This window comes from Lontra canadensis, unplaced genomic scaffold, assembly GCF_010015895.1.
Source record: "Lontra canadensis isolate GAN:19392208 unplaced genomic scaffold, GSC_riverotter_1.0 scaffold59, whole genome shotgun sequence".
In the NCBI taxonomy this organism is placed as follows: Eukaryota; Metazoa; Chordata; class Mammalia; order Carnivora; family Mustelidae; genus Lontra; species Lontra canadensis.
Window position 1 is genome coordinate 3,382,189 of NW_022631053.1, and position 52,115 is coordinate 3,434,303.

At 49.6% G+C, this 52,115-nt stretch overlaps 1 protein-coding gene across 4 annotated transcripts; it reads left to right on the forward strand.

The window, feature by feature from the left end:
- Window positions 1-17,108: 17,108 nt before the first annotated feature.
- On the forward strand, window positions 17,109-51,422 carry GALNT6 (polypeptide N-acetylgalactosaminyltransferase 6). Of its 4 annotated transcripts, XM_032876756.1 has the most exons (15): window positions 17,116-17,197; window positions 18,157-18,244; window positions 22,706-22,780; window positions 23,993-24,116; window positions 25,842-25,904; window positions 28,803-29,396; window positions 31,147-31,319; window positions 39,982-40,131; window positions 41,154-41,388; window positions 44,846-44,963; window positions 46,536-46,736; window positions 47,289-47,420; window positions 47,992-48,093; window positions 48,585-48,737; window positions 49,697-51,422. In XM_032876756.1, the coding sequence occupies exons 6-15, from the start codon at window positions 28,906-28,908 to the stop codon at window positions 49,808-49,810; spliced, it is 1,869 nt and encodes a 622-aa protein (XP_032732647.1). In that variant the 5' UTR covers window positions 17,116-17,197; window positions 18,157-18,244; window positions 22,706-22,780; window positions 23,993-24,116; window positions 25,842-25,904; window positions 28,803-28,905; the 3' UTR covers window positions 49,811-51,422. The 4 variants fall into 4 exon arrangements, with proteins under 4 accessions (XP_032732649.1, XP_032732648.1, XP_032732647.1 ...); XM_032876758.1 differs by lacking the exon at window positions 18,157-18,244 and having other exon boundaries at window positions 17,109-17,197; window positions 49,697-49,810; XM_032876759.1 differs by lacking the exons at window positions 17,116-17,197; window positions 18,157-18,244 and adding an exon at window positions 21,167-21,355 and having other exon boundaries at window positions 49,697-49,810.
- Window positions 51,423-52,115: the final 693 nt, after the last annotated feature.

Below are 52,115 nucleotides of genomic sequence, written 5' to 3' on the forward strand. Positions count from 1 at the left end.
GATCTCTGTCTGTCAAATAAATAAATAAGTAAAATCTTTAAAAAAAAGATAAATGAATTCAAGCCCAGATCTAATCATAGGTGACTCTAACCAGAACAATTAAAGCCACATTATTCTTAGCAGGATAACACTACAAGTATTCCAATGACTACAACCACCTCTACTACTTAATGGGTAAGAAGGGATTAGCCAATGGATGTTGATAATAGAAAAAAATAAAATATACAAAAATCAGAAAAGAAGAGACTTATAAATGTAAACCTGGAAAACCTATAAGAATCAACTAAAAACTATTACAAAGAATAAGACAATTCAGAAAAGTGGCAGGGCACAAGATTATTATACAAAAACAATAGCTTTCCTATAACACAAAGTCTAACTGATTGGATCATAGAACAAGAGAAGATTTCTGTTACAGTAATAAGCAAAGAGATAAAAGGTTTTGGCAAACAAGTAACATGCAAGAACTATATAAAAAAAAAAAATCAGCTAAGGCTCAGTGGCACAAAAGCCTAGAGTAAATCGAAAGACACACCCCGTGTTTGGTAGGACAAACTCTATTTTATTAAAGATGTTAATTCTCCGTTTACTCATCTATAAATCTGAGGACAATAAAATTACCCTTTGTGTTCATTTATTTGAAGGGCAAGCAAAAATATTCAGGGTAACTCAGAAAAAAAAAAAACAAAAATGAAAACAAAACCCTGGTGGCTGGTTAGATCCCTTCCTCATTCCTTACCTGTTCCGGGAAGGAATATGCTCTAGAATGAGCTTTACGCTGGGAGCCTCTTTCACTGAAGAACAGCTGAGAAAGGGCCTAGCGATGGCTCCCTTGACAGGAACTCAAGTCTACCCCCTCCCTCCAGACCCACACCACTTGGCTGGCTTTGGCAGCCCCAGCTCCCTGTGCAGCCCACACCTTTCCACGGACACAATCCTGGGCAGCCTTGGGTCTCTAAGCAGAGATGGAAACTCCAAGTTCCTGAGCGGCCATTCCCCAAGGGGCACTTCAGAGCCCTGGGGGCTCCGGTCCTTACACTGTCTGAGAGCTCTGCCACATGTTTGAGAGATACTGTAAGGGATTTCATTGTGCCTTCCACGCCCTCCCCCAAATATGTTGAAGTCCTAACCCCCAGTAGCTCAGAAAGGGACTTTATTTGAACAGAGTCCTTGCAGGTGTAATTATTTAAGATGACGTCATATTATAGTAGAGTGGGTCCCTGAGCCAATATGACTGTTGTCCTGAGAAGACAGCCATACTGAAGACACAGACAGAAACAAGGAGGTGGCCATGTGAACACAGACAATTGGACTGTCCTGTCTACAGTCCTGGGAGCCAACAAGATTGCTGGCAAGCCACCAGAAGCCGGGAAGAGCCAAGGAAGTGTTCCCCTACACAGGTTTTCAAGGGAGCATGGCCCTGAAGATCTCTCCAGGGCTATGTGACAATGCATTTCTGTTTGAAGGCGCCTCGTTCATGGTGTTTTGTCATCGCAGCCCTTGAAAACTAACACAGACGTCTATGATCGGAATCTGTGCCCTGCACATCAATGGGACAGGAAACCGAGCGCCTGGGAGAAAAACAAGGGGGTTTCCTCAGAGGATTCTCACCAGTTCAGCTAGGAGTAGGCTTTCCCAAGCAAGGAGCCCAGGCTAGAGGGACATACCATCAGAGCCCGGCACCACCCCCAGCATCTTTGTCCTTTCAAATGCCTCCAGTTCTCCCAGCTTCTGCCTAAGGGCTGACTGGTCTGGGCTCCCAGTCCTGTGGGGCCACAAACCTGTGGAGCCAGCCCCGCAAGGGCTCTGTGCTTCCTCAACACTCTTGAGGACAGAGGTCCTGGCAAGGGGGTGGAGCCTCAGGAGACCACAGACCAGACTTCTGGATTGGATTTCGCTGCACACAGGGCCCCAAGCACAAAATCCTGAGGGCCAGCTGGACACATTATTTGTACTCCAAATTGTGAGGGCCACCTGGGTCACACTTATGCCCCTCCCTCTCCCTGCGTCTCTCCCACTCACCCACCTGGCAAACTTCTCATTCCTCACCAACCAGGTCATGTTGCCTTCTCCACCAGCAGGTGAAGTTAAGGGCTCCCTCCTTTGTGTCCCCCTTCCGCCCGGAACTCCGACATATGTTCCTTTGTGACTGTTGTAATTCTGTAATGTTGTATATACTCCAGGGTAAAAGGCAAGAGGAATAAAACCAAGAATCAAGTCCGACGATGTTCTGTCCTGCAGAAAGGCTTACACAAAGAAAGGGGCCGGCTAACAAACCTGGTGGGGAAGGACCACTTGGACAAATAGGGGAGAAAAGCACCAGGATCAAGACACTAAGGACAAGGAAGAAACGGTTTTTAAGGAGAAAGAGGTCAATGGGATCACTGCAGCAGATGGTGCCGAGGCCACAGGACGGCCCTGTGGTCTCTGTGGCTTGCCTCACTCTCTTTCTTGGACACTGTAAAGAAATCACAACAGAACAAAAAGAAATGGTTCAGTAGATAGGGACTTCTGTCTTCCAACCCTTCCATGGAGGGGGACCATGTCTTCCATCTTGGCCTCCCTAGCACATGGCACTGTGCTCCGCACTGACAACACTCTCTGCCTTCCACCGTGCTTTCAAATGCACTAAGCTTTCCAACTGCAGGTAGAAGTTTAGAACGTTCTTGCTGGTTCCAGGATGAAATCTCTCTCCTGAGGTCATTTTATTTGTAGCTAGTGATCTCCCTCATTAAATGAAGAGTTCCCTGGGAGAAACGCCTGCTCTTTGCCTTCCTCTGGCCCTAACCCCCTTTAACACTGAACTTGCCCTCCGTAAATGCAACCATAGCAGCTGCCCCCGCCACAGTTCCTACTTTCAAGGAAGCATGCTGATAACCCCATTACTTCTCTCTGGTGCTTTCTGGCCCGTGTCTCCTGGGAACCAGGCCACCCAATTTGTTGAATGCCACGTGATTGGCTGCATCCACAGTACATTTTATGGTTTTAACTTAATTTATTATAGACATTGTGACATGAGTCTGTTTTTCGGAAAAACAGGTCACCTCTTAGCGTTACTTATTTAGCCATCGGCCCTCTCCTCGTGGACAAGGGTGGAACCGTTTTATGTCTCTTTTCTGGTAATTGATAATATTTCCTCCTGGAATAAGAATCAAAAACCTTAATAATGTTCATAGCTTTTGACCCAGCAAGTTCCACTTCTAGAAGGTTACCCTAAGAAAATGGCCAGAGCTGTGCACGAAGTGGATTTTCAGCAGCACTACTGACATGTGACAGTGGAGGCCGTACAGGGGAATTCGGGTATAACCTTCCCAAAGCAAACATGAGGGACATGTTCGGCCACAGAACATCAGTGGGCCTGGGCCCAAGGTTGTCACGAAGTGAAGAAATGGTGATGTCCCCAGATGAGCTGGCGCTAACAGGGACTGGGGTGCAGCACGCCCTGAGAGGCTTGGAGATAGACCAGACAGTTGACCAGGCTCTTGCCTCTCTAGGCTTGGGGTCACCTCGTCTCCCAAGGGCAAGTCCACCAGTCTCCCTGGTTTCCCAGGTATCTCTAAGCCCTACCAGGGAGATGGCCTCGTTCAAGGGCATCTCATAGAATAAAGTCTAGAAGGACAGGTGATCCATCCCTCCCAATCCAATATGTCCTCACCTCCCCCACTATGAGTCACCACTTGGCTCCCCTTCTGTGCTCCCTAGAGATCCAAAGGCACCATTTTCTAAGTTTTTCTTGGGGGTTTCTCTCTTCCTTCTCCCTGCCAGTCCCGGTTTTCAGTGACCACAGACAGCCCTTTTACTTGCTCCCACTCACAATAAGTTAATTCAGTACACATACTATTGGTCAGATTCTTTGGGTTGCAAGTAACAAAAACACACTCAAAAAATTTCAACCAAAGGGGCGCCTGGGTGGCTCAGTGGGTCAAGCCTCTGCCTTCAGCTCAGGTCATGATCTCAGGTCCTGGGATCGAGCCCCGCGTCGGGCTCTCTGCTCAGCAGAGAGCCTGCTTCTCCTCTCTCTCTCTGCCTGCCTCTCTGCCTACTTGTGATCTGTCAAATAAATAAATAAAATCTTTAAAAAATAAAATAAAAAATAAAATAAAAAATAAAAAAATTCAACCAAAATAAGAAGAAGAAAAGGAAGGAAGAGAGGGGAAAGAAAAGAAAGTTGCAAAAGGGAGACATCCAGGAATTAATGACTTCAGGCACAGCATGATCCAGGAATCCAAGATCCATCACTGGAGTCCTCTTGCTCTTTACCTTTATTCTCTACTTTCTCAGTGTTGGCTTACACTCAGGCTGACTCTCCTTCCTCGTGCTATGGCCAAGCTAGCCATTAGCAGCTCTCAACTGACATCCCTTTCCCAGCTAACGATTCTATACTAGTCCTGAGGGTGGGAGATAGGAAGTGTGGGCAGGGGGGAGGGGTCCTTTTTTTCCCCCCATGCTAGTTCTAGGAAATACCTCAGAGAAGGCTCTGAGGAGTCCAGCTTAGGGATGGTGCCTAACCCTGAACTGCTTGTGGCTGAAGGATCACAGGTGCACTCTTGGTGCTGGGGAGCGCTTTGGGCCTCATCTGAACTTCATGAAGAACCAAAGGGAGGTAGTCTCCTGATGCTCTGCTAGATAAGGAAGGTTGTTCTTTACACTTGACCGTCCCCATCCCTGTGTGTCCTCGTGCATAGTTAAGCTCCCCAGTCTCTCCAACATCTGGTCTGGAGTCAACTTCCAGAGACTGACAATGTTAAACTCAGCAGACACCCCCAGGTTCCCAAAGCTGTCCTCAGGTTCCAGGCAGCTCCCCACATCAGCTTTGTGTCTGTTCTTAGAGAAACGGCAACAGTGCCTAAGCAGCGAGAGTCCTGACTTTCGTTCATAAGTCAGGCTTCATCCTGAGTCAAGTCCTTCTCCCTTATCTACCGGAAGGCCTGTGGCAGGCCCTGGGCAGAAAGGGGGACTCCCAGGCCCTGCAGATGTGGCTGGCATGCGTCATCGTTGTAGCCTGTGTCCTGACCGGGGTCTGCATCTGCCCAGAGGAAGGGGGCCCTTTGGACGATTTCGACAGCTTTCAAGAAATCCTCAGGCTTCTGACAGGCTAACAGCCTCTCACATGCGGCACAGGGACAGATAATGGGTGCTTGCTGCAAGGCTGACACAGGAAGAATTTCAAGGCTTGGACTTAGACCCGAGTGGCATGGACTGGGTATCAGCATGATTGCTTTATGAGATCTTTGCTATTCCTGGGTGTGATGTGGCTGGGGTAGCAAGGTAATGAACCCACAGTCCTGTGCTGCTCTGGTCTGGACACCTTGCTCCCGGTCGACTGCCAATGCCTCCAGACTCTGGAGTGGGGTGTTTCTCTGTGAACTGACGCCCAAGCCTGCAGGGAGTGGCAGTCACTGCCCCCCCCCCCATACCCTGACACCCAGCATGTGCCTTTGTCTCATTTCCATCCTGGTCCCAACCTTCAGCAGCTTTTTTTTTTTTTTTTTTTTTTTTTTTCAGGAGTAAACCAAAATGAAAGAACTTTGAACTGGATCCAAGTGGTCATTCTTGCCCATTCTCAAGCCCAGACCAGACTTTGTGGTTCAGTCAAGTTCATGGAGCTGCAAGGCTCCTGCCCAAGCTCTGAAAGTGAGTAAATAAAACTTTCAGGTGGAGTTACAGGCTCACACCAAGAAAGCTACACATGGGCTCCACTCACCCTTCTACTCAGGCTTGTAGAATGCTTTAGTAGAGTTCGGTGGCTCTCCTTGGTGGCAGACAGGCGTGGCCTTAGGGGCCTCTGTTGTTGCTGTTGAACCTGGAGTGTCTGTCCTCTCTAAGCAAGTTAGTAATCTGTATATGTAATCTCATCTAGATTTCCCAGCTGACACCCATCATCTCTGAGGTGAAGCAGGGTGCCTGCTTTATAGAATTGCCGACTACCGAGGGACCTCATGCAATCACCCTCGGAGTCTGTCCTTTGACTGGAGGGAGTTCTATGAGGTCCTCTGTGCCCCGTATACTGAGATGTCCCTCTTCACAACAGAGTCGTGGGGTGACCCAGGCGAAGTGACTTGGCTCCTCTAGACCATTCCCTGGACTTGAACTCCCTGCTTCCAAGGGCAAGAAGTGCATGAGCTCCAGCTGCGGGACCTATCCCTCTTCGAGGTCTCAAAGAAGCTGCTCATGTGGGCAGCAGGCCACAGTTCCCATTCAGACATGGCTTTCTGGGTCACTTCTAAGGTTCTTTGACTCCCCAGGTAGGATTGTTTCCCCTGTTGCATTCTAAGTACTGTAGAAAATTCTAGTTCTGGTAGACTCAAAGCAAAATCTTAAAGCCCTTAGAGAAAATCCGAGCCCCTGTACGCTGGTGCCCCCTGTTTTCCCCCCATCCAGTCAGCCCTCTGCGCTCTGCCCCATTAAGAGATGCCAGCGTGGGGTGGACCTCGTGAGAAGTAGAAGCTCTAGCTCAGCACTGTCCCCAGGTTCTGTTGTCCTTCTGCTCCATCCTGTCACTGTGTGGGCTTAATATTCTCAGGGAGGCTTCTGAGGGGCTTATTCTTGAGTCTGGTTTTTGTTTTGTTTTGTTTTGTTTTGAAGGAGTGAGAGCTCTCTCAGAGGTCCCCAGCAGACACTCTTCTTTGCCCATCCCTGGCAAGGAGAATGGGATCACCATGTTGAACTTCAATTAATCTCCCAGGGACCAATAAATGCCAAGGGGTAAGTGCCCCTGACCACTCCAGCCTTATGAGATGTTATGATTTATAAAAAATACATATTTGGTCTTCACCCATGGTTCCTGGCTCACAGCTCCCCAAACCCTTGCCATTTCTGGAAGTGTGGAGAGCCTAAAGGGGTCTCTTGTGTTATGTTAAAAAGGTGACTTTTGAGGAGATGCAACATGGGGGGTTAAGGGGGTAGGAGAAGAATAAATGAAACAAGATGGGATTGGGAGGGAGATAAACCATAAGTGACTCTTAATCTCACAAAACAAACTGAGGGTTGCTGGGGGGAGGGGGGTTGGGAGAGGGGCGGTGGGGTTATGGACATTGGGGAGGGTATGTGCTATGGTGAGTGCTGTGAAGTGTGTAAACCTGGCGATTCACACACCTGTACCCCTGGGGAAAAAAAATATATGTTTATAAAAAATAAAAAATAAATAAATAAATAAATAAAAAGGTGACTTTTGGACCACACCCAAAAATGGGGGCTGGTTGCCAGGGGAGCCAACCATGTGATCAGGAGGGTTAGAACCTTCAGTCCTACCTTATGACCTCCAGGGAGCAGGAGATGGACCGGAGATTAAATCATTTCGTCAAGGGTTGGTGATTTTCAATGAATCATGCCTATGTAATGAAGCCTACATAGGAACTCAAAAGGACAAGGTTCAGAGAGCTTCCACGTTGCCAAACACATGATTTGGGGAGAGGGACATGCCTGGAAAGGACTTGGAAGCTCCACATCTCTTCCCACATACCTTTCCCTATGCATCTCTCCCTTCTGGCTATTCCTAAATTAGATCCTTTTATCATAAACCAGTAATCTAGTAAGCAAAATGATTTTCTGTGAGCTGTTCAAGCAAATTAATCGAATCCAAAAAGGGGGTCTTGGGAACCTCTGACTTATAACCAGTCTATCACAAGCATAGGTAACCATATGGGCTTGCAACTGGCATTTGAATTGGAGGCGGGGGCTTCACACATGCACACATGTATGCAAGCATGTCAGAAGTGGGTCCAAAACTTAATTTACCTTGAACTTTAGAACATGAGTGTTCCTCAGAATATTGAATGCCAGGACAGGACAGCCCATGACAGAGCCCGTCGGGGTCCTAAAACTCCATCCCCAACTCCCTACAGAGGTGATGCTTCTATTCTTGAGACGTCCTTGTTTTGTACCTGGTAAGCCTGGAGTAGTTTTCATACACCTCCAAGAACAGCTGAACCCCAGGATATTTTAAGTCTTGATAATTCATGAGTGGAGCCAGTATCTTTTCGAAGTTCAAGTTCACCCTTTGTTGTGGCAAAAATACCTGTCACTTCTTACTGTAATATGGCAGAATGGGGAGACCTCAAGGCACCACTTTGGGTGTGCCTTCTCCTGGTAGCATAAGATATGAAGGAGTTCATTCCTGTTCCTCTAAGATTCTGGTAACATCATTAGGTCATGGATATGAACTAGATAATCCACATCCCACACTGCCTTTACCATGGAGTGGTTAAAGGGATCAGGGGTCCCTGAGATGTTCTGGAGCATTCCTTCAAGTTGTTAAGACACCATGGACAAGTAAGAATATGTTTTTTCTTTCCCTCACTAAGCATAGATTTTTCTTGGTACCATGCCTCATCAAATACCAACTCCCTGGTGGAAGTAGGTCCACCTCTGAGAAAACCTATGCAGGTCCCTACTGTGTCCAACTGTTACACCCACTACTTCTGGGGAGTTTCCAGAGCCCATATTGCTAATCAGTAGTTCTTCAAAGAGCTTCTGTAAATCTCTAATTTTTTAACAATAAAAGCTATTTTAACCTGCTTTCAGCAAATATGAGCCACAGTCCTTTCAGAGAGAAAACGTTACTCTGGTTTAGGGCTTCCTTTTCAGTCTCTCCTCCTGATCTCTGGGTGGTTAGAAATTGCCGGAATCAAAGCCCTCTGGATTCATCTGCTGGTCCAGGTAGAAAAAACCCAGGTGAGAGCAGAAGGGTGATGCTTGGCTCCGTGTGGCCTCTCTCCCCTCTACCTACCACATCTGGGAAGGAAGGACCACTTCATACCTACACACTGCCTTTGGAGGGTGCTACATTTTGTAAGGGCTGGATTTAAAAATCAGACATCTGGTAGCTGGAAGAACCAGGATTCAAACCTAGGTCTCGCTCCAAAACCGTTTTCACTTTGCCACAATTATATGTTGTTGATATGTCTGTCCACTTAGAAAACCCAAGAGAATCAATTAAAAACCTATCAGAGGGGCACCTGGGTGGCTCAGTGGGTTAAGCCTCTGCCTTCAGCTCAGGTCATGATCTCAGGGTCCTGGGATCAGACCCAAATCAGGCTCTCTGCTCCTTCCCTCTCCTTCTCTGCCTGCCTCTCTGCCTACTTGTGATCTCTGTCAAGTAAGTAAATAAAATCTTTAAAATAAAAAATCTATCAGAGCCACAAAGGCAGCTCAGTAAGTTGACTGCTTTTAAAATAACTTTAACCATTTCAGACAATATAATGAAATAATTTGCTACTTAAGGTACCCACTAAAATCAGGGTGACTCCTTCTCTGGGCTATGTTTCTAGAGAGAATCAAAATAAACCAGTAACAGGGATGCCTGGGTGGCTCAGTCGGCTCAGGTTATGATCCCAGTGTCCTGGGATTGAGCCCAGCATCCAGCTCCTTGCTCAGTGGGAAGCCTGCTTCTCCCTCTGCCTGCCGCTCCCCTGCTTGTGCTCTCTCACTCTCTGACAAATAAATAAATAAATAAATAAATAAATAAAATCTTTAAAAAAGAGAGAGAGAGAGAGAGAAAGAAACCAGTAACAGTGGCTGGCCCTCGGGAGGAAAAAAACTAAGTGACTGGAAATGGGAGTAGGAGGAAGACTTACACCTCACTAGTCAACATTTGATTGTTTTGCCATATGTACATGTTGTCTATTGAAAATCAAAATTCTGTGGGATTAATAAGCAGTGAGGCAAAAAGTTCAGGATATCGGGGCACCTGGTTGGCTTAGTCCAAGGAGTATGCAACTCTGAATCTCAGAGTCCTAGGTTCGAGCCCCACCTTAAATGTAGAGATTACCAAAAAAAATAAAATAAATATTTAAAAAAATTTTTTAGAAAGTTCCGGATATTAACAGGACATGAAACATCAAGACATTAGAACAAGTCTCAATCATTTTCAACCTAAAATAATATTAAACAACACTCAAATGCTATCGGGTAGCATTTCAACCCCCTTAATGAAATTCACTGTTTTTTTTAAATATCTAAGAAGATAGAAACCTCTTCTCCTGTGTTTTAGGGATAGATTAACAAAGGTTTTACTGTTACCTGTAGGATAGTTTGCTCTGGGGGATAGTTTATTACTCCTGTTACTAGTTTACTCTGGGTAAAATGACTGTCAGGTTATAATTACCTCTGTCTTACCCCTATTATCTCTGTATCACAAGGTTCAAGGTGTATATCTCTTTTTTTTTTTTTTTAAGAAAAGCTGTTAAACAATAAGATAATATTAATTTGGGGCAGAAAGAGTTCTTGCAGTAAAACCTTGTGAGCATGTAGGTACTTTATTCTTTCCAATTATTAAAGTTCTCTCTTGCAAAAGGTACACATAGATCCTGGACATCCCGAGTGCTTTTAAAGAGAAGAGTTTGTAGTCACAGTTTGCCAATCCTACGTGATTTTCCAAGGAAGGAAAAACTATTCATTGTAACATAGAAGGTGGCTTCTGTTATACAGAAGGAAACTGACCAAGCGTCCCCTGGAATAGATAATATGTACATCAGCAACTAAAATATAAAAGACCAAGAAATCATTTTAAGAACTGCGCAGACTGGGGTGGGAAAACACCAGAAAGAAAAAAATCTGACTGTCATAAAATAGGGCCTTGAATAAATGGAGGGACTTACAGAAAGTAATGGCAAAGGGGCGCCTGGGTGGCTCAGTAGGTTAAAGCCTCTGCCTTCACTCGGGTCATGATCCCAGGGACCTGGGATCGAGCCCCACATCGGGCTCTCTGCTCAGCAGGGAGCCTGCTTCCTCCTCTCTCTCTGCCTGCCTCTCTGCCTACTTGTGATCTCTGTCTGTCAAATAAATAAATAAATAAATAAATAACAGTAATGGCAAAGACCTCAGACCCCAGTATCACAGGCACCTGCTGAGCTTATGAACTGCTCATTTGTAAAAATGAGGGGGTTCCTAGTACCCTCTACAGCAAGGAACAGAAAGGGGACAGAGAGGGGACACTGTTACCTATGATGTAGTCTGTGGTGTGCTAGGCTTCACAGAGGCTAAAGATGCCAGCATTTTCTGCAATAAATGGAGCAGAAGCCTGGACAAGTTGGGCCTAAACCTGGAACAAGCTGTATTTTCTTCCTTTTTTTTTTTTTAATATTTTATTTATTTATTTGACAGAGAGATTACAAGTAGGCAGAAAGGCAGGCAGAGAGAGAGAGAGAGGGGGAAGCAGGCTCCCTGCTGAGCAGAGAGCCCGATGTGGGGCTTGATCCCAGGACCCCAAGATCATGACCTGAGCCGAAGGCAGAGGCTTAACCCACTGAGCCACCCAGGCACCCCAAGCTGTATTTTCTAGCAGATTCTTCATACTTGCCCAATGTCCACAGTCTCACCTGATGCATGGCTGACATATTAGTCAGGTTCTCTAGAGAAACAGAACAAGATATACAAAAAAAGAGAGAGAAATTTATTTTAAGGAATTGGCTCATGTAACTGTGGGGGCAGGCAAGTCAGAAACCCACAGGGCAGGCCAGCAGACTGGAAACTCAGGCAAGGTTTCTGGAGGCAGAGCTCATTCTTCCCAGGAAAACCTAGGCTTTGCATTTGCAGCCTTCAACTGATTGGATGAAACCCACTCATACCAGCGAGGAGAATCTGCTTTACTTAATAGATGTTAATGACATCCACAAATACCTTCACGGCAACATCTAGACTAGTGTTTGACTGAACAATTGGGCACCACAGCCCAGTCAGGTTGACACAGAAAGTAGTCATCACAGCCTCTTCCCAATACAAGTGGGTCTCCTGGACCCACCACTCAGCCATCATCTCATTCAAATTATGACATCATCAATTTAAGATACATCCTGGTTTACGGGCATCTGGGTAGCTCAGTTGGTTAAGCATCTGATTCTTGATTTCGGCTCAGGTCATGATCTTGGGGTCCTGGGATCAAGCCCTACATCGGGCTTGCGGTTGGCTGGGAGTCTGCTTGAGATTATCTCCCTCTCCCTCCGCCCCTCGCCACCCAGCTCTCTCTCTCTCTCTCTCTCTCTATCTATCTTAAAAAAAAAGTAGATCCTGATCTCAGAAATGTTAAAAAGTGAAAAAAATGTGCATCTCAGAATTGATGAAAAATACATATGTGCATGTGAATGATATATACATAGAAAAAAACAGAACATATTACATTTAGGTATCCTAATTATGAATAGCTTATTTTTCGCCTTCGTAATTTTTCTGTGTTTTCTAAATTGTGTATGTTGGACATGCGACATTTGAATAATTAGAGAAAACAATACATACTATATTACCCACCCCTCCAACTCTTCTAATCCTTCTCTCTCATATGCCCTGCTCCATTGTCATCAGGTTCTTTGCCCAGCCCCCAATCTCAGGCCTTGCTGAGCGAATGGGAGCCTGAGGGAAAAGGAAACTGGCTTTGGTGCAAGCAAACTTATCAGTGATGTTTTCAATATCTAATGCCTTGCTTATTCCACTTCCCCCTGAGAGACTGTCATTTTTTTTTAAGATTTTATTTATTTATTTGACAGAGAGAGATCACAAGTAGGCAGAGAGAGAGGGAGGAAGCAGGCTCCCTGCCGAGCAAAGAGCCGAACACGCGGCGGGGGGGGGGGCACCCAGGACCCTGAGATCATGACCTACCCAAAGGCAGAGGCTTTAACCCACTGAGACACCCAGGCACCCCAAGAGACTGTCATGTTTGACAATTTCTTTTGACCAGGGGATCATCTCAAATAAATTTTAATTAAATTCCACTGAAGTGAGATCATAGTAAATTCTCTTTTGGTATAAATTAAATATTTAAACTGAAAATTATGTGAGTTTTAATACACTACTTCACAATTTTTCAATGATTTTAATGTTCTAGAAAAAATAACACTGAAAAATATATTTTAAAATATGTATGGGGCACGTGCGCCTTTTCCTTCTGCCTTGTGAGCAAAGAGTCTCTTAGGATCTGGATAGTGAAAAGAAGCCTGGGCAGACACCATCTCCACAGCCATGGGCAGAATATTATAGCAAGATATACACAGGTCTTTGGCTTTATTTGATAAAGTTTTATACAGAAGAGAGAAGATAAGGTATCTTTTCTTTAAGAGCTTTTTATCAAGAATTTGGTTGGGAGTGGGAAGAAGGGGTTGTTAAAGGATAAACTGAAATTTTCTGCAATATTAAGCTGGTGCTTTGGGGCTCCTGGGTGGCTCAGTCACTGGGCGTCTGCCTTCGGCTCAGGTCATGATCCCGGGGTCCTGGAATAGAGCCCCGCACTGGGCTCCCTGCTGGGCAGGAACCCTGCTTCTCTCTCTCCTACTCCCCCTACATGTGTTCCCTCTCTTGCTGTGTCTCTCTCTGTCAAATAAATAAAATCTTTTTTAAAAAATCTGGTGCTTAATAAGAATAAATAATTATTTAAAAATTTCTAATGTTTAAAAAAAAAACAATTGTTGATATTTTGTCCAAGACACATTTTTTGCATTACTTTGGGTATATTAAAATATTACACTAAATATTACTTGATTACTGAGATTTTCAGTGTCCCCTTCAATTCTGCACCTAAGGCTAATACCTCACTCACTTTACCCTAGTCCTGGATCTTTTTACATTTTTTTCCTGTCTCACTAACAAAGTTCATTTTTTATAAAACTGTTTTGTAAAATGGTTTGCGTACATGTGTACATTTATCAGCCTCCCTTCCCATACTGTGGGTGTCCTGAACAGAGAGATGGGTTTATTTACCATTGTATCTCTGTGTCCTACCCCATACAGATGCTGGCATGTGGGTAAGCTTCCCTGTCGCTAATGGTAGAACAAGAAGAAGGAAAACAGCTAATGATAATGGCTAACATTCTAATATTGACTGAGCACTTATTGTGTGCCAGGCATTGGGTTAAACATTTTACTTATTTAATCTAACAGCTCAATAATAAAAATAATATTTATGCCCATTTTACAGGTAAGGAAATTGAGGCACACCGAGGTGAGTGAATTGTAATGCATGAGACAGATTATGGCAGAACTTAGGTCAGCTCCGCTTGGGTTCCTAAAACATTTTTTGCCTTAAGGGTTTCTCTTTGGGGCCTGAGAGAAATTCGATGAGAAGGAGGAAGGGGGAATGTGGGTAAAGAAAAGAAACAGATGTCATAGGAGAACCAAATTATCGCACTTTCACATCAGTTATCTGCTCATGCTTTACAACAACACTAGGCATCATTAACCTCACTTTCCAGATAAGAAAGGGGACTGAGAGAAGCTCAAGGAAAGCATTCAGTTCCTTCTGCTGGCCGGCCACCTGCGGGTGGTGGAGGTGGGGTGGCATGATAGCTAGGGTGGGCGGGCTATCGGGCAGGCCAGCTGTATCCCCACAACCACCTGCCTGGAAAACTCACGGCAGCTTCCTCTGTAAACTTTGTCTACTGAGTAGAGGCAGCATCTCCGCCTAATGGGCAAGTCTCCCTCCTTCTGCCCCATCTAGAGTTGGGCGTCCCCTCCTCTGGGACTACATGTGGCAGGAAGAGACTTGATAAGGACCAAAGCTGATGTCAATAGCCTTACAGAGCAGCCCTTGTCTCACGTACTTCAACCGATCTGTTCCCCGCCACGTTTCCTGCCTTATGGGGAAACCCCCTAAAGCACACTGTTGTAAAAGGCGAGACTCAGAACACTGAGACACAAAATCTAAAACAACCAAGAAATAAAAATAAGACTTTGAGAAAACATTGAAATGCATAGGACTTCTCGAGGAGAAAGAAATTCAGGCATGTTCTGCAGAAGAACTTAATGATGGGAAAGGTTTCGGTCATGCATATGCACAGATGATTTCTGGAGAGGACTAAACGTCTAGGGAGGGAGAAAATGTCCCTTCCTTTTTACAGTGCTTGAAAAAAATTTTAACCACATGCCTATATAACTTCTTCAATTCAAGAAAACTATTATTTTTAAGTGGCTTCCCAGCAGTGACAGGCTGATGTCACCATTGTGCTGTGGCTCACCTCCAGACCTTCCTGGAGTGGAGGGCAGGGAGCCCAAACTGTCCTTCCAGCTAGCAGACAGCTCGGTGTATGACACATCAGGTGCGGGTCACATATCCTGCATTCTATATGCACCTCCAAATTAGGCAGCTAATTATTCCAAGGACTCAAAGTCATGTTTAAAATTTGAGTCAGCTGAAGTGAAATGAGATGAGTAATTTGCTTCTGGAACGTGGAGCACACAACCCAGACAGATGCAGCTTCCTTGAGAACCAGAACACCACCCTCTCGGGAACCCCAGGCTAGGGTTGGTGGTCATGACTCTGCCATGACCTGGGGAAGAACGGAGGCTGTGAGTCCAGCCCCCCCTGTCACCCTCAGGTCAAGATGGGTCCTGACTAAGGCTCAAGGGCCCGGTGGGGATCACACAACCCCAAGGGTCCTAGAGGCAAGTTGGAGGAAGGGCAGAGCAAAGACGGAAGGCTCAGACAATACAGGAGTGTCTAGCCCCCAGGAAGCGAAAACAGGTGCAGCAGCCCACAATCTTCCATAGGAAATGCCCCCAGTCTGAGTAAGACAGCTGTTGAAAAGGCCAGCGACAAGAATGGAAGCAGCGGGAGCTGTGAGGGTCTGTAACGGGGCTAAAAGGGAGGATCCAGGTAAATTCTGGAGAAGGTCTCTCTCTTCAGGAGTTTACACCCCAGAGAGAGTCTAGTGTGAAAGCAAGGGAGCTGGGGGTGGCGTGGAGGTACTGGCATTATGGACACCTGTCTTTTCTCCTTTGAGGAGAGTCTGTCCTTCCAGGCCCCTTGATCTAGAGTAGCCAGGCAAGGTCTTCTCCAGGCTCCACCGGCCTGCCTCCTCTCTCCAGACTCCGTCACCAGAAAACCTCTGGCTTTCTGAATAAACAACTCAATCCTACCTCGGGGTCCCAGATTAGAAAATAAGATTACTTCCCTGAGGCCAACTGTGGAGCCCCCAGTTGGCTTCTCTGCCCTTCCCAGTTCATGTGAGGGCAGTCTCCTGGCTCAGATTTACCCACCCGCACACGCGCTCCCACGTCTTAGAGACTTAGAAATACACGAGCATTTAAAAACGCAAAAAGGAAAACCGAATCAGTGGTCTAAGCTTCTACCATAGAAAATTTCCAAATTGCCATCTACTTGTAGTCACCCCCCGTTACTTCTCTAGGACTGAGATAAGGACCTAAAAGATGACATCCCAGAACTGTAGAGCAGGAGAGAAGCGGAGGGCAGCCCGGGGCTATGGCGGGAGGCTTCCGAGGCCAGGCTTCGGCATTGAATTTACTGATTCTAATTCTAGCCCTGCCACTACCCGTTCAGTGGTTCTCAAAGTTGAGCAGGTACCAGGATCACTCGGAGCTCTTTTAACAACGCACATTGCTGGGCCCCATCCCCAGAGTTTCGTATTATTCAGATCTGGGTTGGGGCCCAACCATCTACGGTTCTACCAAAGTATCAATTAGATGGTAATGATGCCGCTGCTGGTCCGGGAACCACACCTAAAGCCACACTCTAGCTGTGCGCTCAGCCGTCCCCCATGCATATTCTGGCTAACAACCGTAGTGTTTGGTGGGCCCGGGGGTATACTCGAGACCTGGCAGACGAAGCCCTTCTTTGGGTCCGCGGCACGCAGGTGCCACCTGCTCTCGTCGTCGGAGGGGTGGGGAGGAGTCATTTGCCCAAGACCACCCCGCCAGTGAGAAGCAAACTTGGGACGCAGCCCCGGGGCTTCTCACCCGCCGGCCGCCTTCCTCCCCTCCAGCGCCGCTGCCCTGCGGCTCCGAGCGCTCTAAGCCCACGCGCCGCCCGCCGCGGTTCCCTGCGCACGCTGCTCCGCGCCGCCCGCGGCTGGGCTTAAAAGCTCTCGTCTTTGGGGTGACGACGTCGCTCCAATCTCCTTCGGCGCGGAGAGCCTGGCTGCCCAGACTGCACCCCGGGTGGGCTGAGATCTGGAGAAGCTGGAGAAGCCCGGCTCCTAGCCGCGGTGGGGTGGGGGATGCCTGGGGCCAGGGGCGCCCTCCGCGCGGCCACCAGCCTCCCGGCGGCCCTAGGCGTAGTCCGGCGTTCCGCCGCGGGCCGCAGCGCTCGGGGGCGCGCCGGGTGGCCGCCCGCACCTCGCCGGGGAGGGGCGCGAAGGGCGCGCCCCAGTGGCTGTGCAGGGCCCGCCCCGGCCCCGCCCTCGCCCTCCAGGACGTCCCGTCGGGAAACCCGCGAGCCGCGCGGCCGAGCGGCTGCGGCTCTGTCTTGGCGCGACAGGTAAGTGGCCGAAGCAGCCGGCGACCCTCGCAGGCCCCCTCGACCGACCTCCCCCCGCCCCGGGCCTGGAACGCAGAGCTCTCTCGCTTCTCGGGACTTCCCCCCACTGGAGCTCGCGTCTGCCAGGTCTTTGCTCCCCACCTCACTCCTCCGCCGACCTTCTCCTCTTCCACTTCCTCCTCACCACCCCCCGTAGTGAAATGAAGGGGTTGGGCCAGACTGCTCCTAATCTGTCGTGGTGGCCTCTAGCTCCTCCCTCGGTAGGACCCCCGCCCCCTCCATCTTTGAAGATGAATGAAGGACTCAGACCTCTGGGACTTGGAGGGGTGGGTAGGAGAGGGACAAGCCGTAGCCATCCCTCCAGGGTTCTACAGCCTTTTCCCTTTACCCATCCGTGCTCCCACATCCCTTCTGTTCCCCGTCTTCCCAGATTGGGCCACCCCTTGTGCTGCGTACAGGAAATCTTTCATAGAGATATCCTCCTGCCAGTGCCACGTTGCTCCTGAGTAGAGGTGGGGTCTCAGATGACCTCTCTCTGGTGTCGTGGGCCTTTTGGGAGTGGGAGCTGTGTGGCATTGTGGGAAGGCAGTCTCATGGGTGTTCATGACTGTGACTGTCACCAACTTCCCGATTTCCCCGTCACTTGTTCTGACAAGCCCCAGGCTAACTGAAAGGAGAAAACGTTCGTTACTTGCCCCCAGAGCAAGTCATCCCAGACTCTGACTTCTGCAGAGGGTAGGACAGGGCTCTTCTGTGTGTATGGCTGAATGGGGGCTCAGTTTATCCGCAGAACTTAAAACGGACCCTCTCTATTGGCTGACGCCCATTGCAACAGCCCCAGTAAGGGTTTTAACACTGTTCCTCCGGACCCCACAAATGCAGTTTACAGGCACTGGATGAGGTTAGCAACTCTAGACCACTAAAGAGATGTGTAGGCTTCTGCTCGTTTTACCAAAGAGGCTCTTTTCACCTCTCCAACACATGAGCCCCATCCCTACCCATCAGAGGAAGGGTAAAAAGGATGAGACAGACAAATTCACGGACAAGGTAAGGTGAGGGGTTTGAAATATACTTTGGTTCCTATTATCCTGCAGAAGTCAGTATCACGGCACGCAGAAAACTACTTCCGGGGGCATCGGGACGGAAAGGGCGGGACTGTCAAAGAAAAGAGGGAGTCTGGAGCCAGTAGAACCATGAAGGAAACCCTGGCTGCCCCAAATGGCCTTGTCCTTGGTGATCACTGCCCGCAGTCGGCAGGACAGCTCATACCCACCCAGAGCAGCATGGAATAACTCACGCCTGGAAAGGGGAGGTGCTGATGCATGTTGGATTCCCTCTGAGATCAGAAACATCTTAGCCCAAGTTCAGGTGTCCCGTTCAGGACCATAGGCTTAGTCCCCGTAGCCATTGCCTAGAACAGACGTCAGGAATAGGAGGGGTAGCTAACCCTAGGAACTTGGGAGGCAGTTGGGTATCATAAATCCAGGCAGCTGACTTAGCTCTGTCTCTAATTTAGCTGTCTAACCTTGGCCAAATCACATAAACATTCCCTGGGTGGGGAGCAGATGAGAAGGTATCCATGAAAATGCTTTGGCAAAGCTCCAAGCAACAGACAAGAGGCAGCGTGGTGTCATGGTTAAGACAGTGGGCTTTGGACAGACCTGGGACTGAGTGCAAATCCGACCTTTGCTGCTTCCGTGCTATGTGACCTTGATTAAGTTGCTTAACCTCCCTGTGCTTCGGTTTCCTTACCTGTAGAATGGAAAAGATAATGGTCACTTGACTTGCCAGGGTGAATAGTGATATCAAGCGTGGTGGTGGTATTACCCCAAGCCTCCTCCGGCTCACACAGACCTCCCCAGCTCTGGAAGTGAAGCTGAGGGTCAGAGGCCGTGTCTGTATACCAGAGGGAGCCAGCAAGGGGCCGTGCCAGAAACATGCGGGTGAACTTGGTCCTTCACAGGGCATTCTGTCCCACTCTGGGAAAGCCCAAAATGTCTGCTCTCATTCAATGAGAATGAGAGTGAGGGTTTGAATAAATGAGAGGTCAAGTGCAGGGCAGTGCCTGTCTCTGTGTCGAGCTCAATGCTGTAATTGTGCTGTGTAAAAAGGCTCACACAGTGAACAAGGTTGGGTTCAGTCTGGGGAGAAAGAGGATGGTTAGAAGACTCTTTTGTGGCACCTGAGATCCCCGTGGGGCCAGGTTATTCTCCTGTATTCCATGCAACCTGGTCCTGAGCCCTAGGTAGGTTTGAAGGAAGGAAGAAACCCAATCCTCATCCTCAGCTCTACCTCTAACAGAGAACAAAGGACAGATGGACCAAGGCTGTGGAATAGCAGGCCCAAATTCCTCAGGGCTGTAGGATGCTGTGGGGCTGAGAAGGCTCGGTGGGTTGGTCGGGAAAATCATTCTGGAGGCCAAAGATGGAGGATGAGGAAATTTAAAGACAGGGAAGGAGAAGGCGAACAGGATCTAGGTAATCTGAGTCTAGACCTGTTGGTTCTCCCTCTCTCACAAAATCTAGTGGGGAAGTCCCACACAGAGGGGAAGTGTGGGGGATGAAACTTAGTAACAAATATACAGGGGGATCCAGAGGACAGGACCATGCACCTTAGTCTAAGAAGGCTTCTTGGAGGAGGGGAGAAGTCTGAGGAAGAATTTGAAAGAGAAAACAACACTGCTTGTTTAGCAAGAATATAAGGGAAAGGTGGTAAGGAGGAAAAGGTAAGGCAGGGAGGGTGAGTGACAACCAGAAGTCCGTTGCTTAGGCCAGTGTTCTGCTACAGATCAAATACAGACCCGCTCAGATTGTGGAAGGGAGAGGGGCAGGAGGCAGAGGAGGCTGGCAGGCAGCTTCTGCTGGGCCTCCAGATGTGGGAGATAAGGATGCGGTCTGGGATGACGGTTTTGAGAGAGAGGAAGAGGAGGATCCAGGAGGCAGGGAATGAATCAGCAGGACCCGGGAGTGGGCGTGGAGTGAACCTGACCTTGAGAAGGCACTGAAAACTACCCCGAGGTGCCTGGGAGTGGGGCAGGGGCTTTTTCAAGGATTTCCGGGCTGGGGGCGGGGGCGCGGGAGCGGGGAATTGGGAATACCCACCAATTTAGGGGCGGGGTGGAGACCCTAAGCTCGGGGGCTTGGCAAGTTGAGTGTAGCTGTCCTACCGCGGGGAGCAAACTGTGGGATGAGGAGAGAAGTTCTGCCCTACCCCCTCACCACCCCCTCCTCAAATCTGGGGCCCTGCCTTCAGGAATACCGTTGGGGCCACCCCTCCCCCCTTCCGTTCTCCCCCTCCCCCACTTGGGCACGGAGGAGCCAGCAGTCTCTGAGCCTTCCTTTGGAGAACAGTTGCACATCCCTGCCACACCCGACCCAACGGGTCTGGCGGTCCTCCAGTGAAAAACCTGTGAGCTGCTGAACTTTGTTTGGTCCCGTATTATTTTGATTTTCAGTGGTCTTTGCGGACTTGGAATAAATGACCAAACCTTCATTGAGCACCGACTACATGCCAAGCACTGTTCTAGGTGTACCTTGTGAGCAAATTTGGGCTGCGTTTTTCAATGGAATATCTGTGTTTGGGTAACTTTGGCTTAAAATGTTATGCAAACGTAAAATGAACCTAGATACCAAGGTGCAGGGGGTGGGGGGAGTGGAGAACTGGAGAGACTAGCTACAGAAATAACTTTCAGTACATCTTTCTGGGGAAATAGGCCACAGTCCTGCTGCCTGAATCTTGAGGAAAAGTTGAAATGTCTTGAAGGTGTAATTAAGGGGAAAGTGAAAACCTCCCAGCATTCTGTAATCAAAAGGGTGAGAGGGTGGGAGGAGGGGTTTGCAGGAGAGAACTCACTAAGCTTAAGAACAGAGGAAGTGAAATGAGTGTTGTGTTTGATGGAGAAGTGCTGGTGACAGAAAGAATCCTCTGGCCCCAAAGGGCCTCTCCGTGCCTCCCCTCCTTCCCCATACTGGTTGCTTGAAATTGACCTGCCCCCTCCCCAGCATGATGTCTAGCTCCACACACCTGCGCCCTCGGTGAGATCGGTCTGACAGTCATCACTTTTTTGAAGAACCTGTAATTGAGCTGTAGTCTGAGTAACTTGAGCAAACATCCCCGTGGTGTCGGCTGCTTACTTCCTGGCTGCCACGTCTCCCGGAGGTGAGCGGCTTAGCAGATAAACAGAAACTTTGTTACAAAAAGGCCACCTGGCTGGCAAGGGCGTGTTCTGGGGTGGCTGACTCGGGTTGTCACAGAAGCTGAAACTTTGCCTGGGACTTACAATTTTGTCATTGTTAAAGCATTTGTCGTCCTATGTAGGCCCTGGGGAAGGGCAGGCGCCAGGGAGGGGCGGGGCACGTTTAAGAGTGGCATGGTGGGTTGTGGGGAGACTGGGGAAAACAGCCTGGCCCCAGGCTCACAGGAGCCTAACCCAGTCCCCACCCACCCAGGTGACCTCCAAGAGGGAGGTAAGAATATGAGAAGAGAGCAGTGGACTGGGAATTGGGAGACTGGCATCTGCTTCTGGGAGCCACAAGCTGTGTGATACTAGGGAAGTCACCTAACCCCTCTGGCCTGTCCTGTAAGAGGAGGGCGCTGGACTCATGGACAGACCCAGTCAAAGGGGCCCACCGAGGGTATGACAACAGAGTGTCACGGAACTCAAATGCTTGCTGCTCTAAGTGCATTCAAAATATCATCTAGTGAAGCCGGCGTTTACCCCTGTAGCTTGGAATAGGTCATTTGAACCGCTTGGGCTTCCTCTCCTTGAACAAGCATTTATGGAATATCTACTCCCTGAAAAACCCGGGCTAGACTTTGCAAGTGACAAAACGGGTAAAACACCCTGCCTCTCTGGCCAGGCGCTCACAAAGGGGTGAGAGACAACAGACTCCTTTAAACCCGAGGAGGGCAGTGAGGAGCCCAGTGTGGAAGCACTGGGACAGGAGGGACAGGAGGGTGGAGGGAGGAATTCTGGGAGATCTGAAGGGGCTTCTTGGAGGAGGCTATGATGTAAAAAGGAGGGATGGCACTGGGTCACTGACTTTCAAACTTCTGTGACTGGGCCGAAATAAGAAAGACCTTTTACAGCAAGACGTGGTGTCCGCTCACCTACAAGGGTATCCCAAAAGTCTTAGGGTGCTTTTACACTTGACTCACATCAGAGGTATGAATTCTACAATCAGACAGAAAAGCATCATTTGAAAATGTAGGAATTTAGATTTCTTTCACTTTTATTGAGTTTTAGGAATTTTATTTTACTTTATTTTTAAAGATTTTTATTCATTTATTTGACAGAGAGAGACACAGCGAGAGAGGGAACATAAGCAGGGGGAGTGGGAGAGGGAGATGCAGGCTTCCCACCAAGCAGGGAGCCATAGAGGGAGCTCGATCCCAGGACCCTGTGATCATGACCTAATCTGAAGGCAGATGCAATAATGACTGGGCCACCTAGGCGCCCCAGTTTTATGAATTTTAAACAACAAAATTTTCCTTTTCATTTTGTATCAGGACACGTTTATCATCTCTAATGGGCAGAGACAAGCATAAAATAAAAATTTGTTCGTCAAAATTCATAAAAATCAGGTAAAAGAAATTTTTATAAAACTTTCAAACGACGTTCTTGAGTCTATAGTGTTTACACTTCTGAAGTTATTAACGCTTAAAACTGCTAAGACTTTTGGTACACTCTACATAAGTATATGTAATAACTGATATGAAATTTTAAAAAAACAACACCCATATTGCATGCAATCCACTTTGGTATTTTCTTTTTTGTTCTATTCTATTCTGATCTTTTTTTTTTTTTTAAGATATTATTTATTTATTTAAGAAAGGGAGAGCGTGGGCATGGGCAAGAGCCAGGGGAGGGGCAGAGGGAGAGAGAGAAGCAGGCTCCCTGTTGAGCCGGGAGCCCCGATGCTGGGCTAAATCCCAGGACCCCATGACCTAAGCTGTAGGCAGACACTTAACCAACGGAACCACCCACGTACCCCTCTATTCTCATCTTTTAAAGAATATTTTCATGCTGATTTGCAATACTTTAAATTTAGTCCACAATCCTACAGTGAGTTGTAATCAGTGGTTTGATAGACCCTGGGGCTGGGTGAAACCTCAGTGACAGAAAGTAAGCTTGTGTTCTGGCTAGTGAGGCCAGAGGGGCAGGTCCCATTTGTTCAATCTAAGCAAGATTCCTGGAGGAAGAGGATTTCTGGCATCATCTCGGTACTGAAGCAAGATGGTTCATGTGTGGCAATCCCAAGCATGGCTGGAGGAAAAAGCATTGGGAATTCCCCTCAGCAGTAGCAGGAGGGAAATGAGTGGGTGAGGGCTATGGACATGTTTGCCAGTGGTCCTGGAGGCCAGGTGTGGGAGCTCAAATGTGAGGGAGCTGTACAAGACACTGCGGGGAGAATCCTTTGAAGCTGACCAAGTACTACATACAACAGGGACTACTCCTTGACCAGGCTGGTGGAGGGCTGACTCCCCACTCTTGCTAACCACACTTCTGGGAATCTCCCATGCAGACACCAGAAATCCTGAAACCCAAAGTCTTCTGGCTTCCATCCGATTATGTGTCCCTTCTCCTGGGCTCTTTCCTATTGCCCACATGCTGAGCAAACAGAGACCTCGTTCCTTACCGCCACGGCTAATCACAGGTGTCTCATTTCATTTCAGGATGTGGTTAGTACCTTGAGGAACTGCAGTCTCCAGAGAGCAAGGCTTAGACAGGCAGGCTGGATTGAGAGAGCAGAAGTCTGGGAATGATTCAATTTAACCCCAGGTCTCTTTGTCCAGGGGAAATAAAAGGAGCAGAGGTGAACCCCACTGCAAAGGACCACGAGACAATGCCCGGACAAGGGAATTGGAGTGATCCGGGTGATTCTAAGTGAAATCAATCAGGGAAGACTTCTTGGAGGAGGTGAGTCACAAACACTTGGCAGCAGCTGGTAACTAAGCTCTTACCAGGTCTTTGTTTCTGACTGTGCTCCCTCTTTCTTGCTGGAATGGGAGGGTAGACAGAATGTATCAAGGAAGGTACAGCCTGCAGGATGGTTCAACATTGTCATGGCAAACATCCCCCACTTTTCAGGCTCTGTTATTTGTGCTTAGCTGGGGCAGTTCCAGAATTGAGGAGGTGTCTAGCTCAACCTCTTGTGCTGGCCCAGCATAGCTCAACCTCTAGGGCAAAAATCTGTCTCTCCACTGTATCCTCATTCCCTCCTTGAAGGCTTCTTCCAACCCAAAGAGATCTACCTCTTTCAACTTAGCACTTCCCATCTGTGCTATTATTAAGTTTTAATTTTATTAATTCTTGAGGAAGTAATGTCATCAGGGTTCAAAGTGCAAAAGGGTGTTCAGTGAGAGCTCTTTTTCCTGCTCCTACCTTCTCCTTGGACAGGTGCCACCTGGACCCAGCACTAGCAGTTCTTATTCTCCAACTAGATTTTAAAATCTCTTGGGAAAAGGAATTCTCTCCTATTGCTCCCTGTCCCTCTGTGTCCCAGCTGTTCTCCCACCCCATCACCCAAGGGACTTTTTCTAGCCCCATATCCTCCCTCCTGATCCACACCGCTACTATCTTGGGTCAGGCACCCCCCCAAACCCCTCTCCATTAGCCATCCAGTTGCCAGTCCGATCCATCTCCTAGACACCCTCCACCAGCTGGCCTACTGTCTTCCTGTAATGCTGGTCTCTGGCTAAGCTTTTGTTGCTCCCATACCTCAGGTCAAGGCAAACTCCTTGTCATGATGACCCAGTTGCAGCCACCTCTCCAGGCCCATCCTCAGTGATTCCTGTCTTCATGCTCCCACCATACCAAACCACTGGCAGTTCTCTGCTTGGCCGTGCTATCTCCTGCCTCTAGACCTTAGTCTGTGCCATTCCCTCTGCCTGAAATGCACTCACCTTGCCTGGCCAGCTCCTTCCTGTGGGTGAGTGCTCAGGCCAAGCTCCTCCCACCGAGGGACTTCTTCACTGCCAACACTCTTCTGCACTTGCTGAGTTTCCTGTGTCCTCTCTTCCTGGGCATCAAGGCTGCCTGTCTCCCTAGGTGATTTCCATTTAAAAATCTGACTTCCCTGGGGCACCTGGGTGACTCAGTCATCAGGCGTCTGCCTTTGGCTCAGGTCATGATCCCAGGGTCCTGGGATTCAGCCCCACACCGGGATCCCTGCTCCGCAGGAAGCCTGCTTCTCCCTCTCCCACTCCCCCTGCTTGTGTTCCCTCTCTCACTGTCTCTCTCTGTCAAATGGATAAAGAAAATCTTAAATAAATAAATAAAATATGACTTCTCAGGTCAACTATACTTCAATTGAAAAAAAATCTGACTTTTCCAATTGAGTCTATGGACTTGCTCATCTCTGTCTCCCCCGTTGTGATGAGGAAAACAAGTTTTGAGAAAGACAACTTTGTTCTTCGGAGTTGCTGCCTTGGCATTTTATCGAGTATGATTACCCTACTCACATCTAGAGTCTGGACGTTTCAATAAGGACTTGAGTTTAGAACACCTGCCAAAAGTTCCCACTTCACTTTTAGTGGGGCACCTTTTTAAAATAATCACTTAGGAGTTAAGCCCAAGCAAAGTTACTGACCTCTGTCCCAATCACCTTTGAGTATAGGTGCTCTCTGTGTCTCCCGCTTGCAGGTGGCCCCAAACTGAGGACGGCCTTTCCCCCTGGCTCATTGCGCCCCCTCCCTTCTGGGATCGGTAAGTACAAATCAATCTTTTTTTTTTTTTTTTAAGATTTTATTATTTATTTATTTGACAGAGAGAGAGATCACAAGTAGACAGAGAGACAGTCAGAGAGAGAGGGGGAAGCAGGCTCCCTGCTGAGCAGAGAGTCCGATGCGGAGCCCGATCCCAGGACCCTGGGATCATGACCTGAGCTGAAAGCAGAGGCTTTAACCCACTGAGCCACCCAGGGGCCCCAAGTACAAATCAATCTTGTACCTCTGCTTCTTCCTTTGTGTGGGTGTGTTGAAACTGGGCCTTCAAGTCAGAATGACCCCATGGGTTTCACTTCCCCAAAGTGGGACCTCAGATGCTGGGGGAGCAACCTGCTAATCCCGTGGGGGTGGCTTGTGCCTCCTTGCTCGGCAGGTCAGAACCTGAATATTCTTAATTCTGTATATAAGCTCCCACTTAACACACCTGTATGGCAGAGTACCTGGCACGTAGCAGGTGTTCCCAGTGCTGACAGAACGAACACATTTCCTCTCCCAACTCCTGATACAAAGTAGTTGCTCAGAGAGATTTTGTTCTATTTGACTTTTGATGATGCTACTGAATCCACTGTTATAAAGAAAACCCTGTGTCTAGCCCTGCTCCCTCTTGAGATCACAATGGGACCATCTCCCCCAGATGCAAGTGACTCCAGACACCAGGCTTCTCTCCACAGGCAGGAAGGAGCTTGTATGTTTAAATGACAGCATTAAGTAGCTCAACCGGCATTACTTTTAAACAAGACATGCCACCAGTAATGAATGTGGCTTTGGCCAAGGACCAGGTACTCAAGGGTAATTGCTGGGAAGCTGAGCAGGGATTTATTAATTATAATAATAGGAGTAATTGATAGCATTTATCAAGGGCTTATTATGTGCCCAGCACGCTGCTGAGTATTTTGCAGACATCATCTCTGATTTCACCTCATTGTAACCCTGTGCATTAAGTATTCTTTACCCCCACTTTCTAGAGGAGGAAATGGAGCCTTAGAAAGATGACCTACTCTGTCTCAGGGACACACAGATGCTAACAATGGAAACTAACACTTTTTGAGAACTTACTATGTACACAGACTGCTAAAGTTTTTCCATGAATTATTTCATTGAGCTTTAATCCTTACAACAACCCTAAGAGTAGTTGCTATTGTTACTAGAACGGGCAAAACTGGGATTTGTACCCAGGTCTCTTGCCACCAACATCTAGTGTTTAACCAATAAGCTTTATGCTTCCAGGGGCGCCTGGGTGGCTCAGTTGGTTTAGTGTCTGCCTTCAGCTAAGGTCGTGATCCCAGGGTCCTGGGATCAAGTCCAGAAATGCACTCCCTGCTCAGCGGGGAGCCTACTTCTCCCTCTGCCATTGCCTCTCCCCCCTTGACTCCCATGTGTAAGTGCACACACACTCTCTCTCACATAAATAAATAAAAGCTTTAACAACAACAACAACAACAAAAAAGCACCTTATGCTCCCAGAGTTCTCCACAGAAAGTTTTGCACTCATCCTTTGAGCTACGTGACTATGGGCCTAAGGGTAGAAGCTGGTGAACACGTAATCCCATTTCTGCCTGGAAGATGATGTCATAGAACCTCAGGTGTTTTTTTTTTCTTTAATTAAATATGAGTAGATAGAGAAAAATATCTGCAAAATACATGTAAGGGTATAGAGAATAACATTTCCACCAGTAGCCGCCATTCCCACACATTTTCTTCCCTCCCCAGAAATTTTGGTTTTATTATTCCTTCAGGGTTTTTTTCCCCCCTTCATTTTTCTTTATAGCTTGACCACCCATTCATTTTTGTGTTCATAAACAGTATCATTAGTTTCCCAGGTTTCTGAATTTTCTGCAAGTGGGTGCGTCCTGTTTGTATCTTGCCGTGGCCTCCTGTCTGGTCCTGGCGACTGTCCCATGCAGCTGCTTGTCAAGGTAGCTTGTGCTTTGTCACTGCTGTGGAGTTCTCCGTGCCGTGGGTATTTCTTACTTGTTCATTCTTTCGGTGGACATGGATTGGTTCTAACTTGGACCGTTGCAGTCAGCACTGCTCAGAGCTTTCCCGTACGTGCCTCCTGGCTCATAGATGCAGGAGTTTCTCTGGGATATAAAACTGGGCGTAAAATTGCAGGGTCATTGGGTGTGTATTTTTTTTCTTCTTCATAATTTTTCTAAAAGATTTGTTTATTTGAGGGGCGCCTGGGTGGCTCAGTGGGTTAAAGCCTCTGCCTTCGGCTCAGGTCATGATCCCAAGGTCCTGGGATAAAGCCCCACATCGGGCTCTCTGCTCAGCAGGGAACCTGCTTCCTCCTCTCTCTCTCTGCCTGCATCTCTGCCTGCTTGTGATCTCTGTCTGTCAAATAAATAAACAAAATCTTTAAAAAAAAAAAAGATTTGTTTATTTGTTATTAGAGAGAGAGAGAGCAGGGAAAGGGGCAGAGGGAGAGAGAATCCCAAGCAGGCTCCCCACTGAGCATGGAGCCCAACCCGGGGCTCCATCCGGGGACCCTGAGATCATGATCTGACCCGAAACCAAGAGGCAGAGGCTTAACCGACTGCACCAACCAGGCACCCCTGGGTGGGCACATTTTAAAATTTTGCTTGATAATGTCACATTATTTCCCAAAGCCGTTATGTCGATTAAACCTCTTCACGCAGAGTTTCAGCATTTGGTAATTCCAGATCCGTGGGTGTCATAGTCTCAGAGTAGGAGAGCAATGCTGAGTCTGGTTCCTCATCTTATGGCTAGAGGAAACTGAGGCACAGAAGAGTGATGTGATCGGGCCGAGGTGTGGTCACCATTCAGGGACAGAGCCTGGACTCAAACCTCAAGCCCCCCGACTCCCTCCACACTGCTGCCTTGGCTCATTTCTCTCTCTCCTCTCTTCCCTTCTCAGGCTGAGGACCCAAGGAGTGGCTGCTACAACCTATCCAGCTATTTCCAGGGTCGGGCGCAGCACTCGGAGCTGACCCGGCCAGGGCCCCCTTTGGGTCCTAAGGATGCGGCTTTTCCGCAGACGCCACATGCCCCTGCGCCTGGCCATGGTGGGCAGTGCCTTCGTGCTCTTCGTCTTCATCCTGCACAGGGATGTGAGCAGCACGGAGCAGGCCACCGAGAAACCATGGCTGAAGTCCCTGGTGAGCCAGAAGGATCACGTGCTGGACCTCATGCTGGGGGCCGTGAACAACCTTCGAGATTCGATGCCCAAGCTCCAGATCAGGGCTCCCGAGCCCCAGGAGACGCCCATCTCCACAAACCAGTCCTGCCTGCCTGGGTTCTACACTCTGGCTGAGCTGAAGCCCTTCTGGGAACGGCCACCCCAGGATCCCAATAGCCCCGGGGCAGATGGGAAAGCATTTCAGAAGGACAAGTGGACCCGCCTGGAGACCCAGGAAAAGGAAGAAGGCTATAAGAAGCACTGTTTCAATGCCTTTGCCAGTGACCGGATTTCCCTGCAGAGGGCCCTGGGGCCAGACACCCGACCCCCTGAGTAAGTAGCCCCCAGAGTCCTGGGGGGAGGCCAGGGTTCTGCCTTAGGTGTGGCTGGTGCGGTCATGGCCACAGGCCAAGTGCCAGGTAGAGAGCTGCAGGTGATTGTATGACATGGGCAAGGACTTCCTCTAAGCCCTCCCTTCTTTTCCTGACCAGTGCCCTTATCCTCAGGCTTGGTATTGTGGTCAGGCCAGACGCCCAGGGAGACTGTGACAGTAAAATGACCAAGGTGATGGGATACAGAAGGAGGAGCTCAGGTCCCGGGACCTGGCACCAGGGTAAATGGGAGGGATGGTTCCAGATTGCAGACTCGATGGCCCGCCCTCTGCGGAAGCCTGCCCAAGAAGAGCCTGTGGGACTCTGCCATTGAGCTGTTGAGAAAGGGCTGTTTCCGGACAGGAGCCTGGATGGTCAGGACCATCCCTCCACCTCCTGGCTTCCCTCTCTGAAGGGCCACAGGACCAGGAATTCATTCCAGCCTTCATGTGGAGCCATTTTTACTTACCACCCCAGGCAGTGAACCAACACAGAGATCTCTGAGCTCCAAGCTCTCCCTGAGGCTGCCATGGCCTGCTCACGTTGTCCTCAAGACATAGATTCTGTCTGTCCCAGCTCAAGAGTTAGATCCTTTCTGGCCTTTTCTCGAATGGCAGCCCCCTTCTAGAGTTCATGAGTACTTAGGGCTGGGAACCTAGGGGCCCTCAGACTTGGACCAAGTATCAAAGTCCTAGATGGTGGGGCCACTCAGAGTTCTCAAGAGCTCCTCAGCAGGGAGGGGTGTCAGGCAGGCGGGCAGCCAGGAGAGGAAGTTGGGGAATCACTTCTGGAGAATTCGTAAGAAATCTGACAGCACAGGGGGGATAAGAAAGGCCGTCAGGGGGCGCCTGGGTGGCTCAGTCAGTTAAACACCTGCCTTCAGCTCAGGTCAGGATTCCAGGTCCTGGGATGGAGACCCGCATCCACATCCGACTCCCTGCTCAGCAGGAAGCCTGCTTCTCCCTCTCCCTCTGCTGCTCCCCCTGCTTCTTCTCTCTCTCTCTCTCTAATAAGTAAAATAAAATCTTAAAAAGAAGAGAGAGGAAAAAAATAGACTGTCAGCCCAAATGATTCCCTGAGGTCTAGGATTCCCAGCATCCCACCCCCAGCCGAAGCAGAGTGTCAAGAGTGTGGCTGTGTGGCCACGTCCCCAGGGTAGCTGGAGCCGATGAAGACACAGAAAAGGTCACAGGAAATCGTGTGTGATAGTAGTATCAGATTACAGGGAATTAATGAGGAAATGGGTTAGAGAAGCACTGTAAATTGTAAAGAAAAGAACCGTTTTCTCTCCTGGAGTACGGAAATTGTAGTCACTTTTCTCAGATGTCAAATTTGCCCTTTATTACTTCCCCTTGGGGACCTCCAGATTGGATTATACTTTTTGCAGCACACACATTACTGAGGAAGAGAGAGTCAGCCCTGGGAACTCCTGGAGCAGATGAGAGAAGTCAAGGGGAGGGCAAGGGAGCCCTCTGACTCAAGCTGGGGCACCGAGCCAGGGGTGGGGCAGATGGGGTTTGGAATGGGTTTGCTAGGACCTGTGCAGAGGCTCAGGGTTGGTGGAGAATCAGAGTGAGCCAGGAACAGGGAGCAGCTCCTCCCAGCCACACGGGAGAGCAGAGGACGGTGATGGCAACCTGTGGACAGGGCTCTCCCACCCCCTGGAACTCCTGAGGACCTGGAGAGCTGTATCAATGCTTCCATCCTCCTAGATGTGTCGACCAGAAGTTCCGCCGCTGCCCTCCACTGCCCACCACCAGCGTCATCATCGTGTTTCACAATGAGGCCTGGTCCACACTGCTGCGAACTGTGTACAGTGTGCTACACACTGCCCCTGCCATCCTGCTGAAGGAGATCATACTGGTGGATGACGCCAGCACTGATGGTGAGGCTGGAGGGGGCCCAGGTGGGGGAGCCATTATCTCCCCTGGTACTCCGGAAGGAGGGCGGGTCCTCTGGGGAGAGCACGCACCCCCACTACCTGTGGCCTGGTACCACTGCTCATCATAAAGGCCAGGAGCAGGGAGAAGGAAGGGGAGGGAGAGGAAGGTAGGGGCAGGGGACACATAGACCACATTCCCAGAGCCGAATCTTATTCCCATGTCAGCCGGTGAGCTCCCAGATCTTTGCAGTTCTGGTTTCTGAGACTCTTAGAGCTGCCCAGCACAAGCCCCCGTCAGAAATGGTGGGAGAAGTCAGGGCAGTGGGTGGCAATGCGCCTTCCTCTCCGTTTCCTACCTGCTAGAGCGCTCTTCTACTCTCAGAAGAATCTGCCTCTTTGCTGTAGTTGGTGAGAGGTAAATGAGGTTGCTACCCAAGCTTCCACCCTTTAAAGAAATTCCACAAATTTCTACTGAATACCCCACCTGGCATCGACCTAGGTGGAGGGGATACCATGACAAATGACAGATGGGACAGAGCTGCCCTGTAAAGGCCAACAACCTGCATAGGTCAGAGGGCCGCTTACGACACCCAGGAACTCAAATCCTAGCCCTGACTCTTCCGAGCTCTGTGACCTTGGGCAAGATCCTTACCCTCTCTGAACCTCAGCTTCTTCTTCTGAAAATGAAGACAACTGACTCCCTCACATGATGGGCGAGGGCTCAGAGATGGGGATAAAGGGGATAATTCACGTGCCATGGAGTACTTAGCATTGAGTAAGCACTCCATTAGCATTAGTTCCAATTTATTCTTTGTATGGGAGCGATGCGCTGGCAGGGTCCCTGGCCAGGTGTTATTTCTGCGTGGTGTGCCCAGGGTGGCCGACGGTGGTGGCCAGATGGAAACACGCGTGTCTGGGGAGAGAAGAGGCTCACCAGGGCATTCCGAGAGGAGAGAATGGCACAAGCAGAGTTCTAGAGACATAGGTGTGTTTGTGAACTATTGAGAGGTTGGATTCGGCTGAAGCTGAGGTTTCTTGTAGGAAATGACACTAAAAAGATGTTGAATTGAAATTCACACCATGCTTAGAGTATTTATTGAGGACAAAAGTGAGTCTTTGAAGGTGTTTAAGCTGCAGAATGATCTTGTCTCAGAAAGGCCAGAACGGGGACAGGGGCCGTGGGACCAGTGCGTTCCCCTTAGGCTTGGCACGGCCTTCTCCTTGTAGCACACGCCATCTGTGTCTCCCCTGGTATGGCCTCCGGCGCCTGTGCTCTCTTCTCAAGGGCAGGAACTGATCCCACACTTCCCAGTGTAAGCCCTGAGGCCCCTCCAGTTTCCTGCTACCTTCTGACCTTCCCCAGTCTCTCTCCTGCCCTAGAGTAAGACTGATGCCAGAACAATGGAATGGGGCAAGGCAAGGCGGTGGAAGGAGGAGCTGAGTGTGAGAACTGTGTCTTCAGGGTGGTCACATTTCCCTGGGGAGAACAGATACCCAGCAGGACCGCTTACAGAGCGAGGGCAAATCAGCATCAGGGATGCAATCATAGGGTCTGTGGATAAGGAGCTAGAGATTGGTCTTCCAGAAGGGAGGGAGGAACAGAGAGTTTGGCAGACATGGGTGGGGCGTGGGCGGGCCCTGCAGGGAATCTCGGTAGCAATGGGATGGTTGGAATGAGAGCAAGGGTATCAGCTGTCCTTCCTCTCAGACTGGGTTCTCTGGAGACCCTTCTCCCCGCAGATCTTGGCTGCCCACCTGGGCGGTGGGAGTTCTAAACTGTTTCAGCTTGCCACCCTTCAGAATTTTGAGTATCCAAAAGGGAGAGGTCTTCTGACTAGGTAAGACAAGTGACATAAGGCCAGGCCTGCATGGGTGGCCTCTCAAGGGCACGGCAGCCTGTGCCTAGTGGGATGGACTTGGCAGTGGCCTCCACGGCTCTTCCAAAGGGCCTGCCCCTAGCCAGCCCCCAGACATGTGCTTCCATTCTCTCTGGCTCTCTGAGAGCCAATTCTAGTTACCCCCAGTCACCTGCCTAAAAAACCTAAAGCAGTCCTTCCTATTCTTCTGCAGCCTGGCCTCTTTGAGAATCTGTTACAACTCTGCTCCCTCCCTAGAAGAGTGTACAATTGTTACACCAAGGTGCACACACCTACGTTTTTTGCATGTAATTCCAGGGGATTTGTGGACCCTATGATAACCCCACCTCGAGGCCTTTCAGACCCTAGAGATGTTTCAGCAGTGGTCAGTTCCTCGGGGGAAAGGGGAAAAACTCAGATCCGTGGCCAGAAATTGCCGCGGTCCCCAGCGGGATAAAATTGCCCACATGTTTGACCGTTGGATCCGATTAACCGGCTCCCATTACGCACACAAAACAGGGGCTGTGTCTCTGCGGAAACACAATGTCCACGCTCTTGTGCCCTCCTCCCCTGGTGCCCAGCAGTAGAGGTATGACCATGAGGACAGATGTTTGATACTGGCCTGAGAGGCCTGGTGCCAGGCTGGGGATCTTTCTCTTTCCCCCTTTGGAGTCCGAAGCCCAGGCACAGATTTCATTCCTGCATGGCCCATTCAGCAGCCTGGTACACTTCTAGTTCGGCACACTCTGCGAGCTTCTTGAAACTGGTCCTTGAGGCCCACTGGTCCACCGTGCCCCCAACAGGGCGTCCCTGTGTTGAAAGCCCTTCCCAGCCCCTTGGGGAGTCTGAGGGGGAGGGAACCTAGGCCTCCCTCCTGTGGGAGTTTGCTAGATGGATGGAAGGAAATCAGATACACCTGGGACCCGAGAGTCAGGAAGTGAACAGGATCCTCAGTGAGCAAGTTCCTCAGGGAGAGAGGTGAGGAGGTGGTGGTGGCCATTGGGGGGGGCGGTGCTGTAGGAAGGGAAGGAGGGAAGGGCAGCCCTAAGGACACATACTGTGAAACCCAAGGAGGAGACCTTTGGGGGAGCACTTGGGATTAGCTCAAGATTTCCATTACCCCCCCTTCCATCTCCCCATGCTGCTCAGAATTGGAGTGACAGGTCCTCCCGTGGCCTCCTAAACTCTTAGTAATACAGGTTGGGAACTGTTCAAAGCCTCTAATTTTAGCTGAATTACAACCTCCAGTGTGGATTTCAACAGGTAAAGTTGCTTTATCACTTCTCTCTCCTACCTCCGTACATGTTTTATAATATAAGAAGGCCTCTCAATTGTAACTCTGGGTCCCAGATTTTCCAGGGAGGCTTCCATTTTGCTGTTTCCTTCTTTTTCTGCCCGTAGAGAAATTCCAATTCCACATGTTCATTTCATCCGCCTGTCTCCTCCTTACACCTGGAAGTGGAAAGTGGCCGACAAGGAATCTTGATTTAAGTTTGAAAATTCGGCCCACGTGTTCATAGGTTCTATCTGGACCAGTGAATCGTAGAACATTCCCAAAGGGTGTCATACTTGTTTATTTCTCCTTTTATCCTTCCAAATGGATTAATCAAGAAAAAATTTCCCAGTTGCAGTTAGATTCAAGGCTGAAAAGAACACAGATGGGCGTGAAAACAGAATAAACACAAAACAGGAAAAATGAGTGAGGAAGTCTTGCCTACAAGAAAGGCTTTTCTGTTGTTCTTTTCTAGCTTTTTTGGAAGCCAAGGAAGAGTGGGGCAGCCCCCAAGAGAAGAGTAAACAAAGGCAGGCGTTCACTGATTTGCTTAATAAGTATTCTTTTTTAGTTACCTTCAGGGCACCACACCCTGGGCCGGCCCCTGGGGCTACAGCAGTGAACCTGCTGGGCAAGGTCTCTGTCTTCATACAGTTTACTTTTTTAATGGGAAAGACAAAATATATAATTTCAGATAATAAGTGCTCTGAAGAAATTAGAGGAAAAAGAAAAAGAATGCAGGATGCAGGATGATGGGCTAGTGAGTAATTATGGAGCTACTGTAGTCATGGTAACCAGGAAAGGCTTCTCTAGCTGGTCGCTGCTAAGTGGAAAGCCCCTGAGGTTAGGTGTGTTAATGGGGCAGAAATAAGGCAGCGGGGCTGTAGCGAGCAAACAGACAAAAAGACCACTGTTACAAAGTGAGTTGAAGAGATGAGCAAAACTGAATCCAAGACCTTTGTAAGCAGTGGTCAGTGTTTGGATTTTCCCTGTGTGTGTATCTGTGTGTGGTAAAATAGGCATAACATAAAATTTACTATCTTAACCATGTTTAAGCGCACCCTTCGGTGGCATTTAATACCTTCAAATTGTTGTGAAACCATCCATCATCACCAGAACTCCCTCATCTTCCCAAACTGAAACTCTGTACCTTTTAAACAATGACTCCCTCTTCCCTCGCCCCTGTCAACCCCCATTCTACTTTCCTGTCTCTATGAATTTGACTAAGTATCTCATATAAGTGGAATTATTCAGTGTTTGTCCTTTTGTTTCTGGTTTATTCTACTTTGCATAATGTCTTCAGTGTCCTCCGACTTTGATTTCAGCTCAGGTCATGATCTCAGGGTTGTGGGATCGAGCCCCACATCAGACTCTACGCTCAGGTGGGAGTCTGCTTGTCCCTCTTCCTCTGCTCCTCCCCCCACTCATGCTTGCTCTCTCTTGCTCTCTTTAAAATAAATAAATAAAATCTTTGGATTCCACATATGAGTGAAATCATACAGTATTTATCTTTCTCTGACTGAACTTACCTCACTTGGCATTATACCCTCTAGCTCCAGCTGTGTTGTCGTAAATGGCAAGATCTCATTATTTTTCGTGGCTGAATAATATTCCATTGTATATATACACCACATCTTCTTTATGCATTCATCAATTGATGGACACTGAGGTTGCTTTCATATGTTGGATATTATAAATAATGCTGCAATGTACATAGGGGTGCATATATCTTTTCAAATAAGATTTTTGTTTTCTTCAGGTAGATATCCAGAAATGGAATTGATGGATTGGTACTTCTATTTTTAGTTTTTTGAGGAACCTCCATACTGTTTTCCACAGTGGCAGCCCCAATGTACATTCCCACCAACAGGGCACAGGGTTCCCTTTTCTCCACATCCTCTACCAGCACTTATTTCTTGTCTTTTTGATACTAGCCATTCTGACAGGTGTGAGGTAATATCTCATCGTGGTTTTGATTGGCATTTTCCTGATGATGAGTGATGTTGAGCATCTTTTTTTCACGGGTCTGTTGGCCATCTGGATGTCTTTTTTTTTTTTAGATTTTATTTATTTATTTGACAGAGACAGTGAGAGAGGGAACACAAGCAGGGGGAGTGGCAGAGAGAGAGGGAGAAGCAGGCCTCCTGCCGAGCAGGGAGCCTGATGTGGGGCTCGATCCCAGAATCCTGGGATCATGACCTGAGCCGAAGGCAGACACTTAACAACTGAGCCACCCAGGCACCCCCATCTGTATGTCTTCTTTAGAAAATTGTCTATTCAGGTCTTGGCCCATTTTTTAATCAGATTATTTGGTTTTTGGTGTTGAGTTATATGAGTTCTTTACATATTTTGGATATTAGCCCTTTATTGGGTATATGATTTGCAAATATCATCTCCCTTCCAGTGAGTTGCCTTTTCATTTTGTTGATCGTTTCCTTCCCTGTGTAAAAGCCTTGTGGTTTGTTGTAGTCCCAATTGTTTATTTTTGCTTTTGTTTCCCTTGCTTGGGGAGACATTTCCAGAAAAAAAATATTGCTGAAGTTGATGTCCAAGAGATTACTGCTTATTTTTTTTCTTTTAAGGAATTTTATGGTTTCAGGTCTTATATTTGGGTCTTTAACAAACCATTTTGAGTTTATTTTTGTGTACAGTGTAAGAAAGGGGTCCAGCTTCATCCTTTCGTATGTTGCTGTCCAATTTTCCCTACACCACTTATTGAAGAGACTATTTTTTTTTTCTGCATTGTATATTTTTGCCTCCTTTGTCATAGATTGGCCCTATAAGCACGGGTTTATTTCTGGGCTCTGTATTCTGTTCCATTGATCTATGTGTCTGTTTTTGGCCTTTGAACACTATGTTTGAAATCTGGAATTTTGATACCTCTCTCTCTCTCTGTTTTTCTTTCTCAAGATTGGTTTGGCTATTTGGGATCTTTTGTGGTTCCACGTGAATTTTAGAACTACTTGTTCTAGTTCTGTGACAAATGCTATTGATATTTCCACTGATTGCTTTGGGTAGTAAGGACATTTTAGCAATATTAGTTCTTCCCCTCCAAAGCATGGTATATCTTTCCATTTATTTGTGATTTGCTTATTTATTTATTTGTGATTTATTATTGTGATTTCCATTTATCTGTGATTTATTTCGACAATGTCTTATAGTTTTCAGAATATAGGTCTTTCACCTCTTTGGTTACATTTATTCCTAAGTATTTTTTTCCTAAGTATTTTATTCTTTAAAAAAAGAGAGATATTTTGTTTTTTATTTATTTATTTATTAGAGAGCACATAAGTACTGGACTGATTGTGGTGGGTGAGAAAAGGGAAGAATCCAGCATGACTCCTGGGTTAAAGCCGCTGGAGGGATGCTGGTACCACATCCTGATACGGGGAGACTAGAAGCAGGCAGGTTTGGAGGCATTCTGGATCCATTTTGAGCGTGTTAGGTTTGTGGTGCTGTTAGACACCCAAGTGAAGATGGCAAGGCCAGGAGAAAAGACCTAGGAGCCACCTGCATATAGATGCTAGTTCAGACTGTGGGACTGAGTAGTGCATGTGTGTTCAAGGTCACAGCAGTCTCATAGACTCGTCATGAGGAATGGAGTTGGGCTGGGGTGGTGGGTTGTTGAACGTGAATTAGGAGGCAAGCTTCTGGGGAACCTAAGAGAGTATGGATGGGCTCACCTGTGTCTCCACACTCAGCTCCGCTCGTATCTTGGACAGATATCCGGTGGGTCCAGGGGTGTGACAGGAAGGAGAGGCATTCCTTAGGGGAGTTGTCTCACTCCCCTAGAAGGGTGGAGGGCTCATGCTCCAAAGCCCCGGGTCCAGCCTAACCACCTGAGACTGGAAGGAAGGCGTGGGAGGAGGGCTTTGTAGAGCTTAGCACCCCCTGGGGTTCACAGCTCAGTGCTTCTCGGTCTCTCACCACAAAACCCACTTCCTATGATGCTTTGTCCTTGGGTTATTTCCATCACCATGAACTTCCTCTGAGCACAGTTAGGTGAGTGCTCAGGGGAAGCATCAGCCATGCTGAGAAGGTGAGGCTCCTGGTTGACATTCCCCCCTCCTCCTTCCTGTTAGAGCCAGCACATGGGGCGCTAGTTGGATTATGAGCCCAGGAGCTTCCTGAGGGCAAGACCCAGACCAGGCCCATCCCTGCCCTGGATAACGTCTGGCACCTGGGCAGTGTGTGAGCACGTGTTTGGAGAGCACTGGACTGCTGAAGCCAAATGAGTCTGATTTTGACCCCTAAATATCAGGGACAATACCCAGATTTCAGAGCATTTTAATCTTCATAGAAAAGATTAAGTAAGAAAGTCCATATGTAAGCACCCAATTCAATGGTGGACACATGGTAGGTGCTCAAGTATTTGGGCATTGTGTGTGGGCGGGAGGATAAATCAATCATACTCCCCCAAAATTAATTGAGTTCAGGCCCCACAGTTTGTATAACACTGCATTTGAAGCAAAACCTAAGCACCGGGCTGATCCCACAGCCCCACACAGAAAGGCCACACTTCTGTCATGCCTGCCCTCTGCCTCTTCTGGAACACTAGGCCGCTCCATTCTACACAGTCGGGAGCAGAACTGTGGCACAGATGAACTGTAGAGCGGTGAATAAACCAATTTAAATAAGATTCAGAGTGGGTTTCAAGATGGATTGTTTCAGAAGAGAGCTATTTTGAAAGCCTTGAGGATCTCAGAATGAATAGCAGTGTTATGAAGTAAGCCCTCGTCGCAGAAGGAGCTAGAGATCTCAGCAGAGCTATCCTCCCCCCCACACACCCCCAAATTCAGGATGGTTGCACCCATTACAGGCTCCCGAGCCCTGCACAACCCCAGGGGGGGGGTCACTGATCATCTCCCTGCAGTCGCCACTTCTCTGAGTGGCCATCTCACCCTGCTACCGCCACAGGGCCGACACTTGGTACCTGGGTTTTTAAAATTTAATTAAAAAGCTGCTCAGTATCTTTTCATCTTCTTAAAGATTTCTCGAGGCAGAGGGGTTAATAAAGAGAATTAGAACACGACTGCTCATGGCTGACCCAGCAAGCCAGAAATCAGCCTTTGTGTGCTTTACCTGTGCGCTCACTTGGGAGGGCCCCGGAGACAGGGAGTCAGGGTCCTGAAAAAGGACTGCCGCAGGCCCCCAGGTGTGGGGAGGAGAGGAGACTGGAATCCCAGTTACAAAAGGTGGTGGCTGAGAAGATGCAGAGACCCAGGGGCAGCTGAGTGCCTTTGGCGGAAGTTTATCCTTGACTAGAGACCAAAGAACCACGACTCCGAGGTCCTGACTCGGAGACCCGGGCGGGGGTGGGGGGTGGGGCAGTTCCTTAGGTAAACCGGTGGCGCAGGATCGGCCCGGTGGGCATGGGGGGCACAGGCGCTGGCCACACCCAGGGAATCGCCTCCTTCAGTAGGTGCTGGGCCGGTAGGAGCCCCAGCGCACCCAGCTTGGTGCTCACCGTTGGGGGGGGGGGCGCGGGGTTCACCACCCAGGGGTGAGCCGGCACCAAGGAGGCTGTCCCTTCCAGACTACTTGAAGGAGCAACTGGAGCAATACGTGAAGAAGATGCAGGTCGTGAGGGTCGTGCGGCAGGAGGAGCGGAAGGGCTTGATCACTGCCCGGCTGCTGGGGGCCAGCGTGGCCCAAGCGGAGGTGCTCACCTTCCTGGACGCCCACTGTGAGTACAAGGGGACCAGCCTCGAACCCGGGAGGCCCGAGGGTGCTCCTGTCCCGCCCCCCTCCCGCGCCCAGGCCGAGCGAAGATCTGGAGGGGCCAGGGCATCACCAAGGTCCCTGCTGTTTCTGGGAGTAAAGGAGGCTTGGGACTCACTTTAGCTAGCTTCGCATGCCCTCTGCTCATCCCAGTCCAAGGATGTGCCCTGGAGCACCCAGACTCCCCTCTCTCTTTCTCGCTTGGCTCAGTACCTCATTCTGAGCTCAGCCGGCAGAGATCCTCCTGTCACCCATGGGAACTAGTTTGTATGGAGCTCTCGCATAGGGCCACACAGAGTGCAAAAGGCCTCCTCTTTGCCCCAAACCCAGACACCTCCCCGCCGTTGTCCGGAAAGAAATTGTTCCCTGAAAGCGGTGATATGTATTAGGGAAAACTCTAGACTCAGAGTCAGGAGACCTGGGTTGGCCTTCTGGCCCTGCCAGTAACTGAACCTCAGTTTCCCCATTTGTAAAGTGGGAATGAAGATACCAACCTTATTCACCAACGGCCAGATAAAGTAATCTCTACAGTTCACTGAAAATCTCAAAGGGCTAGATGAGCGAAGTGGATTATTATTCCAGAACCAGAGCTGAAGCTCGAGGTGTGGTCCCTCTGGAAGAGGGGACACCCCCTTCTACATCCACACTTGGAGGGCTGATTCAGCCGACAGGCTGGAAACCCTGAAAGGTCACCCATCCAGGTCCTTCCCTGTGCTTTGGATCCTTTGAGTTGACCATGTTACTCCCCTCAGACCTCCATTCTTCCCTTCAAAGTTACCTCCACCTTTTGGTTGCGTGAGGGGGTTAGGTAGGAGGGCCTCTGGAGATCTTTCTATGCTTTCTACAATTGTGGCACTTCCCTCTATTTCTCTAACACTAGGGAGTATCGGGAAGGTTCTCTTGCCCTCCTGAGTCTCCCTGTGGGTGTGGGGCCTGGGCTTAACTGGGGCACGACCCTGACTACTGTCTTCTGGTCCCGACCTGCAGGTGAGTGCTTCCACGGCTGGCTGGAGCCCCTCCTGGCTCGCATTGCTGAGGAGGAGACGGCGGTGGTGAGCCCAGACATCGTCACCATCGACCTGAACACTTTTGAGTTCTCCAAGCCCGTCCCGAGGGGCAGAGTCCACAGCCGCGGCAACTTTGACTGGAGTCTGACCTTTGGCTGGGAGGCTCTCCCCGCCCATGAAAAGCAGAGGCGCAAAGATGAGACCTACCCCATCAAGTAAGGACCATAGCCTGCTGAGCCTCTAGCTGGCTTCCAGGGACCCGGGCCGTCTTAGGTCCACGTATATTAGGCACGCCACGAAGCATGTGGTGTAGCTTCCTTACTCCTCATCCCCTCTGAGGCGGGTACTAGGATTAGCCTGCTTTACAGGGGAGATCCCAGCCTCCTAGGGAGAAGCAGTCAGCCTCAGACAATGCACCTGGTGGAATAGGATCCAAAGCCCACACCCAGGCCTCTAACCGCAGCCCTGCGATGCCTCCCACTATGACCCACCGCTCTTCTTCACCACTTACTGTGTGCCAGGCACTGACTGAGGGCTTTACATAGCTTGTCTTCTTATTGCTCCCCACATGTAGAAGTTCATGACAGGTACATGCAGAGGTGCAGAGAGATGGAGGGTAGAGGCCACTGTCAAATTGCCCTTGTAATAGCGGGCCTTGTACTCCCAGGTCACTGTCTTTGAAAGGCCTGGAAACATATTGAAGGAAACTAGACATGTGTTTAGCTGTTTGCAATGTGTTACCAAAGCCCTGAACTTTTCCTGTAGAGGGCCAGACAGCAAGTCGTTGGGGTCCTCCAGCCACATACAGTCTGTTGCACATTCTTCCTTGTTGGTTTGTTTTCATTTAACCACCATTGAAAAATGTAAAAATCATTCTTTGCCCAGCGCCTTATGAGGTCAGGCCCGCTCTGGCCTGTAGGCCGTACTAGTGTGCCCACCTCTGAGCTATGGCGTGGATACTTGAAAGTTTACCCACTGTTTTTGTTTTTTAAAGATTTTATTTATTTATTTGACAGAGACACAGTGAGAGAAGGAACACAAGCAGGGGGAGTGGGAGAGGGAGAAGCAGGCTTCCCATTGTGCAGGGGGCCTGTTTCAGGGCTCGATCCCGGGACTCTGGGATCATGACCTGAGCTGAAGTCAGATGTTTAATGACTGAGCCACCCTGATACCCCAGTTGACCCACTGTTTCATGCCCAGCTGGGTCTGCCCCGCATTCACCCACCGTGTCCTTCCCTCTCCAGATTGCCCTCTGGCATTGTTAGGGACCACAAGTTTATTTTATTTTATGTATTTATTAAGTAGGCTCCGCACCCAACACGGGGCTTGAATTCATGACCCTGAGACCGAGAGTCGTGTGCTCTGCTGACTGAGCCAGCCAGGCACCCCCACAAGTTTATTTTAACAGATGCCTCAGCCAACCGGAGCTGGGGAGTGACTTTTAGAGAGAGCTCTGGTTTGGGATTGTCTGTGCCATTTTTTTCCCATACTGACCAGGGAACTTAACTGAATATACATCAGGGATGGAGGGAGCAAAGGTTGGGGATCGGTAAACAGAGAGGTAAGAGAGAAGGATTGAAAGGAGGAAAGGGTTGCAGTTCCTTCCCCTCCACAGGCCCAAATCCTAAGAAATGCCACCCAGAGCCTCAGTAGACCCTGTGGGTGCCACAGGGAGGCATCCCATGGTCCCGACCAGCCAACTTGCTCTGTCTGCATTAGAAGGAGGAAAAGAAGCAACCGAAGAGGGAAAGAAGAAAAGAGAAGGCGGGAGAGAGAAAAGGAATTGGAAGTCCCTATCGACCCAGCACTTGTTTCATGGATGTCTTTTGTTTGGTGTGCACGGCAACAAAGCCCCCCTCCCCCAAATTGGGGGCCAGGCACACAGTGGCAGAGTCAGGGACAGGGCACCTGGCCCTTGCGCATCACTGCTGTCCCCTGCTCTGGTGTCTGAGGACTATGCCACTAGAAGACAAAGCTCCAGTGTTTGAGGAATGGATTTGTTCCCTGGTGTAGGTGCCCTGGCCATGTGCATGGCTTACCCCAGGCGTTTTGCGTGGTAGCCCACCAGGAGGCCTGCGGGCAGTAGCCTCCCATCCTCCACTCTTGCTCTCCAAGCTGGCAGGTGCCTAAGAGGAGAGGAAAAGGGCCTAGGAAGTACAGGGAGTTGCCAGAGGGCATTGGGTGTGGGTCTATAGTGAAGTCCGCAAGTAAGGTCTATCCTCAGAGGTAATTTGTCAGCGCCTTCTAGCTCAGAGAGACCTCTCAAGGCCAAGAGACGGCCCAGGTCAGGGAGACCCTCAAGAAGAAGCAGATTAGCTCCAAAGTAATCATCTGGAGTCCCAGGGCTCTCTGAGCCTTCACAGGACTTACTGGGGGGGAGGGCTTAGAATGCCTGGGAGAGGCCAGAACCAGGGACAGAAAGCCTGCCTGAGCATGAGAGTCTTCTGAGTGAAATTCCTTCCAGAAAGTGGCTCTGGGAGCTAGCTCCTACTTTGGGAGCCACAGGGGTCACCAAGGTCAGGCTCCTGTACCCATCAGTCCAGTCTGGTGAGCACTGATGGAGAGCCTGCTGTGTATAAAGCACTTTGATAGGTTCTGGAATTACCCAGAAGGTTTCAGTCTCTTTCTGCTTGAGTATAGCACCTGGAGCCACCCACTGAGGGCAGCAAAACCCCATCCAAGCCAGGCTGGCCAGGGCGCAGCTGCCAACAGCTAATGGTTCTGTAGAGACTCCTTGCCCCAGTCTTCCTCAGGCTCTGAACCTGCACTCAACTCTTAGCCCAGCCTCTCTTATGAGCAACATGGTATGTGAGGTTTAGGAATGAGACTTTTTTTTTTTGTCCATTTCGCTTACAGTATATCTGTACCTCCCTGCCTTCGTCGGAAAGCCAGAAGCTCCTTGGAACCTCCAGATTTACCCATTAGTCCAAATTGAGCTGAATTTCCCCTCACTTCCTCCTCTGTTTCCAGGAGCATCTCTTATAAGTTTCCTTGGCTCAGAGCAGCTGGCAGCTTTCCTCCAAAGCTAAAATTTCTGGTGTGGCAAGACTTTGCCCTTCTAACACCATGGCTTTCTAGTCCCTAGAAAAGGACCAGGGGTTCCAAAAGAGAATGGGGGCCATCCGGGTCATACCATTCATTCGTTCACGGTTTGCACCCTCTTTTCGAAGACCTCTTCACACAGCTTCTGATAACTGAGTATCTCCAATGCTCTAGGAACTTTGCTGCCAAAAAGAAGAGGATGGTGTGCCTCTCCCATCGGCTGCTGACTGAGCTCTCAGCCAACGAGAATTTTCTCGGCTGCCTGCCTCACGTGTAGCATGGGTCCCGGTGGGCTGTGTTTGACATAACATGCCAGGAACGAATGAATGAGTGGCTTTCCGAGAGGGATGATGATACCTCTCTCGTTGGCCTGGTCCCAGAAGGTGGGAAGAACACAATAAGGCCCCGTGCACGTTTGCTGAATGAATAAGTTAACGGAAGTGGGGCCGCACCTCCCAGGAAAGAAGGAAGGAGGCGGCAGGGTGGGGGGGGGGATGGAAAGGGAGGAGGGGGTAATGGAGGTGGTAGGTGGTGGGTGGTAGCCTAGCACCAAGGCCACAGCTTTCCACACCAGGCTTCTGCTTGTTTTCCTCCACAAAGATGCATGCGCTTCTCCCTCTGTCTCCGCAGATCCCCGACGTTTGCCGGCGGCCTCTTCTCCATTTCCAAGTCCTACTTTGAGCACATCGGTACCTATGATAATCAGATGGAGATCTGGGGAGGGGAGAACGTGGAAATGTCCTTCCGGGTGAGAGTGAAGAGGGCTTCATGGGGGAGCCACCGTGGCCCAGGGGACAGCCTAAGCCCCTGTCTCTCAGGCCGTGGCAGCCTCGGGGTTATCACAGCTGGAAATGGACTTAAAAGGTTGTTTGTTTCCCATCCTGGTGGCACCTTTCCTCTGCTCTCCCCACCTCCCCCATCTGTGCAGGGAGGGCTTTGGGAATCAGATTGGACAACTCAGAACAAATTACTGAGCTCCTCAGAGGGAAGGGATGATAGTGGTAAAGGAACCGGACGTGTGGGGCCTGGTGACGTCTTTCAGTGAGGTCTGTGGGAAAAGTGTTAGGGTGAAGGCGGAACAGGTCAGTCAGCAGTCACTGTCCTTCCTCAGGAAAAGTCGGATTTCCCCTTCCAGGTTAGAGGACACAGGCCCTGGTGGCCTTTGAAGTTTTGCTACCCTCTGCTCAGCGAATTCAGCATCACTGAAGATGGCAGCCCAAACTCTGAGGGATTCCGGAAATAAGGCAAATTAGGATTAGGTTAGGAAGAAAGAATTTCCTCTCCCTGAAGTCCGAACACATCCCCCACGCTAAGGGGAGAGGTAATTAGCAAGTAGATGAGCTCGTGTGTGAAGTCACTTCTCACAGTGCCTGGCACGTATCAAGCATGTCCACCAATGCCTGTGTTACTATGACTACGACTGTGTATTTCTGTTGCTTCCCTACTAAAATGAATAACAACATGCCTACTAACATAAAACCTAAGAAAGAGAGAACCCAGGTGGGAGGGACATCTTCAATCATCCCACTAGCCTAGAGAAGGGTCCCTAGGTCAGTTCCTATAGCTCCCAGGGTTCTGATTCTAGGCTCATTCATGGGCCTCCGCCCTCCATTCAGTCTCCTGGGAAGGTGGAGTGCTAAAGATTCAGGTGACGGGCCCAGCCCACCTGGAAATGGACTAGCCTTGCTACAAGTGATGCAGTTGTGTTCTAATTGGATCACGAGTGTATCTTGATTCGAGGGAGCTTGAGTTTCCCGTTACACCTGGGTGAGCTGACAAAAATCCCATTTCCAGGTCAACAAGCCAAGGGACCAAAGCTCTGAGTAGGTATACAGACACAAAGTTAGCCAACCGTCTTTTCTCTAAAGTGGGCCCTGACAACACTTAGGACCCTGCAGACCTCCATTTGCGTAAATCAGAGTTGAACTGACATCATAGAGCATAGTCATGGCCTAGGAAGACTCCTGGTCCATGTCCTTTTTTTTTTTTTTTTTTTAAGATTTTATTTATTTATCTGACAGAGATCATAGGTAGGCAGAGAGGCAGGCAGAGAGAAAGAGGAGGAAGCAGGCTCCCTGCTCTGAGCAGAGAGCCCGATGCAGGGCTCGATCCCAGGACTCTGGGATCACGACCCGAGCCGAAGGCAGAGGCTTTAACCCACTGAGCCACCCAGGCACCCCCATGTCCTTTTTTCTAGGAGAGAGAGCGGCATTTCCTGACCCTAGCGCCCTGGGATCAGAACAGCTGCTTGGGAGGGGTGGGCAGTGACCAGTGACCCACGACACCCCTGAAAGCCCTATCTTGTGTCCTCTTGTGGCAGGTGTGGCAGTGCGGGGGCCAGCTGGAGATCATCCCTTGCTCTGTGGTAGGCCATGTGTTCCGTACCAAGAGCCCTCACACCTTCCCCAAGGGCATCAGCGTCATTGCTCGCAACCAGGTGCGCCTGGCTGAGGTCTGGATGGATAGCTACAAGGAGATTTTCTATCGGAGAAATATGCAGGCAGCGAAGATGGCCCAAGAGGTGAGAGGAAATGGTACTCGGGAGGGGTTTGGGTGAAGAAAAGTGCAGCAACCCAGACCCTAGTCAAGGGCTTAATGGTAGAGGCCTGCGCATCTCTACCCCCCCAACACCAGTGCCTCCCTTTACCCCTCAGACCCTGTGAGCTAGAGCCCCGGGAGGCCAGAGTTTGAAGACGGGAGATGAGGAGAGGAGTTTTATCGTCCCCGCCTGGAGAGTCCTGGCATCTTTTAGGAGGGGAGGGAGAACTGATTTGAAGAACCTCTCACAGGAGGAAGGGGTCTGTTCTGGGAGGCTCAGAAATGAGGTCTGGGAGAAAACTGACAGGGGAGTCACAGGAGATGCGGGAGGGAGGAGGCTATGGGCTGGGGTCCTAAAGCCAAAGCGGGGGCGGCAGGGGCGCTTAGATGTGGGGCTAAGCCAGTAGCCGCAACAGGTCCTGAGCAGGAGACCCATTCTGGAAGAAGGGGACCCCAGAAACTCTGGGCTACTTCAACTGTACGAGCAGGTCAAGGCCGGTGGGACTGACTCTTTGGGGGCTGGCTTGGTTGACAGAAATCCTTCGGGGACATTTCGGAACGACTGAAGCTGAGGGAACAACTACATTGTCACAACTTTTCCTGGTTCCTGAACAACATCTACCCAGAGATGTTTGTTCCCGACCTGAAGCCCACCTTCTACGGAGCTGTAAGTCTCCCAAGCCAACTTGCCCACCCATCATCGTAAGAAACCTCCACCCCCAAGAGCAGTTCAGGACCACTTACCCCACCCAGGGATGGCAAACAGGAATCAGTTTTTACTCTCTACACTCCATTACCTGAAGGAAGACTGGCAGGCTCCTTTGGGGCTTCTAGAGATAACTGAAACCTCGTAAGGGGGAAACAACCCCTAAGCAGTGGTTCTTATTCACCTGCATCAGAATCACCTGGAAGGCATGTTAAAACACGGGCTCCTGACTCAGTAGGACTGGAATGGGGCTTGAGAATTTGCGTTTCTAACAAGTCCTCAGGGGAGGCTGACAGTCTGGGGATCAGAAGGAAATTCCTGTGTGCCGAGAACTTCTCCCAGAGACCTGGCAGCCTGCCCGTGCCCAGCCTCTGGGCTCAGCACCTCACTTTGCTGTTATCTCCAGGGGTGCGGGTTAAGGAGCAGAGGAGAATTCCAGCCACACAGATTTATTCTAGTTGAGCCCCACACCACAAACCACACCCCTCCTAACCGTGCCATTCCGGTTCCCCTCTCTGCTCACGCTCTGCAGATCCAGAACCTCGGCACCAATCAGTGTCTGGATGTGGGTGAGAACAACCACGGGGGGAAGCCCCTCATCATGTACACCTGCCACGGCTTGGGTGGCAACCAGGTACGAGGCCCCATCGTACCCCCACCGTACCGGGCAGGCCCCACCGAAGCCTGCTTCTGGAACAACTCCTCTTTCCACAGGCCTCTTTTATCCACTCAAGATAGTCTTTTCCCGGGGTGCCTGGGTGGCTCTGTCGGTTAAGCATCTGCCTTCGGCTCAGGTCATGATCCCGGGGTCTTGGGATTGAACCCCGTATGGTGGCGGGGGGCAAGGGTCCCGGTTCAGTGGGGAGTCTGCTTCTGCTGCTCCCCCTGCTTGTGCTTTCTCTCTCTCTAATAAGTAAAATCTTTTTAAAAATACATATATTAAGTAACATTATTCCAGAAAAACCTAGATCTGGTAAAAATCCTGAAGGCAGCGCGTGAATTACTGAGGCGTGGTGCCCCCTCACATGCTTCCCCCAGAAGCAAGATTCCTGGTTGGAATCTCAGGGCGCTCGGCTCTGGCAGGCAGCAGGCAAACTCTCCACCTCCTCTTGTCTTGACTTCTAGTACTTTGAGTACACAACCCAGAGGGACCTTCGCCACAACATTGCGAAGCAGCTGTGTCTACACGCCGGTGCCGGCACCCTGGGCCTGAGGAGCTGTCACTTCACTGGCAAAAACAGCCAAGTCCCCAAGGATGAGGAATGGGAACTGACCCAGGTGAGTCAGCTGCCCAGAAAGCTCAGAATCGAGAGCCTGCAGCCACAGCTGCCCCCACCCCTTCCTTCTTTTCTGCATCTTCAGCCAATCAAGAAGATCAAGACACTGTGGAGAGGATGGAGACAGTGGGCTTGGTCCCGGGCAGGGCTCTTGGGGCGTAAGGAACTTCTGGCAAGGTCCAGCTCTGCTGATAAGAAGCTGAGGTTGGGAGTTAGGGTCCCCGGCCATCGCTGTCATGGCTCAAGGATTTTTAGGCTGAAGCCAAGGAGATGCAGGTGAAGATTCACCCACGGCTCCTGCTGGCGTGTGTGCACCGGGCACAAATCTCACACTCACCTACAACGGTTACTCTTCCAGAGGCTCTTCCCGAGGAGGGAGCGCCGCCCCGGGTGGAGATGAGCCCGATGAGGCTTGCAAGGCCGGTCCCTAGTAAATGGCAGGCCTAGGATTCAGACCTAAATCATTCTGACTTAAAAGCCTGGGGTCTTTCTAGTACACCATATTGCCTCAGGATACAGAATGTAACTTCTAGAATACTGGACCCAGACTAGCAGTACCCATGGGCCTCCACACCCCACCATACCCCGGTTTCCAAAGCAGATACGGGCCATAAGAAAGGCTGTAAATATGACCAAAGGCAGAAGGTCGGAGTAGGCAGCAGGGGCTCAGGCCTTTGAGCCTAGCCATTCAGAAGAGGGGTCCCTGAGAGCATTAGCCCCATGGTCCTGCCTTCCTCTATGCCAGCCGGAAGTGCGAGATTGACTCTGGACCCGGGTGGAAACTCAGGAATGTATCCTCTCAGGGGAGCTGGCATGCAAAGAAAGAAATTTAGAAATGTCCTCTTTGTGTCTTGTTGCATTTCCTTTGCTTTTTCCTTATTGTTCCCCATCTCATTGCCCCCTAGTAGCACTGTTAGAGATCTGAAGCCCAGGTTGATCTTTTACTGTATCCTCTTTTAGGACCGGCTAATCAGGAACTTGGGATCTGGTACCTGCCTGACATCTGAGGACAAAAAGCCAGCCATGGCCCCTTGCAACCCCAGTGACCCCCACCAGCACTGGCTCTTCAACTAAGTCCTCAATCACCCCCATTGGGGTTCCCATGGGGATCCAAGCCTCTCAGGAAATAGGATTTTGGGGAACCTGATATTTGAGAACCTGTTGATCAGCTTCTCTGTAGGCCTTAAAGATGGATTTCTAAACCCAATGGATATCAAGGCAGGATCTTTCTACTCCTTGCAACAACGCAGGGCCCGTTTTCTGTCCTCCATGTTGATGAAAGAAACCACTGGAACATATGATACTAGCTCTAGAGCTTACCTCCTATTCTTGAAACAGAGTTTCAAGCACAAGGCAACTTGGGTAGGGCCCAAGGCAGCAATGCTGAATTCCAGAAAAATACCTCTGCAGCCATGTCCTGAGTCCCTGGTCATTTGGGCACCCACAGAACTAGTGAGGCAATACCTTCGAACAGAGAGACTACAGGTCTACAAGAGTCTCCCTGCTGATATTGCCTGAAATTTCTAGAGCCAATTAGTTTATAGAAGGCACCCTGACAGAAATCCTTTATCTTCTTTCATCTGCACAGTAACCCTGTGAGAAAGACAGGCCGGGAACCACCAGGCCCATTTTACAGATAAGAAAGCAGAGGCAGAGAGAGAAAAGGGGGCTTGTCTGTAGTCCCACAGCTAGTGGATGGTGGGAGCCAAGACTGAGACTTGATTTCAAATGCTGAACCAGCCCTCCTGCCACCACACCATGAGAACACTAAACACTTAGCCATCAGCCTTCCCATTCTCTCCTCCCTCCGTGCTGATCACTACTGGCTGGCTGGCCTCTGCAGAGCCTAGAACAGCGGCATCAGGTAGCCATCAGGGAGACCACAGTTGGGGATCCTGGGATGTTAGTCTGAAAGCAAGCTCATGCAGACAGTGAGTCTCAGGCCTCAGTCCCAGAAGCCTTTTTCCAATGCCCCGTATATAACGTAGGTGAAAAGCCGACTGGCAGTGGGCAAAGTTGAGGTCAAGTGAAGACAGAGCCCAACAGCTCCTGAACCCCTGAAGGTCTGTGAGCACCATTTGAAACTGTTGCTTTAGTCCAACCCTCTCGTTTTCATATCATAAACCCGAGGCCAGATGACTAATTTGTCCAACACCACACAGCAAGGTATTGGCAACCTGAGACCAGAACCCGGATGAGACTAGCAAGAGCCCTGGGCAGTCTGAGGCGGCAGAGACCGTGTAGAGAATCGAGCATGACCGTGGTAATGGCCTCATCCGCTGTGCCCACATGGAGTCCCCACATGGCGCAGACCCGACATGCGCATCAGCTCTTCTCCAAGCTAGATGGACCCCACCACGCCTGGCCGCTTTGCCTGAACTAGAGAGCCCAGCTGCCCAAAGGAGGTGTCCCATTCCTTCCAGAAGGACTTTTGGCAGCAGGCTGTCATCTCGAACATCACCACATGATGGCGCCGTGGGACCACAGCCTCCTCTCCCCGCACAAGTCGGTAAATTCTTTCAGAGCCTTCAGGACCCTGTAGGGGAAACATTCTGGGGTAGCCCAAACAGGGAGAGGAGAGAGTGGCCAGGATACGGCCAGGGGTGGGGAAAGGAAAGGAGGAATTCTTTCCTGGAAAGAGAATTGGACCTGAAATCCCAGTGAAAATAAAGGTCTTATGGCATTGGTAAAGGAGACTTGCCTTTGGTTCCTCCTACCCCCACATTGTCCCTTAGCCAATCCATTGGCAAATCTGTTGATTCAGGCTGTGGAGAGCCACACGCGTCTAGAAAGTTCTGTCACATCACTATCTCTTGTCCCCAGACATCCTCTGGCCCCCGATCTAACCACCATACTGTGTGTCAATCCCACATAGACATAAGGAGATGTAAGATGAGACTCTTGCCCCGTGGAACTCACTCTCGCTGGAGAAGCAGGTGGAAGCAAGTTAGGACAAGCCTGGAGATGTTCAGAGCCATGCTAGGTGACATGGAAAGAACAATCCTTCTGTCTAGGGGACTGGGGGAAGGCCTCACAAAGATGGTGACATTTGACCTTCGGCCTCAGGGATGAGTCCTGAGGGGGCATCTCACACAAGCACCCATCTAGAGTGAGAAAAGTCCCAGAGAGACAACGCTGCAAGTGGCTCTGAAAAACCAAGGGGACATGAGGGTGAAGGAGCAGTGGATACAGAAGCTGGAGGGTTGGGGCCACACCATGACTTTTATGGGACCTAGGTCTTTCTGTCTTCACGAAAAATTTCTTAAATTACATTTTACAACTGCATTGGTATAAAGATGAAAATAATCCAGGCTGATGGTATCATTTGATTTATTCTGGTTTTTAAAGAAATGAAAACTGTGGGCCCTTGGCGCTGTAT

Coding starts and splice junctions, on each gene's coding strand:
- GALNT6 (XM_032876758.1), top strand. CDS start 28,906: ATGCGGCTTTTCCGCAGACGCCACATGCCCCTGCGCCTGGCCATGGTG. Junction 41,389..44,845: donor GATGAGACCTACCCCATCAA/GTAAGGACCATA, acceptor CTGTCTCCGCAG/ATCCCCGACGTTTGCCGGCG. Junction 48,738..49,696: donor AGGAATGGGAACTGACCCAG/GTGAGTCAGCTG, acceptor ATCCTCTTTTAG/GACCGGCTAATCAGGAACTT.